The sequence below is a fragment of the Cynocephalus volans genome, chromosome 1 (genome assembly GCF_027409185.1).
Source record: "Cynocephalus volans isolate mCynVol1 chromosome 1, mCynVol1.pri, whole genome shotgun sequence".
Lineage (NCBI taxonomy): Eukaryota > Metazoa > Chordata > Mammalia > Dermoptera > Cynocephalidae > Cynocephalus > Cynocephalus volans.
In genome coordinates, this window is record NC_084460.1 from 151,726,790 (window position 1) to 151,798,878 (window position 72,089).

Genomic DNA, 72,089 nt, shown 5'->3' on the forward strand with positions numbered 1-72,089 from the left:
CACCAGGAGATACCTATTACATTGATCTGAAGACATGAAAACTATATCTAGATTTTTTTTTCTACATCATAGAAAGTTCTCAAATAATTAACTCATGGGCAATTAAACCCAACATTATAACTTACACAATAGTGATACTACAGCACATTCATGTCAGTTCAGAGTCCATATAGTGGCTGAAAGACCTGAAATCCCTTAGGGAGTATCAGAAATCTAGTTGCAGTTTTGCAAATCTGATGCTGAGTTTCACAATGGGATCTCCAGATTTACTACAGTTAAAAGATCTTTAAAGCACTTGATGACAAAGTCTCTCTCTTGATTATAAAGTTGCCTAGGGTATACTCAATAGCTTAGATAGTATTAGATGAGGTGCTTTTCATAGTGGTTAGAAATGCAGGTTCTAAGTTCTTATAGACCTCAAGATATAACTCAAAGTTGTCACTTGATAGTTGTGTGACTTTGAGCAAGTTCATTAATCTGTGCCTCAGTTTCTCCAAGTATCCAATATGGATTTTTGTAGGACCTACTCATGTGGTTGTAAGGATGGAATAAAATAATCAACAGACAGCACCTGGTCCCATGTGTGACTCACTGTCAGTGCTCAATGAAGAATAAACATTATTTCAGTGAGTATCATAGTTAGGGTTAAAATAAAAATATAGGATTTCCAGTTCAACTTGAATTTTACATAAACCACTCATAAGTTTTAGCATAAGTATGTCTGATACTATGTACTGAGAGCATACACTAAAAAATTATTCATACTGAAATTTTATCTGGCAACCCTAATCATAATGCTGGAGATAGTAGGCACTCAACAGGTTTTGTCTGAATAGTTTTGTTGAATATGTGAATGACACTGTGGACTGAAATTTTTAAAACAGCCCCATATTGATGCCTTTAAATATACAAATTTTGCTATATCTACTAATCTTCAATCGAAGAGTATTTCTACTTGATAATAACTAGGAAGCATACATTTATTTAACTAATAGCATAGGACCTACTAGGTGGCTGTGTTTGCTATTACAGTGAAGATGCAAACTAAAAACAATTGGCAATACAGAATGATCAAGGTCTAAATTAAAAGTCAGTAAAAGACTACAAATCAGTGTGGCAATGCATGACAAAAGAATGATATGGAGTGAAGTGTCCAGGCACCATGGGCTTCAAGTCTTTGAGCAACATTCCACAAATATCTATTGAAGATCTACAATATGCCAGGTACTGTTCTACGGGGGGATTGGTCTACAGTACTGAAGCCCAAACAGGTAGATGATGTAATAGTCAAAGAAGTAAATGCAAAATTACAACAGTGATAAGTACAAGTATAGCGGGTAGGGATAGGTTAATGATGTTAACTAGGCATATGATAAGAAGTTTGGACCTGGGCAGAGAGCCTAGAATGACCTTTTAAAAACACACATTCACAATAATACGTTGAACTTTGAGAAGGAGAGAACAAACCTAAAGATACTAGAGATGGGGGGAGGGAGGAAGAGGGTTGAAGTGATAGGTCAGGCAAAGGGCATAAGGAAATATGATTTGTAAAAATGAATGTGCTAATAATAAATAAAAATTTAAAATAAAAAATAAAAGGTCATTCTGGCTGCTTTGGGGAGAGTGGCTGGGAGGGGTCAATGGTAACTGAGTGGAATCCGTAGAAAGAATTTCTTGGAAAGAATGGAATTTAAGATATGTCTGGGGTTAAAAATGATGGAAAGAAATAAAAATGCAAAGGAAATGGAAATGTCTACTGCAAATTCTGGAATGAGGAGAATAACCATGCGATTCAATGGAGTAACAGAAGATGTTTGCAATGGTGGAAGTGGCAGAGGAGGAAGTTCAGGAGTCACTTGGAAGGACCTTGTTAACAAAGATGAGATGGTCAGTAATGAGTAGTTACTGAGTGTTTTTAGTAGAAACATAACATTAAGAAAATATTGTTTGTATATTTATTTATTTATTTATTTATTTATTTATTTAAAGATTCACCTCATATCACAAATATATAGTGAAAGCTAGGGGGTTATAGATTCATAACTGTGAGACTTGTTAAACATCTACTGTAGTACAATTAGTGTGTGGAGGTAATGTGTGGTTTACAAACTTGGTTTTGGAGAGAATGGCAGCAGGTAGAAGACCCAGTGAACATAATGAGGGAGGAAAAAAGAGGTTGGAAAAGAAAAAAACAGGTCATATATCAAGTTCAAGGGAATAAGGAAAGAAGTTTAAGGAAGTGAGTTTCGAATATTATATGAAGTTAAGTTGCTTAGAAAGAAGTAGTTTGCAAGGCTCATCAGTCAGCTTTTGCTAGGTTATGCTGAGATAACACACTAAAAGCCTCAGTTTCATACAATGACAAATGTTCATTTCTCACTCAGGTTACACACAGGCTGCGGGTGGACTGGGGCACTGCTCCTTGTGTCCTCTTCATCCCTAGACCCAGGCTAAAGAGAGCAGCCCTGATGGGGACATGCAGTTCTCATGGTAGAGAAAAAAACACGTGAAAGAATCATGCAGTGTTTCTTAAGGCTTTTACTCAGAAGCTGCACAGGTAAGTTCCCTCACATTTCACTGGCTGCTAAAGTAAGTCACATGGAGGACCCTGATATCAAAGGGAAAAGAGTATAATCTTCTTGTAGAGAAGGATAATAAATAGAGCCAAACAAATACAAGTATTATGACTCAGCAATCCCTCTCCTAGGTATTTACCCCAAAGAAATGAAGACATAGGGCTACACAAAACCTGTATGTTAATGCTTATAGCCGCTTTATTCATGATCCTCAAGAATAGAAACACCTCAAATCTGTACCAGCTATTAAATGAAAAAAAAAAGTTGTGGTACAACTATGCAATGAAAAGCAGCAAACTATCAATGATACATGTGACAACATGGATGAGTATCAGGCATTATATTAACTGAAAAAGCCAGAATTAAATGTTACACACCTTACTGTTCCACTTATATGATATTCTGAAAAAGACAGAACTGTAGGGAAAAAAACAGATCAGTGGTTGGCAGGGACTGTTGGTGGCGGAGGGCAATGGCCACTGGTGGGAATTTGGGGGAAATGATAGAAATTTTCTACATCTTAACTGTGATAGTGGTTACATCTGCATATATTTGTCAAAACTCATAAAACTGTGCCCCTGAAAGGGCAATACTATATGTCAATTGTACCACAGTAAGCATGAATTTAAACTAGGAAATTACTTAGAACGTACTTAAAAATTAATAGATACTTAAAAGTACGTAACCAAATGATAGAGAAATAGCAAAGTATTTATTCATATATAGTTTGGCGGGGGGAGAGGGCAGTAATTCATGAATTTAGATATAACTTCTGATAACTACCACTTAAATATGTAACTCTACAATTAAGACATTGAATTTTCTTTTTAAGGAGATAATTCTCAGCATGTAATGCTTATCATGGATTTTATGGTCTGTGTGTTTAACAAGAGAAGGAAGCCTCAGTGAATAGTAAACGCTTTTGAGTCATTCCCATTTCCTAAAAAATACTGCATAATCTACATAAGGAATACTGCACTTTAATGAGCATAATATTTTAATTTGGTAGATCCACAGAACTGTGTTCTGGCAGTTTATAAATTATATGAGCATATGCAAATTCAACTGACATGCATTATTCAAAAACAAATAATTGTCTAGAGATGAGTGGAGAAAAAATGGAATATAATCTCTCTCTCTATATTTTTCTTTCTCATTTCAAGATAGCACAGTAAATACAGAGGAAAAGAAGAGGAAAGGATTACTGTGTTATTTCCACTAATGATCCAGTAAACAGTAAAAATAAGCTATTACAAACAGTATGGCAAAAATAGTTCAAATCTTTGTTTCTGTCTAAAATAAAATCTTACACGATTTAAGTAGCTCAACTGAAGAACGGGTGAATTAAGATAAATATCCGGATTAATTTTAATGAAGTGTTTTAAAATAAAACAAACCAAAATGAAAACAAGTCCCTTTGATTGCTTATTTTGGCATTTTTCTGTGAGGGTGAGTGTGAAGTTTAGTTTATCCAGGACTAGTATGCATTGGACACTTGCACTACTATGTATTAGACACTCTCATGTGGTCTGATCTATTCTAAATCTTTTTGAATAAGGAGCTTACTGATGATCCCAATTCTTTGTCTGTCCTTGTGAACTCCAGGATTACAGAATAATACTACAGTTCTGCATCTCCTGGTTGCTAAGGGCTGTGGACTTTCAGAGGGGATGCATTTTATGTTCCAGCTTTCCTATATTGATTCTGTAATCGTCTGCAGGGTTTCAAGTCTTTTGGTGGGAAGAGTCATGTCCTGTTTAAAATCTAAATCGAAAATAGTGCAGTATCATGATCCTTCCTGTCTGCTATGCTTTGAAAGTCTGTGGCCCCTCCAAAGTTCAAGTTGAAACTTAATCTCCAATGCAGTAGTGTTAAGAGGTGGGGCCTTTAGCAGGTACTTAGGCCATGAGGGCTCCTCCCTTGTTAATGGGATTAAAGCTCTTATAAAAGAGGCTTCACACAACATTGGGCTCCTTTTTTGCCTTTCATCCCTTCAGCCACATAAAGTTACAACATTCATCCCGTCTGGAAGATGTGGCTTTCGAGGTGCCATTTTGGAAGCAGAGAGCAGTCTTCATTGGATACGTAACCTGCTGGTGCCTTGGTCTTGGACTTGCCAACTTTCAGAACTGTGAGAAATAAATTTCTGTTCTTTATACATTAACTCAGTCCCAGATATTTTGTTTATAGCATCCCAGACTAACACACTGTCTAATCAATAAATATTCCCTAGACAACTTTGATAAGCAGCATTGCCAACCACTTTATGCCTCATAGCATGTGCATTACATAGGCACGCTAGCCTTTTATTTCTCACTTTTACTTCCTAAATCACAAACGCTTTGAGGACCAGAGGAGTTGTTTAGAAGGATATTTAGAGTCATCAAAAATCTACTTGTATCCAAGTATTCATTTATCTTCTCAGAAAAATTGTTATAAAAAAAGATCAACTATAACAAGAAGGTAGTGATGAGATATATTTAAGTGCACCCAGCCTTGTCAGGTATATTCCATTCTGCCCCCAATACAGACCTGCATTTTTCCCAGTGATGAGTGATTCATAATCCATTGGCATATAAATATCCCAGGAATTTATCAGGGATCAACCTCACAATGTGTCTTAGTCTGTTCTAGTTGTTATGACAAAATACTATAAACTGGGTAACTTATAAATAACAAAAATTTATTTCTCACAGTTCTAAAGTCAGATTCAGTGTCTGGTGAGAGTCTGCTCTCTGGTTCATAGATGGCACCTTCTAGCATGTCCTCACATGGTGGAAGAGATGAGGCAGCTCTCTGGGGTCTCTTTTTTAAGGGCACTAATCCCATTCATGAGGGCTCCACCGTCTCGATTACCTCCCAAAGGCCCCATTTTCAATATCATCATATTGGTGATTAGGTTTCAATATTGAATTTTGGGGGGAATGCAAACATTCAGACCCTAATATGGAGTAAGAAACTATATTGCCTGAGAAGATTGGAATGATGTGAGCAGGTCATTGCTCCCAGTTCCTGAAGCCTAAGTTCACAGCAGGAAAGGGATGTATTTCCATCATGCATTAACTGGGCAGTTGGCTAAAGGTGGGCTTCTTATCCAACACAGCTCCTGAACATTAGAATTATGGTTTTCATAAGGTCTTAGTCCCCACCTCCTTGCCCCAGGAATTTCTGAGAAGGAGATCCAATACAGGACCATGCTTAGAGGCATTTGCCATTTGGTTTCTACATTCTTCTAACTAGTCTTTACAACTTTCCAGTTTCCCCCAGAATTTTTATTCATTCTTTTACTCCCTTGTAAATAAATGAATAGATTGTTTTTCTGCTTTTTTTTTTTTTTTTCCTCATAGTAGGATGATCAGATTATTGGAAAGGAGTATAAACATCTGTTACAATAGAACCCAAATACATTAGCAATTGAAAAAACAAGTGTCTACACTTCCTTATAAATAGAGAGAACTTTGTCTTAAGAAACCCAAAGGTCATTCTTGTCTCAGCTCCCCAAAGGAGCACAACCCTCATAGAAGAGATTGAATGGCTCCTTCTAATGTAATGCAAAGGAAATTTGAACTTTCATATAAAAAAAAAGTTGAAGTTTTAGACACTGTTACAAGTTAAAGAAAAAAGTCTTAATTCACTTGATTTACTTTTATATTGATTCTATCTAATTTTTTAATTTTCTCTATTTTCTCTTCTTTTCCCTTCCTATTTCATATTTTCATATGGTATGTCCATAGAGCAGTTTAGAAAAATTATCAAGATTTCAGTTCAAATGGAAAAGAAAAAAATTTTAAAAAATTAAATTAAAGAAGAGCATCTACTGATTTTCTTTTCTCTCCAATAAGATAAAATAATTTAAGAGTTTTCAAAGGTTGCTATAAAATGTCCAAATGCTCACCAAAGCATGGGAGCAGCAAACTATACCTGAAAGAATATTAGATTAGAAATACTGTACTATTTTTATTACTTGGTCAAGTATCTTGGTTTCTTTAGTCCTCAGCTTCTTCATTTGAAAATCAAGTAACTATACAATAAGATCTTACAGTGCTAACAATCTATGAACCTACCCTATTCCCAGCTTTTTCTTACCCTTAATCATTATAACAGTCTACTAATATATAAAAAATTATTCCTATTTATTAACTCCAGACAACCAAAAGTTTGCACTAATGTGATTAACACCTGTTGTCTTTACCCAGCCAGCTACACACATGCTTACACTTGGACAGAATTCCTTAATGTCAGATAACCTCATACTAGGTATTTCATGATAATGATGAGGCAAAAAATAACACTTGTATGTGTGTGTGTGTGTGTGTGTGTGTGTGTGTGTGTGTATGATCTTGCCTGACCTTTATGCATAGGGTACAATAGACACCATTGGCATCCTGTTTTTTTCTTATGCTCTATCAAGACTGTTCTCTTCTTCTTTGTAATTATAAAAGCATAAATGATTATAATGATGCAAGATATTGGCATTGCAGTGATATATGCATTAAAAAAGAAAAAACAAAGATGACACTCTAACCTTGAAATTTCAGCTATCAGTTGTGGATGAAGGATATTCCAGGAGAATCACACTTTGGCACCTCTGAAATTATTCAATAACAATTCTGCTGGCAGAAAAATTCAGTGTGTTAACATTCATACTCTGTAATGTGACTCTTGCCCAAAACAAGAGCAGAACAGTGTCCAAAGGCAGCATGCACAAATCCAGAGAAAATATGAGCTGAAAGAACACACATATGAAATATGGAGGAAAAACCAATCTGTCAAGATGTTTATTATGGGGCTATTTGCTTTAAAAAAGGAGAAGAAAAGAAAGAAAGAGAGAGAAGGAAAGAAAAAAAGAAAATTGAAAACAACAAATACAACAATTGTAAACAAAAAAAAAAAGTAGTTTGAATCATTAGCTTTTTAGTGAAGAGAATTCAGTCTTTATAAGTAGTACTTATAAAAACCAAAGAGTAACCTGGAAAAATGATTATAATCACTGTAACAATTAGGATTCAAAATTTGATATATACTATCTAAAAAAGCCATCTCTGGAATGTATGGCAGGAATATTTGTCTGTTTCATTTTGCACACTGCTACAAATCCAGCATCTTAAACAGTATCTGGTACGTAATAGATAATAAATATGTATTGTGTAAATTTATTGATGAATCATTTAAAGTAAATATTGGAAGAAATATTAATGTGATAATGGTTCTATGTTGGGGTGTGGAATTATGTGTACATTTCTTTATTTTCTCCTGATTTCTGAATTTTTTTCTTTCTTCTCTCACCTCTCTGTCCACATATAGTAATGATATACAGTAATACATATTTTTTAGTCTCTTTCTACCCAAATGCACATCACTTCCTATTTACAATCTGGGAAAAGGCAATTATTGTATGAATGGGAGATTAGAAGCAAATAGATTGCATTTTTTGAAAAACAAAAATTAAGACATAGGGCAGTATATAGTTTGTATACTTTAGTCCTGTCTACATCCAGGGACAGCTACATAGCACAGAAATGACTTCTCTCTGTTTAGTCATGAGCTAGTTTTTCCATTGTACATTTATTCCACAGCTAATAAAACAGAGCAATTCTACTCGTTTTTAATGTTCTGCCAATGAACAGACTGTGAAGAACAATAAGTATGAAATAAATTTTCATGTTTTTCGCATAGAAATTAGTCTTTTGTCATAAAGTTTGGCCAACTCAAACAAATTAAACATAGACAGAAAAGTTTCAATTAAACATGTTACAGCATGGACTGCCTTGAAGAGTCCCTGAGCAGATTGCAGTTACAGAAATCAACAGATAATATAGAAATATGCATTAGCTTCAGATTTTAGTCTGTTTTTAGTGGTATGTTAGGTCTGAGGATGGAACTGCATTGTGTTCAAACTCATAATTGCAGCCTGGTACATAGCTTGATGCATGTCATCACAGATGCTTCTTTTCTGTTTCATAATTACTTATCCATTCATGCATTTAATTCACTTCTTTAAACAATATGAGGCAACTTAAAAAGGTAAAGGGATAATTTGTATTATCTTTCAGTTCTATTTCTCTACAAACCTTTTGAAGTACCCTTGTACATATTTAGGTTCTACCACTTGACAGTTGTATGGTCTTGGATGAGTTTCTAAATTCTTTTGGCTTCAGTTTCCTCATATATAAAATGCAGTTAATATTTGTAACTCTTTTCCAGTAGTTGTTAGAATCGAGTGAGTTAACACATGCAGTATTTGAAAAGATCTAGCATATAAGACCTCGCTAAGTCTTAGCTGCTTTTACTGTGCACTAGATACTGTGCAAGGAGTTGAGATCGTGGTGATGAAAAATATAGGATCTGGTTCACGGTAGCTTAAAAATCTAGTAGGTCTCATTATGGCAAGACAATTCTCTATGGATCTTTAGCATTTCTACATGTCTCATGGGCAGAAATACTGACAGCCTTTTGTTCTGACTATCTGTTCAGATAGGTTTCAGGTTTGTATAGAGAACAATACTGAAAGATAAAGCATGTCTCCTTCTAGAGCAGAGATCAGGCTTGTTTGCTGCTCATTATTTAAAAAAAAAAAAAAAAAAAGTAATGTTTTCCTCTGGGACAATCTTTGGCCAGGCTTATCTGCATCCCATTCTAAAAGGCTTAGATTTCCCAAACTTGGGATTCCTCTCCTATAATGCACTCTTTTACATGTGCAGGTGTCACCTGGCCTTCATCACATCCTCTTGTAGGAATTGGGACTCAGGCAAACAGTGCAAGTGCTGATATTTTGGCTACTGCTTTGATGTAGGTAATAACTGTCTTTTCTTTCTAATCCAGGAGTCTTTTTCTTTCTGCTAGCATCCATGAAACGAAGGAAGGCTAAATTGTTTACTTGCAAGTAGGATAAAAATCTCAGATTCTTCACAATTTCTGAAAATCATTAGGTGAATTAATAGAAGTATAAAATATATCCACATAAATGCAAAAATGCATATATATGCATACATATACATTCTCACATATATAGGAAAAAATAAGGATGTTTTTATTTTTAAATGTTATAGAAACTTCTCTGTGCAGCAAGAGGTAGGGATAGAAATATTCTACTAATTTATTGAATTGTCACAACAAATCTTAGAATCAGAAACTAACATAAGAACCACCTAATCAGAACTACCAGCCAATGTTGAGAGGACATGCTTATCTTGCCTACCACTTTCCCCCCAGTATATAATAGAATAACTGGCATATAGTTTGTACTCAATGAATATACATACTCTAGTAAATGTGTAAATAAATTTGTGAATACATTTATTGAATAAAAGTATTTTCTTTACTGCTTGACAATTTACATAATAGGATAGGTACTTCTGTGTGGGAAATCTAGTCAATTGTTGAATATGTCTTAGGAGATTCTTCCTTATTGTGTTATTCAAAGTAAGAGAGAATATGCTGTAATATAAAAATCAGAAAGTACAACTGAGTGGCATTCCATAATAAAAATTTTATTCCTTTATCACATTCAATATGTGACAGGAAGCTTACCTTCCCTGTGGCTTTTTTCCATCAAGTGATGTCTCAGCAAATGGGGCTCTTCTAAAAATGTTGCTTTAACCAGGAGTAAAACAGAAATGTCAGTGTTGTCTCTGCCATAATTAATTTGAACTAAAGTTCTTGATGTGTTAAACTTAATCCATTGATTCTCATTCTGTCCTTGGAGCAAACAACAACAAAAGTTTACTTGCTCTTTCACATAATATGACAGATGTTCAAATATTTGTTTTAATTTAGTCTCTACTTTTTCTAGCCTATGTACTCATAATTCATGTTATCAGGCCTCATATGAAATTATTGTCAGATAGCTTACCATTTTGCTTATTTTCCTATGAGCATCCCTTAGGTTGTCAATGACATTTAAAGAATGGTACTTAGCAATGAATTCAGGACCTCAGATATTGTCAGACAAACAGGTAAAGTAAGCCTAATTTCCCATGATTTAAACCCAAGAGTGTCCAAGGCCTCTAGACTTTCATATTATCTCAGTATTTGTGAGTATTAACTGATGCTTGCCATACCTCATTCCATTTACCCTGTCACCTCTCCTCCATTTAGGACACCAGACTTTAGTCAGGTACTGCTTCAAGGGAGAATGGCAACTATGGAAACTGGAGAACAAAAACATCAAATTCCTGGTGTTTAAGCTTTAAAAAAAAATAAAAAATACAGCAAGAATACTTGAAGATCTAGTTTTTCTTGCCTTTGAAGAGATAAGAACTCTGTGGGCTAGAAGAAGTAGGGAAGTGTTGTAGAAGAAACTAGAGAGTTACACAGTGGTGAAGGCATGTGAGAGGTGGTTCCTTTGTCCTGTTCATGCCTCTCCCATCCTCACCACTGGAGTCAGTTCCTTAAAAGGGAGGAGGAGCGATAGAAGTCAGTGATAAGTGGGATTTGAAAGGATAAAGCACCTGTGCCTCTGCCCTCTGTCTGGATGCTGAGAAGCAGCAACCTCCCGAGAATGTAAGATGGCTGTGGGGGTGTCAGAACTAAGGTCCTGAGAGGCCACCATGGCTTTCTCTCCATGCCGTGGTCTCACATAGGCACTGCCCCCACAATCAAATAACCTAATACCATTTCAGGTAGAAAGAGAAGAGAAAAATCTGAAATGTCTACTTTAACCCCAAATCAATGAGTTTACTGGAAAAAAGTCAAGAAAATCCTGAATTGAGTGGGTTTACTTGTGCTTGACTAAAGTTACATTTTCTGCCTTACAAAATGGCTGTATGCTGTGATAGGGAATAAATCGTGTCTTAGAAAAATAAAGACTGTCAACTATTTAGCATTTTCTGGATACAGCTTGAAAATAGTCTGACAGCTTGAGATGGTTTGCACTTGAATGGAAAAGGTACTGGATTTGGATTTAGAAGATCTAGGTTTAAATGACCACCTCTATGTATTTGGTCCCATGATAGTTTCTCTCTTAGCAACAGTTTATTGTGAAAAACATGTACATATTCTGAATTTCTCATAGGCGTAATGACGATATTGCATGAGGTAATTGCCTGGGAAAGGGTTTTATAACATTTAAATTGCTATAAGTATATTATGTCACCATTAGTCTATTTTTATCAGATGTCTATGGTGTAAAAATTAGGCTAAAAAGTAATGTAAGTGATTTGATGTTACATTTTGATATTGGGTGTAGAGAGACTCTCTAGTTCAGAGATTCTTAAATTTTAATGTGTATAGGAATCACCTAGAGGCTCTAATCAAACTACGGGTTCAGATACAGCAGTCTTGGGCTGGGGCCTGAGATTATACACTTCTAAGAAGATAACAATCCTGCTGGACCACAGACCACAGACCACACTGAGTAGCAATGCTCTAGTTAATCTTTACACATATCTTGAGCTTGACATAACAATTAAATACTCAATAGTCACATCTCTCATTGCCCAAGAATAGCTCCCACATTTCTTTATCTCTTCCATCTGTTCACAGCAAGTTTCTTATATTCTCAGCATATCTGAAGTTGATGATGTCATGAACTGAACATCAAATGCTCTGAAATTTCTTGAAGTTTTTTTTTTCCCCAATATTTGTTGTTATCTATACAGAACATGGTGTGCTTCCAGGAAAAGTATAAACAAACAGTTCAGTCCTTGAGAATTTATGAGATGTAATTCCACAAAGTTGGCAGCAGACATGCCATTATTTCAGTTATTCACTTTCAAGAAAGAACAAAATTTATATTTGGATACAGGAAGTAAGAAAACTGGGCAAATATTAAGTCAGCAGAAGTACTGTTTTATTTTAGTTGGTTTGTTTAGTTTTGCTAAACAAACTGCTTAGTTTTGCTAAGCAGTTACCTGTCTCCTTGACTTTTCAGAAAGGTGGTATATATAGGGGACAGGTTATTATCACTCATAGTCTTGTCCCTCTGGTGAAGACCACTACCGTCTAGAGTACAGAACATCATCATAGACTTTAGAGCTGATATATGGCTGTTCAGCTACTAAGAAGAATTTGTAAACAAGACACTGTGGCTTCTTATAATAGAATGGGTAAAATGACCTAAAACTGCCAAAACCACACATCTACTTTCTTCAACCCTCCCTCTTCACTCCCTTTGAGATGTGATATGCACACAGGTTAAGAGCTAGACTGGGAAAAAGATAGCCAGGGTGGATATGTTGAGCAAATCACTTAACCACTTGGTGCCTCAATTTCCCAGACTGTATAGCAGGGAAAATTACTGTTCTTATGTCATGAGGCTGTTATGAGGATTAAATGAGTTGATGTGTATAAGGTACTTAGGACCTGCCTACAACATTTTTGGCACTCTAGAAGTTAACTGTTATTATTATTAGTAGTAGTATACTGTTACTTTATTCCCTTATCCTGATTAAGTTTATGTTATGGTTATATGATTTCAGGAAGTCTGCTCCTAGGGCATTCAATCTACAGCAAACAGTATTTTCAAAAGTTTTACCCATCACATCCAACATTTTGACATTATTCTATAAATAATAATAATAAAAAGAGAGACATCTATTTGAAGACATATATTTTACTCATTAAAGAAGGAACTGAAAATTAGGCTAGAAAATAATGTAAGGTGTATTTCCTGTGTCAAGTTCACATAAAAAATGCTTAGCATCTGTATTCTTATTTGCTATTGAAAGTGACCAAAGCAAGAACATTTATAAATTAACAATACCACAACATTCACAGATCACAAAGAGAGCTGTTAATCAAATCAAATTTAACAAGTTTATACTCTCCACCTACCTTTGGTGCTGTGTGAGTCTCCAAGGAAGTATCTAACAAATAATCAGGGCAAAATAAAGAGCAATAATAGTAATTTCATACAATCAGGTCTCCAAATATAAGGTTCAAACAATACAAATTATAATGTTGTAAAGAATGTCATTCTCCAAATGATAAGATACACTTCCTAAAGGATGTGCTACTTATAATGGGCCTTGTAAGGAGTTGTAAAATTTTCAGTATATTCCAAGCATCTAAAGCCACAGGGACAATAATGTCAAGACATCTTCCTCAGTGACCTACTTATACAATTAGAATAAAATGGGCAACTGGGATACAGCTAAGTTACTTTTAGGATTTGAAGATACATGCATACCTCATTTGGGGATTAAACATAAAGCATGAAAATCTGGAAACAGCTGCAACAACAGAGGAGTAATTTTATTTCATGAAAGTTATTGGCCTTCAAATTGGTTCAAAAAGTTTCCTTAACTATAAAGCCTCTTTTGTGCTCATTAAACATAAATTGCTTGTAAGAATTGTGATTTTTCTCTCAGTGTTCTCGGCTGACACCTCTTGCACAGAGTGAGAGCACAGTCCATAGTCCCACTTTGTGCCTAGTGACTGCTAGGAATTTGTGTGGGATAGCTTTCCCTCTCTTCTTTCTCTCTTGTGAATGACAGCAAGATGGGCCTTTGGCTTCATTTATTCTAAAATATTGAAATCAAATTATAAAACTAATGTATTAAAAATGAGAAATAAATGCAAACCAGACCCTCTGGCTGCTGTAATTTATTAGTCTTATTGGTCTTTGAATGTGGCTAGTTAGCCGGGTGGGTTAGAACACAGTGCTAATGATGCCAAGATCAAGGATTTAATCCCCCCTGGCCTACTTAGCTTTGTTCCATTCCATGGGCAGAACTGTGCTTATTCCCAGGCCAGACTTCATGTGAATGTATTCCACTTGTCAGAGGTTAACCGAGAGAATGCAGTTTTACATTAGCCAAGATCTGTCATTACTACCAGGAAAACTAGCAAAGAAACAAACAACAAACTCATGGTACACATTGAACTAATGGTCTTTCATTCTCTTCCATGAGGAAACATGACACTATTATATGGTTAAGAATGTACTATTTACTGATTTTATTTTTTAATAATTAGGTTTTTAACAGCTCATGGGTAAATGATCATGTCTGAACATTTGTTATGTTAACCTGAATTTTTAAAAATTTATTTTATTTTTAATTGACAGATAACAACTATACACTTATGGGGTAAAATGTGATCTTAATATACATGTATACAAAAAAGGATACATGTATATATTGTAGAATGATTAGATCAGGCCAATTAACATATCCATCACCTCACTATTTGCTCACTTTTTAATACAGGCTAAGTAGTATCTTGACATCTTTTAATCTCACCTCACTCTTTTTCAACTTGGATGCCTCTATTATTAAATTTATAAAATATACTAGATCAGAAATTTATAAAATATACTAGATCATAAAGACTATGAAATCCTGCAACTTCAGCCAAAAAAAATCACTCAACAGAGAGAGCATGCTGACTGTTCAGGAGTATGTCCTAGTAGCAAATGAGAGGGTCTTGGTGAACCCTGGCTAGGGTCCCAGGGGGCGAGGAACTGCATGAAACAAGTGCTGCCATTTTCTATGTGTCTCTGCTGAGTCAATCAGAAATACTCATATTTAAAGTCTCACTTTTCATGAGTCAAATCAAACTATGAGGATTAAAAGTAGCCTCATTATTAATTATAATAAGTGAAACACCAGCTTCAGAATCTTTACATGAGGTCTTCAACTTGTAACTAGCACTGTGAATTCTAACAACATTACAAGAGGAGTTAATGAAAGAAGGGACCACTTTACTAGATGTTATAAAATCATCAGGAGTAAAAAATACCACCTTGAATCAGAGTACAAATAAAATCTCTGCAAGAAGCACTGCCTAAGAATTTCTTACATGGGTGTTTCTAAAACTGTTGCAAGCATACTTATTAACTCTTACCAGGCTGAAGAGAATAGAATAATGCAAAACATAACAGGCATGTGTCATGCATAACTCTTCTACATCTTAATCTGTAGATTGTCCTTGAATTCACTGGACTGGATGGTTGGTTTGTGCATTTTTAGATCAGAATGCTTAAAAAGCTCCCATATTGTGTTTTAAATAAGCTTTTGGTTGTCCTATGATACCTCTTGCTTCAGATTTTTGGCTTTCTACAGCTTGCCAAGGTAGGTTTATGATAGGGAAAGACATTAACATTTTGAAATTCAACACGCATGAGGTTTAAACCCTATGAGCTTTATCTACATTATTTATTAATCTATACAGAAGTCCTATGAATGAGAAAACTGAATGAAGTTCAGAGTTTTGTCTGAGGACAAAGTCTTTGCTCTTTTCACTCATCCTGGGGATATCCGAGGATCAAATTTGACCCTGATTTTACTGGTGACCCTGCAGCTCAGCCAGCCTCTGCCTTCCTGGTGACTTCTTCAGTCACCCTCTGCTATACAACTTCCTGTCATGGCCCCCTGCTTACTCTGGTTGCTCTTCTTTATTCAAGTTCCCTGTTTCTGGAAACTGGGGCCATGTTTCTGCTAAGAATAAGTGCTATTTAATTTTAGTAGGTTATATTTTGAAAGGAACCAAAAAGAAGATAAAAAATTAACATAAAAGTACTTTTGAGAGAAAAGTTCTCAATTCTACCCAAAGAGAATATTTTGAAACTGCTCCTATCATCTCTTGCACTTAATTTTTCCATTGAACTTGGGAATTTCTAGAAGTTCTCCTTCTACTTCTGTTGCAACCAGTCCTGAAATAGAGAAACCCAGACTCAGCAGGGAATTTTAATTAAATTGACCCATTAGACAAATAATTCATGTAGAAAGTTTTCTTTGAGGCTTGCCAACTCTTTGGTGAACCTATAGTCTTATCGTCCTGCTCATAAACATGTCAACTTCAGTATAGACACAGACCATTTTGTGAGACTTGGTGCCAGTTTATTATTATATAATATGGCATGATAATTTTTACAAAACATAGGAGTTTTGGAATCAGTCCAGGGGTCAAATCCTGGCTCAGCCACTTACCAGGTTGGTGGTTTTTTAAAACGTTTAATTTTTCTGAACTTCAGCTTCTTCATATTTAAATGGTGATTAAAACCCACTCAATAGTGTTATTGTGAGAATTAAATGAGTGAGAGATAAGAAATCTTGGCATAAATTCCTGGTCCACTGCAGATTCTCATAAAATGTGAGTTCTTTTTATCATCATCTTCCCCATGAAAACAGTGATCATAAACACTCAGTCTATATAACCCCCCTTTGTTATTCTTCATCCTTTAATGAAAGCACATGCTTCGAGTCATCTAACACATCTATAACCTATATTTTGGGTGATGAAAATCTACTTCTAAACAAAGCCTATCTCTACAGCTCTAACTATGTTGAACCCCAAAAGAAATTATCCTTTAATTAGGAATGAAACCATTGCCTAATTCAATAAATATTTAGCGAATACCTATTAGGTGCTAGGATAGTGAATAAAACATACATTTTTTTTTACCTTCATGGATCGTAATGAGGAAACAGGAAAAAAGTTAATAAAAATCTCGTATTTCAAATTATTAAAAGTGCTAGGAAGGGGACGAGCAGACTGTTATTGGAGAGAATAATGGGGTGGGGTGGGGTGTGCTTTAAATTAAGAAATGTCTTTGAGGAAGTGTGTTTAAGCTATGACCTAGATGGTAACTAGTCCAAGTGCAGAGAAGAATTTTCCAAGTAAATAATGGATGCAAAGACTCTGAGGGACCAAGCTCAATGTACTCGAGCAAATAAATGGATAACAGACTAGAACAAAGCTGCAGAGTGGACAGGAGGAAGTGGGTCGGAGGTAGTGGAAGTAAGTTGTCAGTCATGGAGAGAGGAGAGGCTGAGGGAGGGAGGGAGGGGGGAGGGAGAGAGAGAGAAAGAGAGAGAGAGAGAGAGAGAGAAGACAGAATTTATGATAATGAACATTATATTCACCATGGAACTCAATGGACATAGCTAGCACAGAGTAAGTTGGCAGACCTGAATTGATTACTCCTCTAGATGGCCTAAATTTCACCATGACCTTCTTATATTATGTGTATATTTTGCCAATCTGAGTGTGATTTTAGTGCTTCAAGACTAGCATATTTTTTTAAAAGACATTGCTCCTAAACATAAATCAATACTTCTTCTTGTAGTCAATCCAGGAAAAAACAGTCTTCAATGCTGCAAGCCAAATGATCTGTGTTGAACTTGCTGTGAGACACAGTATATGTATATTCAGGTCATTTTGGGAGACTGAGGAAATTTTTAGTAGTAATTTGGCCACACATGGTTTCATTTGCTTTATTTACTGACTTTAGAACCCCCTTGTAAGATGCATCTCCAATCTACATATCATGGGCTCTGAGGAGTGCTCTAGGTTGTAGGCAATTTCTGTAAGTTTTTTGTATATAGGAGTGATTTAAAGATGGATGAGATCTCTTAGGATGAGAGTAAAGAGTGAGATGGGAAAAGTGCCCAGGACTAAACACTAAGAAACTCAATACTTAAAGGTCAGGTAGGGGGTGACTTAAAGGAAACTGAGAAAGAATAGTCAAACTGTAAGGAAATGGATTAAGACAGGAGGGAAATAGTGGTAATTCTCTTTCTGTGCTTGGTTTATTTCACTTAACATGATTTTCTCCAAGTTCATCCATCCGTGCTGCTGCAAATGACAGAATTTCATTCTTTTTTATGGCTGAGTAGTATTTCATTGTGTGTGCGTGCGTGCGTGTGTGTGTGTGTGTGTGTGTGTGTGCGTGTGTGTACCACAATTTCTTTATCCAATCATCTGTCGATGGACATTTAGGTTGGTTCCAACTCTTGGCTATTGTGAATAGAGCTGTGATGAACTTTAGAGTGCAGGTATCCCTTCAACATGATGATTTCCATTCCTTTGGGTATATACTGAGTGACTGGGATTGCTGGATCATATGGTAGTTTTATCTGCAGTTGTTTGAGAAACCTCCATACTGTTTCCATAATCGCTGTACTAATTTACAGTCCCACCAACAGTATATAAGCATTCTCCTTTCTCCACATCCTCACCAGCATTTGTTATTTTCTCCTTTTGATAATAGCCAGTTTAACTAGAGCAGGATGATATCTCAGTGTGGTTTTGATTTGCATTTCCATGATAATTAGGGATGTTGAACATTTTTTCATATACCTTTTGGCCATTCGTATGTCTTCTTTTGAGAAATGTCTACTTAGCTCCCTTGCCCATTTTTTAACTTGGTTGTTTCCTTTAAAAAAAAAAAATCATTATTGAGTTGTCTGAAGTTCTTATATATTCTGGATATTAGTCCCTTGTCAGATGCGTAGTGTGCAAATATTGTCTCCCATTCTCTTTGCTCTGCTTGTTGTTTCCTTTGCCACATGTTCTCACACATATGTGGGAGCTAAAACAAGCAAAAAAACAGCAAAAACAAATTAATAATAATAAGTAGAACTGTTAAAGGGAGAAAGAAAAACTGTGGTTACTATAGGCAGGAAAGGGGAAGGGGGAAGGAGGGATAATGAGAAGCTGGTTAATAGACATGGAATTACAGGTAGATAGAAAAAATAAGTTCTGTTGATGTACAGTCGACCCAGGAATCTATAATTAACAATAATTTACTGCATATTATCAAACGACTAGAAGAGAGGAGATAAAATGTGCACATCACAAAGTTGTGATTAAGTTATGCAATGATGAATATGCTAATTACCCTGATCAGTTCATCACACATTGTATGCATGTATTGAAATATAGCTCTGTGCCCCATAAATATGTACAATCAATAAGTTTTTAAAAAAAATAATAACAAAAAAGACAGGAGGATGACATGGAAGGATTTCAAGAAAAGAGAGAATTTTATGAAGGAATTAGTTCACAATGTCAAAATTTGTGAAGCATCATTTAGGATAAGGTTTAAATAATGAACAATGAATTTTTCAACATTTCCATTACTGGTGACCTTAATAAATTTTGGTGGATGATGGGGTAGAATAGTGAATGGAAAGGGAGAAAATGGAGAAAAGTGAATCCGAGGCATTTGAAAATGGTGGATAAGACAGGAAGCAATCGTGGCAAGAAGAGGGGGTAAGCGTGTGAGAGAAACAGAGTAAATCTGCTGGGCATTGAGGAGGCCCCATTTAAGTCAGATGATCCTGAAGGACAGCTGAATAAAATGGTCTTACTGCTTCCCATGTGAGTTTTGAACTCCTTTTTGGACTTCTGTCCCCTTGGCACCAGGGGTACCACGCTTAGATCCAGGCAACTGGAGTCCCTCCCTAGCCTCTGAGCTTTAGAGTAACCCTCATTGGCCCTCTTCCTATTGTGCCTCTTCTCATGAGAATCTGTGGGGCAAAGGGTATTTGCTCACCCAAAACCTGCCCTTCTAGCATCCTCTGCTCCATTAAAATGTTGTATTAGTTTCCTATTGCTGCTGTAACCAATTACCACAAACTTAGTATCAATCAGTTTTAAAAATCAGGCTTAAAACCGTGAAAATTTATTGTCTTGTACCTCTGGAGGTCAGAAGTCTAAAACAGATCTCACTGATGTCATTGAGGCTGCATTCCTTCTGGAAGCTCCAGGGAAGCCCAAGTTCTTGCCTTTTCCAGCTTCTGAAGGCTCTCTGTATTCCTTGGCTCATGACGTCCTTCCATCTTCAAAATCAGCAATTCTTTTTTCTTACTTTGTACCAGTATGACACTGACTCTTCTGTCTCCTGCCTCCCTCTTGTAAGAATCCCTGTGATCACATTGAGCCCAGGATAATAATCAGGATTATTTTACTATCCTAAAATCCACTCATTAGCAGCCTTAATTCCATCCGCAATCTTAACCCGCTTTTGCTATGAAAAGCAAAAGGTTAGCAATTCCAGGGATTAGAGTGTGGGCATCTTTGGGGGCCATCATTCTGCCTAGAACAACAATATTTCTGTACTCAAGACCTGCATATTCCCTGCACAGATCACACAGGCCTATTTCCTCTAGCCATGATTCCTAGAGCAGGCTGAATTATCAGTGGGTTTAGCTTAGGCCAGAGGGTTTTCCCAAAGTCAACTGCTTTGTGGCTTGGGCAGCAGGGAGGGTATTTGGATACATTGATTGAGATATCCACATGCATGTACTGCTGGTTGTGTATGTTCTGTTACACTGGGACCCCAAGTCACGGCAGGCCTGGCTGTCATCAAAGAATAATGTCTCCCCCTTTTACCCTATCTTTTATCCCAAGAGATATTGAGAAAATCTACTTCAAGTTACCCTTCCAGATAAAACTAGTTTGGATGGTTCACCTCACTAAATTCCAGTTGTAAAATTTGAAAACATTCTGGAAAATTTGGTGGGTGAGGCCAAAAAAATGTAGGAACTATAAACCCCAGACTCAGAAGAGTTGGGAACATTTAAGATTATTACGGTATTCTATTGGGATTGCAGCAGCTGGGATAGAAAAAAACGGGGGGTTGATCAGATAGGCAGGATTGGGTTTCACATCAGGACTGAGGAGAATCCATGGGTCCTTCCTAGACTGGGAGACCTCACTTCACCACACCAACTGTGTGGACAGTTGCATAAAGTAGTAACATAAACTGGGGCCAGAATTTGAAGATTAAGGAGTGGGGACTTCAGACTGAGGGGAGCCACTACAAGAGTTTTTAATAGACTAATCACCATTACTCTCTTGGATTTGCGGTGGCTGAATCATTAAAGAACAGGAGTATAAATTGTGTAGAATGGATCAGAAGAGGGTTCTACTTGGGAGGTGGAAATCAGCTAGTAGCCTTTTGCAGGAGTTTGGGTGAGAGATCCTGAGTGAACTACAGATTATAGCAACGAAGATAAGGAGATGAGGGGACAGAGTCAGTAGAAATGTAAAAGTTGGGATCTACTGGACTCAGTCCAGATGTGAGGACTGTGAGAAGAAAGGGTGTCAGAAAATTCCCAGATTTCTAGCTGGGGTAACTTGTGGGTGGGAATTTCAGTACTGAGATGGAGATTAAAAGAGGAGGATCAGTTTGGGGATGTGGGGAGAACAGTGCTATAAAGACTGAGGTCCTTATGGAACACCTATGTGGAGCCATCTAGAAAGAAGCCAAATAGATGAAGCTGGAACACAGGAAAGGAGTCTTACCAAAGGATGTCAATTTGGGAAAAGGCAATGATAAACATTTAAAGTAAATGCTTATGTGTTTTATTAATAGGAATGCTCCATTGCTATAAAGAGCACAATTTTAAGTCCAAACTTGTAAGCCCTTAATAAATTTATTTTTAATATTCAGTGGATTAGAGAATGAGTAAGGGAGTAGAAGCTGTTATGGCGTGACAAAAAGTTTTTACCCAATTATTATAGTATGTATGTTTGAGGGTATGTGTGTGTGTGAGTGACTGTGTATGTACATGTGTGTATATGTAGTTATGAATACACACCTCCACACTTATATAAAGATTAGCAATATATTAGAACTGCACATCTGTACTAGTCTGCAAGGGATGTCATAAGAAAATAGACTGAGTGGATTAAATAACAGAAATTTATTTTCTCACAGTTCTGGAGGCTGGAAGTCCAAGATTCAGTTGCAGTCACTTTTGGTTTCCGGTGAAACCTTTCTTCTTGGCTTATAGATAGCTGCCTTCTTACAGTGTCTTTACATGGCCTTTCCTCCATGCCAGTCTAGAGAGAGAGTGAGAGAGAGAGAGATCTGGTGTCTTCTCTTAGAAAGACACCAGTCCTCTCGGATTAGGGCTCTACCCTTATGACCTCATTTAACCTTAATTACTTAACCTTAATTAAAGACTCTATGTCAGAATACAGTCATATTGGGGGTTAAGATTTCAAAATATGAATTTGGATGGAGGGGGGAGACACCATTCTGTCCACAACAACATTAGCTCATTCGACATCCAAACTGACTTTTCCTCTGAGAAAGGGTAGACTCTGTGAACATACAATAGATGTTCTGTGTCATAAGAGACTACCAACTACTAAAAGAGATATGTTTGTTAAAGATCAGAGCTAGAGTTTGCTCATTTATAAAACAAGTATAATTCTTTTCTCCTGATTATGTAGGAATACGATAGTATTCTTACGGATGAAAAACAAACATAAAACCGGGAGGCTTATAAAGCCACTTGCAAATAAATAAATCTTTAAATAGTAGCTGAATGGGTTTGATCAATTGTTTTCTATTGCCCTATGGAAACCAGGCTGAAAAAGCCAGAAAAGGTGCACGAGAATGTCATACCGTGAAGGTGTAAACTTACATTGGAGATTGCCTGTAGAAAATTGTGCTGCGTTCTTGGCATGTGCGCACTCAACGATGTTAACTTTCACTTATGCTTATTTTTAATGTAGGCGCTAATCTCGTTTATTTAGGGTCTTCTCTGTTTTACCTCTAAGAACTCTTGGCCTTCATTGGCCTCCAGCCTCTGAGTTGACGCTGCCTGTCAAAGTTCCTTGGAGTTGGGAAGCCCTGGCCCCGGGAGCCAGGTGGCAGAGACAGGGTGGGAAGGCGCTGAGCTCCGAGGGCGCTCTCGCATACCATTCCCCTCCCACCTCCATCCCAGGCCGGGAGGCGGAGAGGGCTGCAAACTTCGCTCCAATCCGCAGCCGGCTCTCCCCGGGGTCCCCCTGCTGGGCGACCCGCCCGCCGCGGACCGAGTTGGAGGAACTTTGCAAAGCTCCGCGTCAGAGCCTGCGGAGGAGAAGTGCTCCCCCTCTTCGCCAGCGGTCCCCCTCCCTCTGCCCCCGCCTCCCGGTCCTCGCCCAGCAGCAGCGCTGGTCATAGGACGAGCCCCGGGCGTGCACTGTGTGTATGCAAACCAGAGCCGGGGCTCCCCAGGGCTGCCCGACCCGGCCGGGGCTTCGGCTGCGGCTGGCGCTGCCGTGGGCGCCGCTGCCCTCGCGGGAGCCTGGCTCGGTCATGCCCCCGCCGCGCGGCGGGCGGCTGCGTCCCCCGGCCGCTTTATAAGCGCGGACAAGGGGACATCCTGAGGGGCTGAAGATGAAGGTGCCCGCTCATGGGCCCCTGCTGATTGCCAGCCCCTCCCGAGCCCGCGCCCAGCGCGGAGCCCGAGGCCAACGAGGACCCGCCTTCGCCGCAGTAGCAGCTGAAGCAGCGACACAGGCGGCGGCTGCGGCGGCGGCGGCGCCCCTCGCGCCAGCGCGTAAAGCGGTGGCGGCAGCTCGGGGGCTGCCGCTGCCCCGGCTGCCATGAGTTGTGCGGAGGTGATGTATCACCCCCAGCCGTATGGAGCGCCCCAGTATCTGCCCAACCCTGTGGCAGCTGCAACCTGCCCCACAGCCTGCTACCATCCAGCGCCCCAACCTGGCCAGCAGGTGAGTCACCGACCGGGCAGCATGCCCGGGGCGGGGGCGAGGGGCACCGAGAGTATCGGTCTGGGGCTCCGGCGACGTCCCGCCGGATGGGTGGCGCGGAGGATGCTGTGGGACCTGCGGGAGCGCCCTTGAGCAAAAAGCCATCAGACGAGAGGAGGAGAGGCTTAGGGAAGTGAAGAACAGTCTGGGTGGACGGGTGGGGATTCGATGTGAGGCTTTACCTGGCTGGGGGCTTCATTGAGCTGTTGTCACCTGAGCTCGGAGGCTGCTCCTCATAGCCACCCTAGCTCTTAGGACTCAGTTCTCTGAAGCTCACCAAGGGCATCTGTCTTAGGAATATGTGAGTAAACTTCCTTTAAACCAACTATTTTGTTTCTTTGGAAAGGTAGAGTGTTTCAGGGTTTTCTTGATTAAGAGGATGAAGTGTGCCACAGAGGTGGGGGAGACTACCTGGACAGTGAGCTCAGGAAATGACCTTTCCAGAATTTTAATGGTGAATCTTTGATCTAGTGTAACGTCTATCAGATGTTACTAGAACTTCTCCGTAGAGTTTTTCTCACTACGACTGACTTGGAGGAGGTTCTTCATTCATTTTCTATTCTCATCAAAGTGAAGAGCTTGTTATGGTAAGGGTTTAGTCTGTCGACTGTGTTTCCCCTAGCCAAGAGGTAACCTTGGATCTCTGGATGCTGGGTCTCTACCATGCCAAGAGTAACTGGAAATGTCCATAAAAAGGGGCCAGGGACTGGAGAGATGACATAGTGTAGCTACTCCAGAGGAAGAGTAGGGTATCAGGAATTTGGCACTAGGTGCCTTTGGACATTACTCTCTGGACACACCAGAGTGTGTCAAGGCTTAGCTAGTATTATATTAAAAAAAAAAAAAAAGTATGCGTGTCGCAAGGGGCTCTGCCAAAATAGTGTCCTTATCCTTATAGGGAATTAGGGTGGGTGGATTTGATGAAACTTAAAAAATACAAGATATGTGTAGAAAATTACCAGCCATGGAATTTATTGACTTTTTTTTTTTTTTTTTAAGCTCCTTATGAGCCATATGTTTGTTGTAGCCTTAAGGGTTTGACCCTTAATCTGGCCTTTTAATTTCTATATTTCTTCTACCTCTGTCCTTTTGCTAGATTTATAGTGCTGCTCTTTGGAAAGAAATCATAACTTTTTCTTTAGAATTTAGGGTCTGAAATTCAGCTGATTCTGGAAGGGTACCTGCCCCAGATTCATCTGCTAAACAGTAGCAACTTAACCATGATCAACTGGGGCAAAAGAGAAAGGAGCCCTACTTTCCTCCTATCATTTTTTTGTTTGTTTATTTGTTTTAGTATTCAGAACTTACAGATTTCAAAGCAAAATTACTTTAGAAAAGGAGTATGGGAAAGCATTTTATAATTTGTGCTCAAAGGTGACAGATTAAAATATTTTGATTGTGCTGTTTGTTTTTATTTGGCCTTACATATAAAAATATATATAAGAAATAAGAAAACCATGTAGGTCTAAGTTAGGCAAGTGAGGCAGAGACCCCAGATATCAGTTTTGTGCATTTTATAAACAGTCCTTTATGAAGCAGCCTTTCCTCCATCTCTGAGACTATAGAGACTGTCAATTATGGATTAGAATGTGGACGAGCAACAGATTCAAACTTTACTAAATAATGCCCCTTAAAAAAAATAACAAACTAGTAGAAGTTGCGAATAAGGTTTTATTTTTTAGAGCTGTAAAATTAATTCCATTAAAATGAATCTGTTGTAATACTTTGAGTTAGAAAATAAAATTTGATATCAGAAAAATTACAAATTACCAATCATAAAAGTTAGTTGCCAGTAAGAAATGAATCCGAATACCTTAACTTTTGCAACAGCCCTGAGACCCAGTACCCAAATATCATTCTTTTCCTAAAACCATCAACAAACCAAAGAATGAATTAAAAATAAAAATTCTAAATTGTCTACATTGATGAGTTGCACAGTGATCAACTTCTGCTATAATTTGGGCTTTTGTAGACGTTGCTTAAGTAGATATTAGGCTGAGTTGACCATAAGAATTTGGTTGAGAGGTATGCTTGGAAATTTTCACATTGCTTTTACTAAAATGGCTTGTTCAAGATTTCTTTTTTTGTCAAGTAAGAAAACTCTTTGAGCATAACTGGCTAGCGAAATAAAAAGACCCTTGACAGTGTAACTACTGTTCTTTCACTGTCACAAGTTTATTTTGATGACCTATATTTTCTATTGGAAAAAAGAGTAAATCAGGAAATTCTTATCAGGCTGACAGCATTTTTAGACTATGTGGTGCGTGGGTGAAGTGGGACTAATATTGACTTGGCTCTAATGAAGTCATCCGAGAATACATATTTTGGTTGTTTTTGCATTCCATAAGGTTTTATCATTATTATCCATGAAGATTGTTTTCTCCATACATGGGAAGTGACCCCTAATAGCATCTTGCCTGGGAGATAAAAATAAGGGCTACAACTTCTACTCCATTGGAAAAATTGATTTGTTGAGGAGACAAAAAGGGAAAAGAGCAGAAAAAGTGACAGAGTAATCACGAATGTTTAATGGTCATTCATAAAATGCTAGAAAAAGAGAGCATTAAAGTTTTGTATTATTTTTGCATTTAATTATTGTAATATGTCTTTGAACAGATTTTTCCCTCTAATCTGTATATCTCTGAAGTGCTTGTAAATTAGTATATCAAAATGGTTTATTATGACAGATTTTAAAGACAGGTATATTTCTCTTCTTAGTGTATGATCATATAACTTTAAAAATTATTTTCGAAGTAATGTAACTTTATTCTCTAGGCATGTGTACTCTTAGATTTCCCGTAAAAGCACAAATGTGCACCTGAAATTTTAAGTTTAGGTTTTTATTGAACATATAATATGTTGTAGATGGTAATAGATGAGTGTCTTAACATAGTTCATTGCATACACATCAAATTGCACTGTAATGTGTTAATTAGGGATACAGTAGATCAAATTAATCAAAGTAATCTGTAAATATATCTCAAGGGTAAATTTTTATAGTCCCTAATATTAATTTCTAAAACTTTCATGGCTGTGCACAAATCCTACAGGGTGCTTTATAGAGCCAGGAATTGCTCAGAGATGCTAAGCAACCTGGTCCCTGTGCCTACCCTCTCTTTGTAGCCTCAATACAGCAGTCCCTAATATCTCAGGATAACTCTTGACTCAGTCTCTCAGCACATGCTCTGAAGGCTGATGATGCTGTGGAACATGTGCTGAAAGGAATGCACTCGTATTCTAGCAGTGACAGTAGGAACCCACAGAAAATTTCAAAATATGTGTCAGAAAAAATTGAGGGCAATAATATGAAATCATAGATTCTCTTCATACCCAGTAGTCTTCTCATCTTAAATGCAGCCAGTCTGTTGACTAAATTCTTCCCCATATTCACAATATTAAAGTTAGGAAGATACTGAAGGCAAAAACTTTAGAATTGTGTGGTTTATAGATCAGACAGAGAACAATTACTAGTTTTCTAATTGAGCATAGGGGTTTTTAATAATCACTCTTTGGGCTTTTTATAAGTTAGACCGTATTTACTCTGTCCTCTTCAAGGGTAACAGCTGTGTGAATCTGCTTGCATGCTTTCACTTAAAAGAGTTAAATGCCCTTGGGAGGCAGAACTCCAGTAATAAGTTTGTTAAGAGTTTTTTTCAAACTTTCTCTGAACTCTGCCACCTTGGCTAAGTCATAAAACCTCTCTGAGATTCTGTTTGTCAGGGAAAAATCCTGGAAAAACATACTTCAACCCCTTCTTTTACTAATGGGAAAATGTATGTTCACAGGACTGAAATGCCTGGCTAAAGATTTCAAAGCTAATTGGTGACAAAATTAGGACCACCAGATCTCCCTCTCCCCAGTGTAGTCTCTTTCCATCATTCCATGCAGGCTCCCAAGATTTTTTTTTTCTGTTGCACAATAACTTTATTTTTGTCTTTAGTCCCCCGATCAACTTTTTCTGATAAAGAAGATTAATATGAAGTAGATTCTTTGGCCTTGGAGTTAGAGATTCTTTCCAAGGCCTTGGTAGTGTCCTTTTTAAGTTTAGGCATTCCAAAGGCTTTTGCAAGCATTTGTGTTATGCAAATGATTTTTGCTACCCACGTTGCCTCCTCTGTTGATGAGGCAGAATATCCACTTAGCAAATGAACATTTATTTATTCAAAATAAAATACAGGAAGTGGTATTAACAGTCAATTTTAAGTGCCTCATATGTCATTGCTATTCCAACATAAGCTTTAGATTCATTAAGAAGAAAGAATATAATTATAACCTAAATTGTTTCAATTCACAGTCAATTTATTTAAGGTAGAGGATCTAATTTTCTTGCAACTGTAAGCAAGGACTTAAGTGGATTTGTAAGAATTTCATACAGGACTCTTTGAGAAAGAACAGCCCCTATAATTCCACACTACACAAATTAACTTGACTGTAGAGACTTAGAAGCTTAAAATGCCCCATAGCTTCATGCTCTCAATAACTTTGCTGCCAGAAAATTCAAAGCCAGAGGAAAAATTAAACGTTAAAATAACTGAACTGTTGTCTCTGGCAGTCAGCCAGAATGGAGATTACACTAATGATGGTAAGGGTAGGATTGAGATCCATGGAATCACACATAGTGAAGATGTGTTCACCAGGAAGCCAAATGCCAGGCCAAGATGACATTCTGGAAATTTAAGTGACAAGTATTTTGGCTAAATTCAGGAAGTCCTACTTTATCTAGAACTTTGTTAAATCTCACATTTCACAAAGTCAGAGATGGCAGGAAAATGAAGGTGTTCAGGACAAAAGAACCATGCTCTCCTGCAGTGTCTCTTTGGGCTACTGCAGAAGAGATGCTGAACTGACCTCTTTAGGCAGTATGTATATTTCTGTCTTGTATCCATGTGTGCCAAGGGAATTTTCAATGAGAGTAAAACTGTTAGGCTTGTGATGCCTAGGGAAGCTCTTAGAGCAAATTTGATGGTTAGGTGATTGTCATTCTAAAACCTCGCTGGCTTGACTTGAATCCATTCCTATAGGCCCTGTTTCCAACTTACTTTAAAAAAAAAAAATTCTAAACTAATACATCTAGTAATAGATAACAATTTAAGGTATTATCTCCAGAAAACTATTTTTATTAAAGAAACAAAGGCTCTCTAACAGTTGAATATTAGGCTATGGCAGACAGTAAAGACAATAATTTTGGACAAAGCTCTGCCTTGAGCATTTCAATATGCACCTCTGTTAAGCAGCTGGTTTTCTGTTTTGACTACTCATTCAGGAAGACACTAAGAGTGCCTTGAACCATCAGACCCAAACAGCTGTTGCTAGAACAACTTATAAATGCCATATTTATTGACATTTCAGTGGATACCGGATTTATGCCAGTAATTTATAAGATGGTCTGAATTGGGGTAACTGAACCATTTTTTACTTGTCTCCAACTTTAGTAGGATAAAAAAGTGACCCAAACTCAACAGGTGTACTTTCCCCTTAAAACTGTATCTTTTTACTATGCCAAAACAGTTATCCTTAGAGGATGGAGCAGGGGGACTCTTGAGTATCCTTTCTGTTTAATATGAAGATAGATAAAGGAAGAACCATAACTAATTATTAAGAATCGGACTAGATAACCCATGTCTGGAAATGAGTTAGTCTTCAATGGTCTGTAGGGACTTTTTGGCTAGTATCCTGTAAAATCAGAAGAGGCGGCCAATGTAAGAAACAAAATTAAGTGAATTTGTCTAGAGCTCTGCTTATTAGGATATAGAGCTGGACAAGACCTTTGAGATAATCAAGTCAAAATTCCTCATTTTCAAAAAAGGAATCTAAAGGCCAGAAGGTTCAGTGACTTGCTCGGACTCATGGAACTAGTTTTCGTTAAATCCTCTTTCTCATTTCAGTTCTTTTTATTGTGTTCCTTTTCTGTCTGGGCTTCCTTAAAAATGAAAAAGTAATTGGTAATTTACCTAATGTACCTTCTTACTTTTCTTATTTATAAATTTTGGAATATTAGCTACTTAGAGAAAAGATACAATTAGCCATATGGATAAACCATGAAGCTCTGATTTACTGCTGCCCCTACTATATTCTTAAAATTAACTGTGAGAAGTCTGAGTTCAGGAGCAGGCTCTCTCAGCTTTGTTTCTCCAAGTCTTTGTATAATTACTCACACAAAATAGGAATTAATTGACAATTAGATGAATGAATGAATAATAGATACATTTTAAAAAAAAATGAAATCATACCCTAAGTCTAGTAATAGGATTTTACAAACAAACCAGAAATTTGTACATCGGAAACTATTGTTTCATTTAAAGTAGTCAGTTTGAGAAAGAACACATACCCTCATGATATGATCACTGCTTAAAACATTTTGGGAATGCAAATTTTGAAATTGCCTCTAAGCCTGTGGCACATTTTTTTCAACATCATCAAAACTGGAAAATTTTCCTCCTTGGAGGGGTTAGGTTTGATTTTTGATAATGACCAGAATCATTTACAGGCAAGTGTGCTCAAAAGTAGCTCAGCATGTTAAGTAATATTATTTTTTGTTTGTTCCTCTCTACTGTTAAGAAAAATAAAACAAACACAGAATCTTGAGGTGTGACTGTGTCTCACAAATTGGCTCTGCTCACATTTCTAAAATAGGATTTTCAGAAAAATTGTAAGCAGTTATATTACATATCTGATTTTCCAAGGAGACAATACTTTTTTAGCTATAGAAGTTTAGCTTCATCTAGATATGCATATATTTCTAAGAGCACTGCATTCCTTAGTAGCCACACCTCTGATATATATATTTACATCCCTAATTTTAAAATGTTATGAATAACTTTAGACTTTCCTAGTTAGCATATGATTCCATGCTGACTATGGGTTCTGTTTGTTTGTTCAGTTAAAATAAATATCTCATATAGAGACTCATTTTCTTTAAATCTATTTTCTTGGTACATGCTTTCTAGTTAGATAGAATTAGTTTCCAATCTCATCTCTACCACTTAATAGTTAGGTGATCCTGGCTAAGTAAATCAGTTTTTGCATGTATAAATTGGGAATACTTATTTTGATAAAATATTTGTGTGTCACAGATTTAAGTGAAATAAAATATATAAAAGGTCTGTGATGTATCATTGTTAACCTGACCCAACTTCCCATAACCTGTATCGCCCTCCTCCAAACAGGCTAAGGACCAAAACTTCAAGTTTCTCTGAGATATTTTTAAAAATCTGTTTTCAAGTAAATTAAGAAAAATGTGGTCAAAGAGAAATGTGCTGCTTTTATGGACTCTACAATTTTGAAACATTTACCCTGGTCTAGTACATAGGCTCCAATTAAGTTCTTGAACATAAAGGAATCATTGTATTTAAAGAAGATAGCCAGTAGAAATTTTTTTAAAAAGCTGTTTCTAAATAGCTGGTGATTCCAATGATTCATACAAATACTTTCGTTTCCTTAGAAAAAAAGTTTCCATATATGCACAGTAATCATTTAGCATTCTGTAGGCTTAAGACTTGGGGAGTTAGTGGTATTTGGCTTCTGACCTGGAAGTCTTTCTCTTATAGGACATATCCTTTCCCCTGCACATTCCTGCTAAAGTTTGTTGCTGTTGTGCCTAATGGCAGGCTTTGAGGTGGTTAGGTATGGTTTGCACTGCCTAGGCCAGGCCAACTCTACTACATACGGCTGCTCTAATGACTTTGTGAGTTAGCTTTAACTTTGTGGCTGTTAATCTGTTCCTTGTTTCACCTAACTCCAGAGTCATTTTACCTGGGGAAAAATTGTCATTACTATGCGATGGCAATGAAATGTAGATGTGCTAAAACAACTTTGGATGACTTCTTTATTTTTTAAACAATCGTTCAATGTCTTGTAAGAAAAGCATGAATATTTCTGAGAGAATTTAATATTTTTAGGAAGTGATTGTGCATTTTGAGAAAAATACGTACAGGATTACATTTGACTTTCATTCAGGAAATCTAGGTTCTGATGATTTGAAATTTAATCTCAACATTTTGAATTTTGTATATTATTTCTAAGACAGAAAGTAACAATAGTGATGTTTCATTCCAAGGAGCAAACTCCAGGCAAATATAGAAATGGCAAAAGCAAACATGAGTAATATGCTTAGTCTAAAAAAAAAAAAGGGGGTAGCAAAGAATTGATTTATAGTTATCAAAACACAGATAACAGAAAGTAGTTGAGGCACAAGAGTTTATGGAAAAGAACATTAGGATGAGATAAATATCAGCATATGAATCAATTGCTGTTTAAATTATGTGTTCCTGTTTTCTTCATGATCACACTTAATGTAAAAAAAAGTGTGCAAATTGAAATTTTGCACTTTAGATAGTTATCAGGCTATTTAGATACTTTGAAATTCTTATTTTAACCAGTGATATTGATTGTGAGGCTATACATGAATGTGTGTTGGGGAGGGGTGTGGTAAATGCAAATATTTAAATTGGTTCACTGTAATTTGTGAAAATTAACCCAACTTTATCTGAAAAAAGTGCAAGTGGGAATGATAGATATTCTTATGTCTTGCCTGATGTTAGATATATTATAGGCTCCCATTTCATTTTATTTGTTTGACAGTCTTCAAGCAAATTTATTTAATTAGTAGAGGAACTGTCTTCAAGAGTTGGGAGAGAAAGAGAGAAAAAAGTGTATTTTATAATGATTCTAAACAAATTTTATTTAAATAGAGGATATTTAATATAATATAAAATATAGGATAAAAGATATAGGATAATACAGGATAAAATATAGATATTTTTATAGAACCATAGATGTTTGCGATATGAAAAATAAATATTTCAGTATACATATTTATGTAAATGTATATATAGATATATATATATATATGAAATATAAAGAATATAGAGACTCAATGAATTCATCAATAGGAGAATGATTTTTTAAAAAAATAAACTGATAGATATTTTGATACACTGTTACATTTTGCTTACTTTTTCCCATTGGATATTAAAAAGTGTGTAATTTTTAGGTTAATTTATTTGTATATAATCATTCAACAATGATAGAAAAAATAACACAAAATTATGTAGCAGTTCGAAAATTGTGTGATCTTAAATAGATTGAAAGTCTTCAGCTTAAATTCAACTGCTATCAATTAAAAAGCTCAGATATTTTATGATTGCTATTATTTCTCATAATACTACTTACATTTGCATTAGGATTTATAGTTTTCAAATCTTTTACATACATATAACTTTAATTAATTTTATTTTATCTAAGAATTAATTGCTGTTAGTTGGGGATGAATAAAATGTTGCCTTTGTTTGGATAATTAACATAGCCAGAGCTCTTTCATTTAAAGAATAAATTTTAATGTTAAACAAATGAAACAATCATATGCAAAGTCTGACTCTTATAAACTGATGCTGAGCTAGACGTTAATAGGAAAAATAAATCATTTTCACAGATAATAATGAACACTTGTGGACAGTGATGCCACGCTGTAGATCATTTTTAATTTCTTTTCTATATAAAGATAGTATTTCTTTCTAATATGCCAGAATATTCGACAGAGAGTATGTGCATATGCTTAAAACACTATACACATTGGGTAAATACACATGCACACAGAGGAACAGACCTGTGATTTGACTAATAAATCAGAATATTCATTTAATTTTATAATGGAAGTTAAAACTAGGGAAAATTTTAGGGGTCATTTAGTTCAGTCCCCTTATTTTATACATCAGCTGTGTTACTATGGTGTTTTTACTATAGCAGTTAAATATAAACATGTTCAAATCAGTGCAAAAGTAGATCATAAGAAATAAAACCATTCAGTCATTACAATCGCCTATTCAACAATAAGGCATATTCACTCACAAAGAATGGATTATCTATTCATGGACAAATGATAACCATTTTGACACAAATTTTAAATAAAAAGCAGTGTACATATTTGTAAATAATAGCTCCAAATTAATACACAGCCATTCATAATATTCCTGAGCATTTCAGGACCCACCTCACACAAGAACAACATATTCATTGCTAGAAGAAAGGATCCAATTTATTGAATGATGCATTTATAATTTGGGGTATAGGTTTTGAAGATAGTAATTACATCAGAAACATACAGTCTGGGTTTAGTGTTTTGATAACATTTGCAAAACTACTATGTATTTTGGATTTATTTTTTTCTACTCACATTCATTTTCCAGCATGCATTTTTTTCTGAAGTAAACAAAGCAGTATGACAAAGGACCAGGTTTTGCAGACACTAATAATGCATTTTGTAATCTTCAGCAGTATCTTACATATAATTCGCATTGAAGTTGTTGAAAATAAAAGTAATATGTGTCTTGTGAAAAATGTTTGTAAATATTGAAAAGAAAGAATAAGAAGATAACAATTATCTACAAATGTACCACCAAAAACCAATACAAAATATGACATTCTGGCAATATTTTTTCCACCCAAATATTCTTCTCTTGCCCTCCCCCAACACCTACCTGCTTCTACACCTGCGTGTTTTATGATGCTGCTTTCTAATTCCACCACTTACATGCTCTGTGACCTTTGGCAAATTACGGAACTTCTCTGTACCTTAGTTTCTTCACCTTTAAAATATGGATAGTAATGATAGCCATGGTATAGGATTGTAAATTAAATGAGGTAATAAATATGAGGCTTTAATAGAGTGCCTGGCATAATATAATTAATTATTATTATAGTTATGTTCATGTTTTTCACATATTTTAAATTATCAAAACTTTCTTATTTTTATTTGAAAGGTTAGCCACTACTAGTATCTTGTGTTATTTTAAGTAAGCCATAATAAAACCTTTTTTCCCCTCTGTATTAGTGTTGGTTAGTGGAACATCTGAAAAATATGTTCCATGTAAAATGGATCTTCACACAGACTTATTTTGTCGTTTTAGTTTGATTTTTGAGAAATGAGTTCAGCACATCTGCCAAATCCTTTTATAAGATGCTACATTCCTGTTTTTATTTTAGTTTATTTCATTTATGAAAAGCTCTTTTTTTCTCCACCCCACCCCCAGTCAGATGTCTTATCCCCCATTCCTCCCTGTGCTAAACTGTACTGTTGCTATACATTAAACCTTTTAAAGTAAATCAAAAATGGGAAGAAAACTAGAAGGAATATGTCACTATTTTTTTTTTTTTTTGTAAGTCATTCTTCTTTTGGTGTAGCTGGATTAAAAACAAAAACCCAAACACAAAAAAACAAATTCTATCTTAAATGCTCTGAAAATTATACCATTTGATAGTGGACTCTTTCTGTATATTCGTTTGCCAAATTTGGAATCAGACTTTTTTTTCAGTGTGGGAAGGAGGCAACGAGTTTAGGGAGGAAAAAGATGGAGTACAGCAGATGAAGAACAATCAGTTTGCAAACATGTGTTAATATTTAGATTCTTTTTTTTTATATAGTGAAAAGTTAACTAGTTAATGCTTTTTTACAAACTGTCTTTGAAACTGTGTTTTGTTTATTTCATCCCAGAAGAAGTTAGCGGTATACAGCAAGATGCAGGACTCTCTGGAAGTCACCCTTCCCAGCAAACAAGAGGAGGAGGAGGAGGAGGATGAGGAGGAGGAGGATTTGGAGAAAGACCAGCCTGCCGAGATGGAGTACCTTAACTCTCGCTGTGTCCTTTTCACTTATTTCCAGGGAGACATTGGGTCAGTAGTGGATGAACACTTCTCAAGAGCTTTGGGCCAAGCCAGCACCCTCCATCCAGAATCTGCCATTTCAAAAAGCAAGATGGGGCTAACCCCCCTATGGCGAGGTAAGAATTCAAAAGCAGATGCTTTCCAGGGCACTGTCTCTGTTTTGCAACCGCCTGTACCAGGTTCCAGCTGGAGACTTGCCCCTGGAGGACGGATATCCACTTGCTTTTTAATTTTTAAGGACAGCAAGGAATTTCTTTCAGACAAACAGCTGGATCAGTTTTGTCACATGTGGAATGCAGGGTTGGAAAGGATGCAGTCACACCCCTTAAATTCCTCATGGAAAGTAGTGATACAACCGGCTTGAATTTATAGTGGCCGGATCGAGCTGTGAAGCACCATTCCTAAAGCCCCGATGGCCCAATTTGGATCTCTAAATAATAGGCGTGCCTGAATCAGCTTTTAAAAAATTAGCTCTTGCTCATTCCACTAGGTGCTACGTGGTGACATAGCAGAGCTCTGAGTCTGGCCCCGGAAGACAGACTTTGAAAGCCTTCTGTGTTCTCTCGATAGTGTTCTCTCTCCTGATTTGTGTGGTGTTAACTCTTTATAGTGTACAGTCTAGGTATTAGTGGCTGCATCTACATGGCTTAAACTAGTGTTTTTTTCTCAATAAAGAAAAAAACAGTAGATCTGGCATCCTCTTCTTTCTTTTCCTTCTATGTGGAGGTCACAGATATATGTCTGAATCTGATTTCTGGCTTATAGAATATCACAGGGTGATATCTTCATCAGGGTAATTACAAGGTTAGAGAAAAAATAATACATCATTCTAATGATAGCCTCAGAGAAATAAGTTACAGCTGTTTCTTCTGAACTCACCTGGTCATAAGAATTATTTAGTAAAATGGTTCTCAAGGTGTGGTTACCCCAACCAGAAAGAACATCACATGGGAGTTTGTGAGAAATGCACAATCTTGGGTCCCATCTTAGATCTACAGAATCAGGAACTCTTGTGTGGGGTAGGATGTTTTAACCAGTCCTCCCAGTGACTCAGATGCTGGCTCAAGTGTGATAACCATTGACCTAAGGCTGTTGAAAACACATGCAGTTCTCCCTTGCCTCCAATCTATTGAACCATAATCTCCAGTGACTAGTGGCTTCCTCTGAGCAGCAGAGGAATGGTTCTGCTCCTTTGTAAGACAGGTCCTGGCCATGTGGAATTGCTGGGCCTGAGGTGTAGGGACAATGCTTTTCTTCCTGTCGTTCCTTTTCCTCCATTCCTTCCTCCCTCCCTTCCTTCCTTTTCTCATTTTCTTTCTTCCTTATTTCTTTTTTTCCTTTTTAGCAAATATGAATAACATTAAGCAGTGTCTATAGAGGGGAAAGTGGAATACAAATCAAATGTCCAAGGCCTTGAATAGGAAACATACTTCTTATTTGATTAGTAAATATTATGAACTTCCCACAGAATCTGAGACTTGGGTCCTTGGAAGGCTAAGGTGCTTATGTAATCAATTAATGTCCTATTTGATAGCACATGGTGAATAATTGTAATAATTTGTGGAGAAAAAAATAGGAAAACTTCATTAATTAAATGGATTTAATAAATAATTTGATATATCAATAATGAATTTTATCAGGACAGTCAGTCCCAGGAGAGTAATAAATACAATGACTACTCTGAGCACACTGGCATATACAACTCAGATATTGTTTAATCTGGCAAATATGAACTAGAGCTCAAAAGTATATCTTGGTGTAAGAGCAATTATCTATAGTATCAGAGCCAGAATAGTTTTAAATGGAATGTTGAATATATGCAAAAATCCTACAATTTAACATTTTCCCTGTAATTTACATGACACATTAGAGAAGACCCTTGAAGAGATGTTACATTTTAGTGTAGAAAGAGTAAATAATGGTAATGTTTTAGTAAGTATTATTAGAGTTTTCTTGGCATCGTCTTAAATTTGGCCTTCGAATCTACTCTTTCATTCATTGAGTTATGCAACAAATATATATTAAGCTCCTACTATGTGTTAGGCAATGTTCTAGGTACTAGGACTATATCAGTGAATGGGACATCCCAAAGTTCTGCACTCAGAGAGCTGGAGTTTTAGTGGAAGAGATAAGTAATAAACAAAGATATAATCATGTTCAAGGTATTATTTTACTTAAAGTGATAAGGAAAGCCTTCTCTGAGACAGTTACACTTGAATGGACACCTGAAAAATATGAGAGCACTCATTATATGAATATCTAGGGAAAAATAATTCTCTGCAGAGGAACAGCCAGTGCAAAGACCCTGAAGATGGACTGAGCTTAGACTGTACAATGGGAAGCAGAAATACTGGTGTGAGTGGAGTGAAATGAAAAGTGATAGGTAGAGAACAGGTGTTTTAGAGCTTTTTATGTCAGTTTATCAGAGTAGCCCAGAAGAACATGGCAGGCTCTTCAATTTCTATCTCTTCCTCTCCCACTCAGTCTCCACACACCATATATCTCATTATTTCACATCATTTTCCCTGATGCTTAAAATAATGCATTTCTATCTGGAAAATCTGAAATAAATATCAATTGAATAATTAAGTGACTGAATTAAATGAAACAAGTTCATACCATGTACCTAAGATTAGAAAACAAAAAATCTTTAATAGAGAACTGTTTGGTAATAAGTTGTATGAAATCCTTGGGTACAGTTTTCTTATTTATAAGTAAGCTTGTTGAATTGAATAACTTTGAAATTTTTTATTCTGTAAAGTTCTGTGATTTCAAATGTACTTTCCATTTGTTAAAAGAACTTTGCCATAGTTGTCTCTAGTTGTGAATTAGTCAGTTTTAGACAAACATACAAAACTTGGAAAGGATTCATAGGAGAGCCATAAAATGCAATTAAAGATATAGAAAATGTTTCAAAGAAAAGGTACAATAAAATGAGATTCACATTTCTAATAAAGAGAGTTAGTGAGAATTTAATATTAATTGCCAATGTTACTCAGGATTGGAAAATGCAGTCTTTGAAGTTCATTGGTTTTGGATTCAAGTCTTAGCCTTATTGCTTTCTGGTTGCAATGTGATCTTGAATTAATAACTTAAAATCTCTCAGAGCTCAACTTCTTCAACTTTAATATATGTTTATTGATATCCATCTCCTAGGGTTATTGTAAACATTTTTTTCTGATAATGTATACAAATAATTTAGCACAGGGCTTGTTGACTCAGGGTGCTAAATGAAAGTCAGATGCCTTTTCTCTTTTCCTTTAGAAAGTTTCTACTTATTTGGCAGAGAGAAAATCAATCTTAAGTCTTTATCCAGAAATGTTTTCTGGAAGTTTGTATTTCTGGCGCAAAACACAGTGTCTTGGATATAGTAGTACTAAGGGCTCTTTGATAACATTGATGGTGGTGTCAGTGATGCTTTTCAAAGGAGCTGCTGATCATGGTGTACTTTATGGTATGAAGTTCTTACAATGCTGCAGAAGCACTGCAGTGCTAAAAATAGATTTAAAACTGAATTACATTTGATTGAAGAATATGCGTGCACAGTAAATTTTTAGACAAAGGGTAGTATGTAAGCTAATAATGGAATAATGGGCATATTGAGTGTATCTTTCTTTATGGAGCTAGGAAAGTTCTGTTTTAGGTGTTTTGCAGCTGTTAAGCAAACAATTAATGACAGAAAATACTTGTATTTTATTTTGCACAAAGTCTCATTGGTTACTTACAATCCTGCTGTACATTCTAACAGGGACTGACTAGAGCTTTCTAACTGAGAAAATCTAATGAATCTGATTGTCCTCTTATCTCCATCCAAATAGAAACATCAGCTTCATATATGTCTATGCATTGGTTTCATAGAAAGTGTGTGCGTGTGTGTATGTGTGCGTGTGTGGGTGTGTGTGTGTAGAAAAGGGGAGTAGTTAGGTTAAGCCATAGCAAAGTCAACCACTGACTTAAAATCCTTGCTGACTGGCAAACTTACTGATTTTTTTTTTTTTCTTGTTGTAGTCACAGAGCAAATTATCTGTTGGTTGGTTGACCTACATTGGGTCTGCTTGAAGCAAATAACTCTCATAGGACAGACCTCTCAAAATGAGTGCTAAACTTAAAACGCAAAAGGAGAAAGGGAAAGGAGAGCCTGTGTCATGAGCTGGCTGAGATTGGGAAAGAGGGAGTTGAGTGGAATCTCCAGGAGGCACTGAAGGTTCTCATTTTCGGGAAGTTTGGGACAAACATGGGAGGAAAGTGAGGCCTGACTTACCTCATCCTGCTGCCTCCGAGGAGTACGGGCATCTGACATCACCTTTGAAACCTTAACTGCAGAGTCATGAGGCCCATTTTGAGCAACTATAGAACAAAGTAACTAGAAGACAGTCTTTGGACATAATGGTAATGCATAATTCCTGAATGACAGAAAACATTGGAACACATCATTTCACCTCTGACCCAACAATTTATTTTTATGGGAAGAAAAATAAGAGAATGGAAACTAAATTACAGCAAGAACCCTTTAGGTTAAGAATTGAGAATTTTTTTTTACTGAGATTAATAAAAGGGTAAATATTATATTTTAACATTGATGTTTTAAATCAATACTTATTCTAAGAATGTGTTTTCTGGATATTTTTTAAGATGACTTAAGATAGAGGCTCTACAAAATATCATTGTTCTACTTTTCATGTGTATGTAGTTTTATTCTTTTTTAAATTAAGTAATACAATGCTTAATTCTTCAAATTGAAATTGAATTTTCTTTTCCTTAAATTGTTTGCCCCTAGGTTCAAAGAGACATTTAGGGCTAGTATAAAAAGTATCCCAGCTAATATAAAATTGAAAGAAATATTTAGTGTTTTATGTTTAACTCCTCCATGTCTTTAAGATATATTTCTGGTGTAAATCAGTTGGTGAGGTTACTGGGTATGCTTTGGGTGTGTTGCATTGGACAATATATCAATTTTATCATTTTCTTTTTTGTTCAGAAATAAACTGTGTATGTGTGTATGTGAGTTTGTAAAATTTTATTCTCAAATGTAAACTGAACTAAATTATATTTATGCTTTTTGTGCATGCAGTGTTAACATCATCCAAATATTGGTTAACATCATTCAAATATTGAGTAATATTAAATCCAAAGTCACTGTAGAGTGTTAATATCATACAGTTCTGAGTTGCCTCCACCAACCTGAAAAAGTAATATTGCATAGAAAGAGCTTGTGCAGCTTTTCATATGCTTTTTCATCCAACAAATGTGGCTGTGATTAAGTACTCATAAGCAAAGAGTCATGTAATGAAAAAAATTTACATACATATGAAATAAGCACACTGATTCTCAGGCATGAAACAGAGCATATCATCTGTTTCTTTGTACTGAGATTTTTTTTCTTTAACAAGCGAGATACCAAATAGTGATTCTGAAGTATAGACTTCTTTATAAACATATTTTCTATTCAATATTGTTTCACTTACTTGTAAAATGCAATAGTGTTTTTGAAAAGGGCTATGTAGATCTCTGCAAACTTTATATTAATCTCAGGAGATATATCGACTGGGAAAATATTAAGTTGCTTCTAATTTTATTTTTCCCTGGAGCATTTTAAAGCTTAGTTCAATCTTTCTGGCGTGCATTTTTTTAAAAAATAGATTTCCACTTTCTATAATAATGTGTTCACTAATCACAATACAATACTTCATAAATAGGACAATAATATTTTTATTAAGAAATGTGTTCATTATTCACATTTGTGCATGCATATCCAAAATGCTTAAGCATCTGTAAAATAAGATTGGTTCCATGTACATATGAGAAGAAATAAAAATGAAAGCAGCCAGAGAAATAATATATACTCTCTGTACTTTTGACATTTTAATGGAGAATTTTAATAAGGAGAATTCTGTATCTTTGGCATATACTTATGAGATGGGGTTCAACAACATTCATAATGGGATTCTGGCCCCCAACAAGAGATGGAAGTTTTAAGCAGAATAAAGAGTTTGGTCCCACAGATGGGAGTTGTGAGTGCAGGGTGGCAGATTGGTGGTGGCAAAGCTGAACTATAATATAAGGAGCCTCTATAAACTCCTCGTGTAGGTTTTAATCTTTAGGTATTACTGGCTTTCATAGTGGTTTTGACAGAAATAGTCTACCAATGGCTGTCACTTAAGGCAAATTGAACTTTCTTCTCACAACCTACGTAGTTTTCCTTCTTGTCATTAGCAGAATTTTTCATACGTCAAAGAAAGACCATTGCTACATAAAACATGTGATTTGAAGTGCCAATTTCTGATACACTAAAATTGCGACAATACAAATCCTTTAATTAAAAGTTTGCTGGGAATGTTTGAAGACTTGAAAAGTGTGCACTTCCATCCTTTGCCTCTCAAAGAACAACATTTCCTAGGTTTCTCCAAGGCTGCTGAAATCCAGGGAGATACCTTGGGAGAGACACTTGACTGTGACACTGAATAGCTGTTTGACTGCAAGATGAATGGGTGAATGATGATAGATAGCTCTAGTGCATGGCTCAAGGGGAGAGAATGGAAGAGTTTGCAGTGCTAATGCTACAGCCTCTAGAGAAGCTAGAGAGAGGAAATGTTTGAACACCACAGTGGTAGCCTAATTATACTAGCCAAATGATATATATGGTGGTTGTTTTAAGTTATTTAAGCTTTCGCTGAGGCAATAAAACTATGTCCTGGAAATTTATGAAGTGAGAACGTAGATATATCAGACTCTTGAATACTTTTAATTCAGAGTACTTCTTAGGATACCCTTCATTCAATGGAAACATCTAGCAAGGTTCTTTTATGTGGAGTCCAGTATAAAAATACCGTATTATTATATAGGTATGACTAAAGACTTTAGCAACCTTATCGTTATCTATAGATAAAAATAATTCATTGAGTACTTCACAGAATGACAAAAGTATTAAACTAGAGGATAATTTGAATTAAATATATTCAAATGCCTCAGTTTTCAGTGGAAAAAAGTAAGCTGTGGAAAGATCAACAAATTTATTTGGGGTCATAAAATGAGATAGGGTAAGAGCTAGCAGCAAAGCCAACTCCTTAGACTCCCAAGCCAGTGCATGTTTATTACACTATGCTGTAGGTAACAGACTGTAGGTGAAGATATTTATCTTTCTAAATATGGATCTGACCATGTCACTTCCTAGATTGAAACCCTTCACAGCCCACTGGGACACCCACAGGGTACAGCCTGTATTCAGTACTTTGGCTAGCAAAGCCACAACCATCTGAGTCCTTGACTCATTATTTTTTTCCATCTTCTGCCTGCTGAATTCTTGTCCTTCAAATGCTGCTCTGTGTGTGTATGCACATAAGTGTGATATATGGCCTTTTTTCACTTGCCGTTCCATTTGCTTAAACCTCTCCTCTGCCTCTTCACAGGGCTAGCCCCTACTCAACCTTTCAACTTTGACTCTGTCACTTTCTTAGGTTGGTTCGGTGCTTTCTGTGCTTCCCCTTGTAGGAACACCTATCACGTCCATTGCACACATCTATTTACTTATCTGTTCCCTTCCAGATTGTGATTAAAGACGATGTCTGTCCAGCCATCCTGAACTGTGTATGTTTGGCATACAGTAGGTCATCTCTAAATGGTATGATGATTGAGTACAGAAATTAAATTGGTGCAGAGTTCAGGGAGGGTTCTCACTATTCCTCATTTATCACTAAGTGTTATCTTTTTGCTATTTTCCCTCTTCCTCAAATATCTCCTCAAACCCATTACCTCTACTTGAATCTCCTCTACTCGTGATTTCCACAGAATCTTCACCAAGTTTTTAGATATTCAGGTTATAATTACAACTGTGCCCTCTTGTGGCACATTATGAAGAGGACCAGCCATTGGCCATTGGCGTAGGCTGCCTGGCGTCAGAGTTCAGTTGAGTACCTGTCAGTGTGAGTCTTAGGCTTCTTTTCTGCCTCAATTTATACATCTCTGAAATCCCCACATTTCCTGAGGATCCTATGAGATCATGAAAAGCTCCCAGCCTACTCTTGGGCATTTGGTTACTATCATTAATTGTTAACCATTATTATTCTCAGTCCAGAGACTGCCAGATTTCTACAGAAAAAAAAAAAAAAAAAAAAAAGCTGAGAATACACTCTTCTAAATGGATGAATGTTGGTAAGCATAATTAAATGTAATCTAACTTCCATTTGTGACTTTTAGCATTAGAATATTTGGTTTGAGTGAACGTTGTATTTGCATTTTAAAGAAGTTGCTAAAAGTGATCATTTCCAACCTACATAAACCTCATCGTTGGCATAAGCTTTCTTTATTTGAAGTACATAGCTATGACCTCTGCTCAGACCTAATGGCAGCAAGACACCCAGGAGGAAATTAAGCTTTTGAACCCCCAAACTGCAAACCTCAGCACGGACTGTGACAGCATTAAACCAAGCAAAGCAAATAGAGGGGGACGGGGGGAGGGGGGATGTACTTTTTCTGCTCTTTGAGCCCTATGCATTGGTTTGGCATGGGAGCCCTGAGGCTAATCTGGTATCAGTTGACCTCTGTGTAGTGAGAAAAAGAGTGCACGCTAGTTCACCTGCTTGCAAAATACTATTGGACAAGTCAAGGCAAGTCTATCCCAGATCTGAATCTTATGTAAATAATGTTGTTTTTTTTTTCTGTCTTCTCAGACAGCTCAGCTCTCTCGAGCCAGCGGAGTAGTTTTCCTACTTCCTTTTGGACCAGCTCTTATCAGCCCCCACCTGCACCCTGCTTGGGGGGAGTTCATCCTGACTTCCAGGTCCCTGCACCCCCTGGCACCTTTCCCGCAGCAGACCCCAGCACCTGGCCAGGACACGGCCTGCATCAGACTGGCCCAGCCCCTCCCCCTCCTGTGACCGAGTCCTGGCACTATCCTTTGGCATCTCAGGTGAGCCCATCCTACAGCCACATGCACGAGGTGTACCTGCGGCACCACCACCCCCATGCCCACATACACCACCGCCACCACCACCACCACCACCCTCCTGCTGGCTCTGCCCTGGATCCGTCCTACGGGCCCCTGCTGATGCCATCAGTGCGTGCAGCCAGGATTCCTGCTCCCCAGTGTGACATCACAAAGACAGATCCGACTACAGCCACCACTGCTACCTCAGCGTGGGCCGGAGCCATTCATGGAACAGTGGACATAGTGCCAAGTGCGGGGTTTGATACAGGTGAGCTGGTGGGTTTCCACTATTCCATAAAAAGAAGAAAACGTTGAGAAAATTTTAAAATATTGTGGGTTATTTTTTGAAAAATCTTTTTAGAAAACATTTTTTGAAATACATTTTTCTCTTATCTTTAAAGTTAAGCTTGCCAATATGTTTATAGAACCTAACCATTTTGCAATAATTCCTACATTCCTGCCGAAACTGGTATGACTAGCTCATGCTGTACAGCCTGAGAAAGGTCTCAGAACTTTTCTCCCATCTCTTAGGCTAGTAATCTGTTCTTTTAAACTGGAATCTCTGGCACCTTGTGTTTACAAAAAACTGAGCACATTCTTAAATCTTCCATGTCTCTGTGCTTTATACCTTGTGTAATGCCTAATAGAATTCAGAAATACTATGCTTCAGTAATTTTTCTTTCTCTCCTTTTTTGTTAGGCCTTATTTATGACTTGTAAAACACACCGCCTTCTGGAATATAGTCTTTTGAAAAAGAATCAGGGAACATATTTTAAAGTAATGGATTTTCCTTACACTTTTTTTCTTCTCTTCCTTTCCTTTCCTTTGCTTTCCTTTCTTTTCTCTTTCTTCTACCCCCCCATCATTCTGATTTAAATAATGCAAGACTTAAAATACTACTATAAAATTTACATTCAACAAATTTAGAAAGGGATAGTAAGGAAAATATTTCTTCACAGAGCATTCATCTTTCTAGAGCATGCACTAGTTCTGAAGGTCATGGTGTTAAATGTTTGAGCTTAGTCATATTAATAGTGTTAATAATTCTGAGTTCATGAAATCACAGGCATCAGAGGCTACAAAGACAAATCTAGTCAGTGATTACATCTCTGGGGTCTGTATTCCAAAGCTATCTACCTCTACCTCCACTCCCAGGTTTTTTCCTGGAACATTTTGTGACCTACTTTTCAGAAGTTTAATTAAACTCATTCCTGTCTTAGTTTTTCTATAGCTTGGAGGATCTCTAATCTAAATGCTGGTTCACAACAGAGAACTTCCCAGAGGAATAAAATCTCAGCGTCACATCGCATTCACCCTGACGTGGGTGGAACATTCTCATCTTGGCTAAGTGTTCACCACTGAGCTTTCCAATGTGGTCATCATTGCTCTCACTCATCCATTTTAGCTTCCTATTGAGTCTCGGGGTTCAAGATGATTTTCTAAATGAAATTTCAGTGAACTTGGTTCTCCCTGTCCAGAAGAGGAGTGTGTGATGGGCTAGCCCTCACAGGCTTCCCTTCTTCCCATGCCACATACTGACAGAATGAAGGCAACTCTTGGGTCATGGATGCCTGGAGCCAAATCTTATTGGAGTCCCAGTTTGGTAGTTGCCACCATGGGCAGCCCATCTCAGAGGCTCTTTTCTCTCTCAGGTCCATGTGGCCAGAGTAACGATGCTCTTAATGGCAAGGGGCACATTCTCTCCTCTGCGCCTTCTATCAGTAAAGGAGGAAATGGCCATGATTGCTTGTTTTCTCTTAGTTTCTAATTCTTTGTCACTTTTTGCCTGCTTTTGTACTTGTTAACTTTGGTGTGAGCCTGATTCACTGAACCATTGCTCAGAATTTTGGCTTAAAATAGTCTCGTCATGATGAAAAGTTATCCTCCTATCTTTTGGAAGTGGACAAGAAAGAATTTTTGTTCTCTTTAAAAATTTTGAGAGGACTCATTTGGTTATATTGTGCAATAATTCTTGTTCTTACTGAGCTCATTTACTGACTATATAAGGCATTACCCAAGGCACTTTATATATATATATATATATATATAAAAGTGCTTTTAATCCTTAAACTAAATCTGAGATGGATCTTGTTAGATTCATTTACAAATGAGGAAAATGATGCTCAGGAAATCCACTTGCCTATATAGCATCATTAAGTGCCCAAGTTGAGATTTAAACTAAGACCTGTCCCTCTCTAAGGGATTGCTGGGGTAGTATCTCCCTGCATATATAGGTAAAATTAGGTAAATTAGACTGTTAAAATGGTTAATAGTGAGGGATGAAGATTTCCCCATTGGGTGTATGTAGTGCGACTCTTTGTCAGTGTGGGCTTATGGCAGTGATCACGATTCATATACCCCCCATCCCGTGAATTTTGACCCAATTGAGAAAACAAAGGAATCAAGCAGGTAAAGATAAAATTATTAGCATAATCACTGATCATGCAGATTTGGAGATCCTAGATTGGGTTTACTGCCACAGTTGGACTTCCTAGTACCTTCAGCTAAATTCAGATTCTGGGAGATCCAGTCCTAGAGAAAATCTGGACTTCAGAGAAGATTTTCATAGACATCTTCCTCATCACACAGTTTGGAGTCCCGTTAGTCTCAAGAGAGGTTTATGATTGCTCAGAATTGCTTCCAAAAAGCATAATCTGAGTTTTGGCCCTGGTGTGTTTACCTTACAAAAGGTAGTAGCAGGAGAAACATGCACCTCCCCGCATGTAGGGGCTGGTCCCAAAAAGAGAGAGTAGAAGGAGCTGAACTGTATATGGTCATTTTCTCCTAAACTCAGACATAATATCAAATATCACCTCTCTCTCCCTTTGGGAGGAGTTGGAGAGGGGTGTTGTAGGCCAGTTTTCCCGGGAAACAGCCTCTGAAACTCAGATTTGCTTATAGACAGTTTATGGAGTAGTTTTCTTAGGGCAACATCTTTGTGGATGAGAAAAGAATTGGGCAGAAGTCTCACTGAGGAAGTTCAACAGAAGCCTTAATTCTACAGGGAGTTCCGGGATTGGGATGACCCTTTATAATTGTTCTGCCTTGAGCCAAGGGGGTTGGGTTTTTATATTCCTGCACTGATCAGTTATTGGTTGTGATCTGTCTCTGGAAAAGGGACATGATGTTGGGCAAGGTGGCTTTGTTCAGCCAAAGGCAATTCCCAGAGCGAGAAACAACTGAGAATCATGAGCTGCCAACAGCAGGAGAATGAATGCCTCAATCATGGAGAAAGACGGGGATCTGGGGACACAGCACAGTATCTACTACAGGGGGACAACAAAAGGGTGGTAGCTGCTCTTCACTTTTTTAAGTACTTGTAAAAGAACAGAAGTTTCTGTATAATAGGGCCAAACTAGAAAGGAATAGAGAAGAGGGAGAGATGTGTCCCTCTTTACAATCTATGCCACATTGACCTGACAGTGCAGCCCGACACTGTGACTCAGCCCAGGGCTGGGCACCAATGTTGGTGGTTACTGAGCATTCAAGGGAAGTCATAAAACTTCTCAAAGGTCATTTACCTGGGCCACTCAACTACAGGACATTTTCACATTTCATTAGGAGGTAAATAAATTAATCCACTATTTTGAGAGCAATTTGGTAAAGGATATGACATTTTAATCGGTAGAAGAGTGTTTTCTTAGTTCTTTTGGCTGCTATAACAAAATACCATAGACAGGGGTGGCTTATAAACAACAGAAATTTGTTCTCACAGTTTTGGGGGGCTGGGAAGTTCAGGATCAAAACACTGGCAGATTCTGTGTTTGGTGAGGGCCTGCTTCCTGGTTCACAGATGACCACCTTTGCTCTATAGCCTCATACAGTAGAAGGGCCGAATGAGATTTCTGGCATCTCTTTTATAAGGACACTAATCCCATTCATGGGGGCTCTGTCCTCAGGACCTAATGACTTCCCAAAGGCCCCTCCTCCTAATACCATCACTTTGGGGGTTAGGATTTCAACATATGAATTTTAGGGGAACATAAACATCAGTCTACTGCAACTGGTTTAATAATTTTAGGTGAATTTTTATTGTGTAGCCATATAAACAAATTAATGAAATCTAGGAAATCTGGAAGATTAAACATGATATAATGTTTAGTGATAAATGAAAGTTTTATACTGTCGTCTATAGTATACTCCAGGGGTGGGCAAAATTTTTCTGTGAAGGACGAGATGGAAATATTTTGTTTTGCCAGGGCCATGTGGTCTCTGTCACCACTACCTAAATTTGCTCTTATAGTGCAGAAACAGCCATGGACAAAATAATGATGGTTGTGTTCCAATATAACTTAATTGACAGACAATGGAATTTGAATTCTATATACTTTTCACATGTTATGAAGCGCCACTCTACTTTTTGTCTTCCTCTTTTTCAACTGTTTAAAACTGTAAAACTCATTCTTCCATTCTTGGCTCATAGGTTGGCCAGATTTGGCCTGTGGGCATTTGCTGACCCCTAATATAGTCTTTGTACAAAAACTTATCTGAAAGTATATACTCCTAACTTCTAATACTAGTTACTCTTAGTAAGTTAGTGGGTGGCCTGAGCTTTGAAACCAGGCTGCCTAGTTTAATAAGCCCAGCTTTATCATTTATTTTAATTTTTTTAAAAAGGAAAAAAAAAGATGTGGATTTTGGGCAAATGACTTAACCCTTCTTGTACCTCAGCCTTCTTACTTGTTATGATGCCTGATAGGATTGTCTTAAGGATTAAATGAGTTAATGCGCTAAAGCATTTACAAGTGTGCCCAACACATAATGCATACTCTATAAATTGTAGCTACGTAAGGGAAGATAGACTGATTCTCACTGTTTTTTATCTTCAAAAAAGTTATTATTTAGATATGCTTTACAATGACATAAATGTCACTATTTTAATGAGTATAATTCAGTGCCTTTTTAATATATTCATAATATTTTGTAACCATACCCACTGTCCAACTCCAGAACATGTTATTACCTCAACAAGAAACCCTATAACTTTCAATAGTTACCCCCAATTCCTCCATCCCCCCATGCCTGGCAACGACTATTCTGCTTTCTGCCTCTACGGATTTTATTTTAGACATTTCATGTAAATAGAATCATATAATACGTGACCTTTTGTCTTCATTTAACTTCTTTCATTTAGTGTAATGTTTTCATAGTTTATCCATGTTGTAACATGTATTAGAACTTCATTCCTTTTTAGGAGTATATACTATTTTGTTGTATGGATAAGACCGTATTTTGTTTATTAATTCATTTGCTGATGAACATTTGGTTTGTTTCTACTCTTTGTCTAATATGAATAATAATGTTATGAACACTTGTGTATCAGTTTTTGTATGAGCATATGTTTTCAATTCTCTTGAGCATACATCTAGGAGTAGAATTCTGGGGTAAAGAGGACCTCACTTTTTATTTTATGTGCTTCTGTATTTCTGAAATTTTTTTTCAAAAAGCATTTACTATAATTGTAATTAATTTAAAACTTTAAAATTTTAAATTTGGAAATTCTTAATTATTTTTAAAAATTTAATTATTTAACATTTTAAAATTTTTAAAATTAATTACAGCATATTGTAATAGAGTTTTGAGATTTGGTATGCAAAATTCTTCCCTAAGAATGAAGTGAGATCATTCATCTTTTCTGAGGGGTGAGCTGCAGTGAAGAGAGTGAGGTTCCTTGGGCACAAAACTTAAAGCTATCCTTGTGTCACGGCTAAGTGCATGCTTCCTTAAATTTCACACACAGGGAACCTCTCTTGTCTCACCTTTATCCTGGCACTACTTTTGGTTGCTCACTCTCCCTTATTGCTCCTCCTGTTGAGCAGGTATTACATACAGATACCTTAGAATGATCAGTATGTTGATATGGTCGTTAAGTCACCTGTATCTGCTCTCCACATGAAAAGCCATCTTTACCAAGAGGCTGTAATTACGAATTTCATATTAGGCTTTTCCCCTTTCCTTTAGGAGTGTCGAAACTGTGTTCCGAGGGTTCCATGAGAACAATAATTCCAGAATGTGGTAATAGGGGCTTAATTGCAAAAAGGAAAGATCTATGGTCAAATGAATTTTTCAATATTGCTTGCTATATACTTCTCTTAGACATCACAGTTTACTTTAGCACATAAAAGGCTTTTAATACATTCTTCAGTAAAGAAACATATTACAAGTGTTTAATAGGAGATTTTTCCATGCTGATATTCTTCTGGGTACATTTTGTTTTTAGCATACATATTAACTTCTCATGGAATCGTCTTGGGAAATGCTATTTAGCTTAGTTTTTTCCCCATAATAAAAGCCATAGTTTTCAACCTTTATGAGCAACTTTTACCTTACATTAAGCTGCTGTGAAGAGGTACAGGTTAAGAAGGGTTGGTGGGGATAATACCTAGAATGGTAAGATAAAGAAGAGAGGATCACAGAATATGGAGGACTAACTTCTGCAATGTCAGAGTATTGCACTGGGCCCCTTTGTGTGTCAGGAAGAGAAGAGCTGAATGTGGAAATGATCTTGATTGTATACGACTATTATCAGACATGCATATGGGAATGCAAGAATATGCTTCTTATCGTTCTCAGATTTTTTGGTGATGACATTAAGTAGATTCTGACCTTGTATTCATCTTTCAGTGGTAATAATCATATAATACATTTCCTTGGAAATGCTATCATTCTTATTTCCTGTTATTGACAATAATTTACCTAACATAAGGCATACAATTTTGTACATTCAAGTCAGTGTGAATTAATTTCTCAAGTAAAGATTTGTTAATGAGGCCTTTTTTTTACTGAAATACAAAGTTGACTTTATTTATAACTTGCATTTCATTCACTGTATTTAAATTTACCAGAAGCAAAAGGAGTCATGCTTTGTGGTGTGACTTCTTCTTTATAAATACAAGCTGCTCATGGCTTGAGATTGTTTTCATCTGTAGATTCACAGATTTATTTTTCTTAGGATCCCTCATGTTATTTTAGCTACACTTTTGTTTTAAATTTCTTTTCTACTTTGAGGAATGTCACAATAACATGATATAAAATAGACATGAACAGTTTAGAGTTGAGGTACACATATTCTTTCTGCTAAAATACATTTTGGTAACCAAAATCAAACAAGAAAAACCACATTCCTTCCATGCTATATCACAGGTCCATAAAATCTGGAAGTAGAAAGGAATAAGCTTATTTTGAAATACCTTCTAGCCTCTCAAAAAACTCATGATCATTAGCCGTCAGTTGGCATAAGTAGCCACCTAATAGTGGATTCCATGAGTGAATCATTACATGAGCCTACCCCAGACTAAGATTATAGCCAGATATTAAACATTATCTGGTTCATCTCTCATTAACAAAGTGTTTTAGTCTGTTTTGTGTTGCTATAACAGAATTACCTGAGACTGGGTAATTTATAAGGAACAGAGGTTTGTTTGGCTTACGATTCTGGAACAGCTGCATCTGGCACAGGCCTAAGGCTGCTTCTACTCATGGTGGAAAGCGGCAGGCAGCCGGTGGGTACAAGTAGATCACATGGCGAGAGGAAGCAAGAGAGAGAGAGAAAGAGGAGGTGCCAGGGTCCTGTAAACAACCAGCTCTCACGGGAAGTAATAGATGAGATCTCACACAGGACCTCCACCACCCCAGAGAGAGCATTAATCCATTCATGAGGGATCCGCCTCCATGACTCAAACAGCTTCCAGCACTGCCACATTGAGGATCAGATTTACATATGAGTTTTGGTAGGGACAACACATCCAAACTCTATCACCAAGGTATCTTTAGACATCAAGTGAAATCAAGATTGTATATCACAGAATGGAATCTTAGTTTTTGCCAGACAGAGAAAAACAAAACTATACTAGCTACTAGATCTACAAATAACTTGTGAAATGCAGGTTGTGAAATATTCCCTTTATACAGGAAGCTGTGTAATTCGTATCCTCTCAGATGTTGAGGCATAAACTGGACTATTTCTAAAGAGACTTTCGTAGCAATGGGCCTGATTCTCTAACCTATGAATAGAATTACTTTGCTAAGACACCAGGAAAAAAATTCTTTGAGGGCTTAAATTTTTATTTTAGACAGGGAGTACTGGGGAAGTTAGGAGTAGATGATGTCCTTCCTATCTATACTTTTCTCTTCATGGACATCTTGTGTCTGTTAATATTATAAAAGTAGAATCATGTTAAATGGTTTTCTCAATTTTTTTATGGTATAAGACCAGGAAGCTGTATTTAAAAGCAAAATTCTGATTTAATTTGATTTTTCTAATCTGGATATGCTTTGGAGAAGACCTTGTCCACAAATGACAAAAATTGTATTTCAGTGGGATTTTCTGCAAAACTTTTTCTTTTTCTTTGGCATATGTCATAAGCCTATTTTCCACTGAAGGAAAAAAACCATCAAAGATAATGTTAAAATATTTGTGCACTCTTGAATGGTGTTAGTTGTGTAGGGCACATATCCAGAATGACAATTTCGTGACCAGAAGGGTAATGGAAACCATCTTTGAGATACATGCAGAATGCCAGAATATCCCAGCCAGATAGTGAGATCTGCATGAAAAGTAACTGGATAGTGAATCAGAGGGGAGAAATGCATTCCAAAGCACTGCTGTCAGTTTCAAGTATCCGTGGTTAAATTCTGCAGGACCTTAATGAAATTCTCCTGCTCTCCCGGAGCCATGTAGACATCAGGCCTGTGCTCTCTGGGCCTTCTTCCACAGAATGGTGCCTTAATCTCACAATGCCCAAAGCATGGGGATTTGCCTCACAAATCCCTTTCCTACTTGATAGGACAAATGCAGGAGCCTTCTGAGAGCATTATGAATGTTTTAAGATGTGTTTGCATAATTATACAAATAGTTGTGCATGTGTAAACTTGAATCCTTGTAAATGTCATCTTGGTTAAGGGAAAATGCTATTCCTCATAAGTTGCTGGTATGAAATTGAAGAGTTTTATAAAGTAAATTGTTAATGTGTTAACATTAACGGTACTCATAAACTTTGGCCCAGCATTCTCACTCCTGTGACTCTACCATAAATGCAAGCAGCAGCATTTGAGGATGTATTTACAAAAATGTTTACTATGACAATATTTGTCATAAGAAAAAACTGAAATTGAGTGACTGTCATCAAGAAGGAAATCTATGAGTGAATTATGTTCCATGTGGTATTGCTGAATGAAAAAAAAATGCAGAAAAGTAAAAAAGGATGACAAAAATTTCTTTATACGCATGTCTGTGTGGTGTGTGCATGTGTTGTGTTCAATTAAGAGAAAACTAGCTTTTGAAATTGTGTTTCCTTTGGGGGCTGCAGGTATTGGTGTCACTAAATATGAGTTTAAGGGGGAGAGAGAGAAAAGAAAAAAACATTTAAATATGCATATAGGTGTGTGAAAGAGAGACAGAAAGAGAAAGGGAAAGAAGCAGACAAGAATAAAGGAGAGAGATATTAATTTTATTAGTAATTTACTCTCCTCCCCCCAAAAAATCACTTAAGGGCACATAAAAATGTTTAATGTTGAAATCTTTAATTTTTGCAGAGATATAGAAATGTGTGTCCAGAGATGTGTATGGGAAAAATAGAGAAAGAAAAAATAGATTGTGGGACCCCTATTAACATCTATGTGATGTTAAGCAAGACCTCTAACCTCTCAGCTCCTCTTCTTCCTTAGATACAAAATGGAGATATTTCCTGTCCTGACACAGCTGAGAGAGGCCAATGAAGTAATGTACATGTTTGTATTTTCCGGATGGTGACACGTGATACAGAACAAAAGTTCTCGTGATGCTTAATAAATATGGTGCATTTCAGACAGAAAAAGAAATTCACACTGGAGAGAGAGACATCATGAATAATTGAGATGCAAGCTTTGAATGCTTCTGTCACTTTTTGGCTGTGTCTAACTTAACTCATTTCTGTTGAAGATGAGTTGTGATATTTGCTGGACTTAATTCTCCCAATAGTGGTGCTTATTGGTTTTGGCCATACATTGAAAACTGAGTGCTTTTGTATTGGTTGAGCAGACAATGGGAGAGGCAAGGTAAAGAATAAAGAAGATAAGGATTTGAGGGGTTATCAGTACATACATCTTTAAGAAATTTTTGTACAGTTTTCTCTAACTAGAGCATGCTGCATGTAGAAGGAGAGGGTACTAAGAAAAGAAAGACCCTATACCATTATGCTTGTGTACTGTTGAGATATTCATCCCTTGCACTCATGTAGATCAAAATGGAATTTTGTGTGCAGTGCAAGGAAATTAGACTGCCAGTTAGAATCACCAAAACTCCATTAATACACACTATTCTTTCAAAGTTGTGAACTAAAACTAATCTGTTTTCCATTTTAGCATTGATTTTGTAAACGAGTTTCAAAACTCGTTATGTAAAGTGCTACATAAATTGGATAGCATCTCCTGCTTTCTTAAATGTTTTCTTAAAAATTGCAAGCAAGATTAGGCAATATCATTGTCTTTTGACTGTTTTCTTAAAGGAGTTGTCATCAACTAACTAGCTGTGGTTAGGAGGTGGGACTTTTTAAACTACGCCATGTCTTCCCAGAAGAAACTGATGTGCTTACCAGAGAGAGAAGCTGTGAAGTTGAAGAAATCCCAAGTAATTCTGGTGTGATTCTCTATGGAGAACCCTCAAAACATTGAAAAGGCATGTTTCAGGGGTCGGGGTCTTCTCAGCAAATAATCTTTTCAGTAATGATTTGCTATTTCTTGTATCACACATAAGGATACATCTAAAAGGACAGCTCAAATGAAGAAATCTGTTCAAAATTTGTTCCTGAACTATTTTATATCAGCTTTTAAATAGTCTACAAAGATTATATACAAAAATTCTATATGGCCTGAATAATTTACAGATACTCTTTATCCCTTTTGGGGTGTCTAACTCTCCTCTTATTGTTCTATTTATCAACAATATAAGGTTTCACAAACAGTTGTCTGTGGCCAACATGTTCTGAATTCCTTGGCAAAAAGATGGCCAGAGAAAAGTCCTGCAAAGGACTGATGAGAGGCAAAATATGCCATTTTTCTTTTGGATACAGCCTGATATACTGGGGGATTTAACTTCATATTTTTTTTGACCACAAGCATGTTTTCTGATGCTTATTTTCATGCCTGATTTGCCTGAGCAGTATCAGGTGATGCTTAGCATCTTTGTAATCATTGAAGCCTATTTATATTTGCTTGGATTGGACAGACTCTTCTGGAAAATGTCAGAGAGCAAGCTTGTGTTCATGTCACGCAAAAGTGAGATGAAAAGTTACTAGTGTCAATGCAGGAATTGGTATAGATGCAACATATCTTGTTCTTTCTGAGTATTTTCCAATATATTTTGCTCTAATGGAGAGATTGATTACTTCAACTGAACGGACATTAAAAACACATTTACATTTCAGCAATTCTGAAGTAATTTTTTAAATTTTGGAATCTTTAAATAATTCATACTCCCAGGTGTATGATGCTTTCTGTGTTGGTGTTGTGTCCCTAGTTATGTTTTTGTGGGTAAGCAGTGGATCCAGATTAGCTCTTCCTTTGGTTGGATTATTTGTTTTCTGGATCGTAAAGCTGTCACTGCATAACCTAGAAACCTCTTTAAAGATGCGTGTTTGGCTACATTTGTTATCCAACAGATGTCTGGATAGTTAGAATCTCTTGAGAGTATTATAACTTGTGGTTTCAGTTACAATAAATGATCCAAGCAAGCTTTTTTTTTTTTTTTTTCGGTCTTGCTGCTTTCCAGTTCTGGGAGAAAGTCTGCAGAAGAAATTACAGAGAGTATTCCATTTCACTCTTCCTCCCTTGCTTTTTCCTTCATTCTTTGTCTCTGTCTTGAAAGTTTCTTTATATCTGCTTTTGAAATTGAGGTAACTGAATTCATAAGCAGTGTCTAAATTTCATAATATGCCTTGTGCTCCCCAGCTTCTGTCACCCAAGAGGTTATCAGTCACATTCAAATCTTGAGCGTGGTAAATTGCCACTATGATCAAAAACTACCTAATTATGTGATTTCTATTTTATATTTGTCCACAAGGTCAGTTTTAAAATGGGTAATTCAGATTTGTAACTCCATATCTTGATGCTTTAAATGTTTGCAAGTTTACCTTCCAGCTGGGCATTTTAACGTGCACTAGTTTGAGGAAGTGGATGTTGCTAAAGGCAAAAACTAGAGATTCTGTGCACAGGAGAGTTTGTGGTTTTGGAGGGAGGAAGGTTCGGAGAGGGCAGACAGGCTACCGTGGCTTGCTGTCTGTGCCTGGGAAAACAAAAGGGACAGGAAACACCTGGGTGCTGAACTGCTTGTCACCTGCAGTGTTTGCCTCAGGTGTGCAGGTGCTGTGCTTCTTACAAAAACGTAGTAAATTATGGTCCGCTAATAAAGTCAGGTTCAGTGGGTTTTACATTTCTACCTTTCTTTTGAATCGGAGCTTAAAGACATTTTGACAAGTTCAGACAGTTTTCACCTCATTGTTTTTGACAGCACTATGTGAAGATTTTAAGTAAATTCTGTGTGCCTCAAAAAAACATCTCTTTACACAGAAAAATCTCTCTCTTCTAGTAAATTATTATGCTGCCATAGCTAGGTATCTTTTATCATTATTTTAGTGAGCAAGAGTTGTAATTATAAGAGAGTATTGTAATTAAAGTGTCATAATAAATTTAGTATTTGGTCTGGTTCAAGAAGAATACATCTTCTTTGCTATGACTTTAAAAATAATTGTTGTCCAACATTTACATACCAAATATAGAGGTAAGTCATCAAACTGGCAAAAATATTCATAATACATGAGAAAAAAAAATGATAGTATACTTAATATATCAAAAGCACTTAGAAATCAATGAGGAAATTACTTTTTTAAAAAGCATAAAAAATTGGCCAAAGTTAAAACACAGAGAAGGCCATAATCACATAAATCACATCATGTCCAGTTTCAATAATAGTGAAACAGCTGTAAATTGAAACAAATACTTTTAATCTATAATAATAACCATAAATAGTAAAAAAAAAAAAAAAAAGTCCAAACTTCCTGAACATATTTAGTCAGCACAATTAAATATGTAAATAAAAATGTACATCTGCTTGGATTCAGCAATTATACAAATATATTTTCAGAAATTTATCTTTAATAAATAGTCACACAGTAGCAAGTAAATTTGTATGTGTGTGTGTATGTGTATTCAAATAATGTACATCTGTAGAGAATTGGGTAATAGAATAAACACTGTGCAGCCCTCCAAAAAGATAGAGTCACACTATACATACTGACATGGAACACTTTTCCAAGATAATATTGCTGGTGAAGTAAGTGGGCTGCAGCACAGTGTAAATAGTGGTGTATGTAGATCCCAAGTATACTCAGCGAGCTGTCTGATGACAGAGGATAGTATGTAGAAGTTTTAGCTTCTAAATACTATACAACTAGAGTTTTAAATAAAGAGTTCCATGATGTTTTGAGATTAAAAACAAAAAACAAAAAACGATGCTTTAAAAACAATGAAAGAAGGAGTTCTCCCTTGGAGTTATATATGTTCTATCTTGATATTCACCTGAAATGTAATTAGTTTGTAAATTGGATAGCTCTCACCCTAATTTTTTTCACCCTAAGTTGGAGTTAAGGTGCTACCCCTACATAGACCTTATTTAGAAATTCTTAACTAGGGTTTAAACTGATTGCCCCAGGGCTCAGAGAAGCAAATGCAGTTGTATGATCATTAGCAATGATAATTTCATAAAGTAATAGAAAATAGCATGACTGTCTCTTGTATCTCTTTGATGGCTGCCACTTGTCAATGTGTCAATGTTAGCTATCAAGTTGTTGGTAAAGTTTGAATATTTTGATATAGCATCAGACACAGTGTTGCATGTACTTAAGTTTTTGTAACAAGGGTGTCTTATCTTTATTAAACCATGGGGGAAGCAGAGGATTTATTTATTTATTTTTTAGATATAGAAATAAGCTTCCAGCTTCTTATAGTGTAACAGCAAGTATTCTGATCCAGCTAGCTTCTAGACTCTTAATGTCTGTGAAATGCAAAGATTGTTTTATTCATTTAAGTTCTTTCTTTATTTTTAGTTCATAAAATATTCTATCCACACTTCCAGGTTTTATGTTTCTTTTTATTTCTTTTATTTCCCTTCTCTTTTTATCAATAGCATGTCTCCCATTCTATGGCTACTTCTTTTATCTCCAGCAATAAAATTAATTGAAAGCATATTCAACTTAAAGAGTTATGATCAACAGTGTTGTCATATGATTATGCTTTCTTAGAAGTGGGATGTGTTTTTCTAGTGGGATATGACTCTGACAATCTAATAGTCCCTAAAACTCATCTGTGCAGGAGTGTAACTTTTTCAGTTACACTATTTATTATTTCTACCTAATGGCTGAAAACTTAACCTTGTCAATTCTGGTTATTCTTAGTTCAATCCAATGATATCTCCTTTGATCTCAGATTAAAATAAAATTCCAATTACAGTTGAAACCTCTATTCAGATTCTGCCCTCATCCTCTCCCTGGGGTTGCCTCTGTACTCCTAGAGAGCTATTTACATCTCAAAAATTGTCAGTTAATAGGTTGCTGTCTACTTCTTGGTCCCATCATTTCATTTCTATCCTGTCCCTTGTTTCCAAATGTACCTCCCTCCCCCAGTCTGTTTCTCTGTGCATTTCCTATGCAGTACTCCCCACAATAATGGCCTATTAAAATTGGCCTATTTGAGTTCAGTTTTCTAGTGTTTGTGATCCCTCCAAGATGCTCAACTGGGATGGCCCATGCCATTTCTTCTGTCATGGGGTACCCACATCATAGCTATGGGACATACTGGCAGGCCCACCAGAATTCTCTCTGAGCTAGTATCTATGCTCTTCTTGAGATGCCTGCCCATGGGAACTTCAGCATCTTTTCACCAAACACCCAGGAGTTGAAGGGAGATAGGGAGGGGGATGTCTCCAGACCTCTTCTGCCTAAACATACCCTGTTGCCATCTCTATTTTCTTATTCCTGTAAGTTGCCTTTTGCAAAAGGTGAATCTGTGAAACTGCTGCCTACCAAAATCTCAGCTAGAAAATGAGAAGATGGGTCATAATAATTTGTTATATATAGTCAGTGTTGTGATATGAATGTTTGTGTCCCCCCCCCAAAAAAAAAATTTGTATGTTGAGATCCTAACTCCCAAGATGCTGGTATTAGGAGTTGGGGCCTTCTGAAGGCAATTAGGTTATATGGTTAGAAGCCTCATGAATGGGAATCAGTGTCCTTATAAAAGAGACCTGAGAGAGACTCCTATTCCCTTCCACCATTGTGAGGACACAGCGAGAATCTCTATGAACCAGGAAGTGGGCCCTCCAAAACATCAAGTCTTCCCACACCTTTAGATTGGATTTCCCAGCCTTCAGAACTTTGATAAATGCATTTCTGCTGTTATAAGCTACCCAGTTTATGGTATTTTCTTATGGCAGCCCAAACAGACTAAGACTGTCAAACTCATCAGGTTTTAAAGGGAAATTCTATTGTGATCCTCTACCTTGAGTGAGACTTCTTTCTCTAGTTATCCTAAGTTTCTTTTCTATGTTCCTACTTCCTTTGCTCTCTTCCTGAGTCTGCATATTTTTTTTCCCTTTTCTTTCGGTTGTCAGATGGTGGTGGTGTTTGAAATAAAGTGAGAAAATGGGTCTATGAGCTTTCATTTCCTTTCAGGCTTTTCTCCTAACTGAGTCTCAAACTCTGAAACTCTGAAACAAACTCCTGAGCCAAATGGCCACCCTATGTCTTAAAAGTTCACACTGGGGAAATCTGGCAGAGTGTGTGGGAAGTTATATTAAAGACACATAAGAAAAACATGTCTTTTCATATGATAGATCCTTTTATACCATTGAAGTGATCTTCATCTGAACTATAATAAACTACTATGTAATCATTTACTGAATCTTAGGAAAAACATGGTAGATGTGTGAGTATAGTTTTTAAAAAATCACTGAGAGCTATTTTGCTAATCTTGATATCAGTTCTGTTAAATCAGAGTGTTTCTAAATAATACAAAGAGAAATACAAAAAAATCTATTAATTTTTTCTTCAATTTGTTTTGTGAGAGGATTTTGACTTGACTCTTTCTAAACCTTGGATCTTCCGCTTAATAGGTGTGTAACTTCTCATTTCAATTTTCTCATTGTAAAATGCATATTATTATGGCATGGTTGGGTGCATTAAATGAGACATTTTGTGTAAAGCACTTAGCACAGTGTCTGGCATATTCAGGCCTGAAGAGAATGTTAGTTAACATTTTTATGATATTTATTTTCCTTTCTACTAAAAATCTCACAAACTAAACAATAAAACTATAACCGAATTACTAATATGAAGAAGGTAAACATGGGTGATTTTAGACAACTAGTGGGAAGTCTCAGGATATGTTATAAACTAATTTCATGTAGGCTTGAGTTGGGGATGTGAGGGGCAAAAAAACCTGAATAGGAGAAAAACTTGTAGTAAAGTGGATTCTATTCTTGTAAGAAAATTTGGGAAATCCCAAATATATGTAGACCACATGAGGATCATGGGTTGACAATTTTGTCCCCCACCCCACCCTTGCTGGGGAAAACTAAATGTACCGGCTGGCTCTTAAATATCCTGATCTACCCTCACCAATTGTCTTAACTAGAGAAATTATAGAATTGCTTTTGTGTTGTAACTTATTAGTAGGATCTTTTGCTTGTGGATGCTCATTTTCTTGTGCTTAACTTATGCCTGTTTTGAAATGTATGGATATGAATGCCTAGTAATTAAATCAAAGATGTGATTTATGTCTTACCACCAAGAAGAAGCTAAGCCACAAGCATCCATTAGATATTAATATATTTTAGGCCATAGATGAATTGATATTTTAAGGTTTGCATTGCAATAATGCGAGATATAGAAACAAACAAACAAACAAATAAACAAACAAAAGAGATGAGTATTTAATATGAGGATGACTTCTGTTATCCTGGCTGGAAAATTTGGGGCTTGTCCCCCAAAATATTTGTCCACAGAAAAAGGTTAATGTGACTTTGAAGGAGTTATATGTCTTTGCAAAGCAAATTAAGGATTGCCTTTATTTAAAAGGAAAAAAGACACTCAAACCACTTGATGATTACAACAATATTCATGACTTGTAGTGCTGACATTCTGTAGATTGGTGCAGTCTTCAAGTGTGGGAATATTGAGTCATATAGAAGATGAGACATTTTAATAATGAAAAAAATATTTATATGGTCAGCAGATTGTCAGTAAAGGTGGTTTCGATTATAAGAATCACCCAATAAAGACTATGTCAGGTTGAAAATTTTTCTAACCACAAAATCATTTGAAAATGCATAAAGGAAACTTAAAGTGAATTGATTCTTTTATTTCTTTATACTCCCTCTCTTTCTCCTCTTTTATCCTTCTCCTCCACCTCTTTGGAAACAAGAAGAAAAAAAACCCCAAAATAACAACAACAACAACAACAAAATCTATTGATTCTGTATCTAAACATAATGCTAGTACACATAAGAAAAAAATAAATATGGAACCAATCTTTTGTCATTCAGGAAGTGCTGGCTTTTCCCAGTGTACAAATGCTACATAGTACGTAGATTATAACTTATAATTCTGTGAGATGCTTCTTTATCCTTCTTTTCTATTCTCTCACCCTTTACATAGTCTGCTTTGTAGGTTGCCTTAAAATCTCCACTCAGTGACTAATTGTGTCTGTTTTTGTAATGACACCTCTTATTTTATAAAATCTGGGACAGGTTGAGGGACAAGAAATGTTTTAGTAGCAATCAAAATTTAAAACTATACTCATTAAACTATTCAATTTCTGACATTCAGTCCAGACTTATAACACTTTTAGAGCAAGTGTCAAGAATGCAGCCTGAAATCTTTGTACCGCACACAACAGTAATCATATCATATCCCTTGTTTAAAAGTCTTCACTCATGCTTTTAACAATTTAAGAGCAACTGTTATCTGAGTCTTCACTCTTCCAACCAGTCATGCTTTAGATACAAAAACAAAGGGAACTAGAAGAGGTAATAGATGTGTTAACTAACTTGATTGTGGTAATCGTTTCACAATACATGCGTACATTAAAGCATCTTATTACACACCTTAAATATATGCAATTTTATTTGTCAATTGTACTCAATAAAGCTGGAAAGAAAAACAAAAGTGAAAGTGACTTCAGATGTGTAGAAGTTGAAAGTGCTATGGTAATTGTCTGTGTCAAAAATTAGTAATTGGCTCTGTTAGATTCAGATCAGAGTCACATTTTCTGTTTTCTCTTTGACAAACTTCTTAATTTTAGCTTTGGGTTTGTATTTATCTGTGTCCACATATCTTTCCTTTGTCACTTTTTAAAAAACTTTCTTCTAAATTTTATTTTCTTACTATGTAGTACATATTTTTTATAAGCTATTTGAAATACTTTCTGGAGGATGATGAAATAAAAATAAGTAAATTAATAAATAGAATATAGCTATGAACCAACTATTTTACTGATAGTATTAGTCTCCATTTTTAACTATGTCTAACTGCTCATCATAGTTTATAGCAATCCCACTGTGGAATACACATTTCATAATGACAACAGAGTTTATTTATCACTTTAATCCAAAAGTATCATTTTTGATGGTTGCTGAAAATGTTAATTGAAGCCTAAATCCCCAAAAGTCTTTTTTCCTCTAAATATCAGCTCCTTTTGAAATTACAAATAAAATATATCATTTACACTATTTATTATTTACTCATACTCCAAGAAAATAAAACCATAGCAAAGTATCTGTACTCTGTAAATACCACTGTTCCAGTCTAGATTTTCTGTCACTACTGTGCTGTTTGGTTTTTCAAAAATTGTGAGCTCAATTGCAGAATTTGTTTAGAGGCCAGGTTGTCCTCAGGTCACACCTCACAGTTATCTGGATTGTCTTTTTGGTTTCCATATCCAATGCATTGAAGGTTATGCCCATTTTTGAGTGCTATAGATATTAATGTTCTTTGTTTTTCTGTGGTCAAATTTTCTAGGTCCACAGCATCAAGACAAGAACAAGGAATCATCATGGTACTGAAACACACCGTCTTAGCAAGTCAGGTTGCAGCATGAATCCAAGGGCCCACTGAGAAAGGACACTGTCAGAATTCTTCATTCTGCAATGGGACAGAAAAGACATGGAAGGAGAAGAGGAAGTGTCACACAGTTGACTTTGGTTTTGAACCTTTTCTTGAGAAAGCAGAGTGGGTCCTAGACATTGAAGAAAAGCATTTTTGTTTGTTTTTTCCCCTCATCTGAGCCTTCACCAACTGTACAACTGTCTCTTTCTTTTTTTTTTTCTTTTATCAATACATGGTATAGTTTTTACTTTATTTTGATTTTTTTTTTCTTTTTGAACCAACCACCTTGTCAGGAAAAGATGAACCACAAATGAAAATGCTCATTCTTTCAGGAATACAACATTGTAGCTCTGTGTGCATGTGTTTTTGTAGAAATACAGAAAGTTTGGTTTAGCATTGATGGGCTATTTTTGAGGGTTGTATTTTTTTTTTTTTTTCATAATGTAAAAATTTGTTGAGTTCTGTTTAAAGAACTTGCTCTCAGAGAAGCACTGGCAAAAATGTCCAAAATGCTTATCTTTAAGATGTCTGTAACATGCTCTGTCTGTTCTTTCTTGGTTACCTCAAGTGTTTAATATTTTCTCCTTTTTACAAAAGTAGCCATACCATAGCCAAACCAATGCAGTATTGTTTTTACATTGAATCTCAGTGAAGACTTAATTCCGTGCTAACTCACTTAGTTTTGTGTTATATGTATAGCTTGAAAAGTTTTTTTTCAATGGCTACACTAGAGGAAAGATATTTCATTACTTTGATTTCTGCCAAAAAGTACTTGGAGTTTGACTAAGAAGAAAATTTGCAGAAACTTTCAATCGGATGGAGAGTGTGCTTATAGTATATTAATTCTCTTTCTAGTCCAACTTTGATAAATGGAACCATAGTTTATATACAACTATTGGAGGAAAAATGCATTTCACCATGCTACCTGTGAATGCCAGTGACTTATTTTCCTTGTTTCTAATTATTCACTCATGACAATTTTAGAAGTCATATTTTAAGTGGATTTTTTTTTTTTTTTTCTGGAAAGAGTTTGAATGAATAATGTCTGGGAAGGTACTAGACACATCACAGGGCTGTGGCTGTTTCTGTTAATGACACCTATCATTGTAAACTGAATAATACATTTCTATGTGTAATATTTTAAACATAGGATTTTGCAAGTCTTTTTTGTTTTGTTTTGTTTTAAATCTGGCTTTACTTGATTTAATTCTTTTTAAAAAATGTCTTAGAGTAAAATAAAATTTATGTTGGGATTTAAGTTTATGCTAAATTACTGAAATTGGTCTAAAAATTGAAAACTTGAGGATTCAACTTGACATGGCCTGCAGGATCTAAATAATCTTGGAATTATCATTAAGACACTGTTAGGAAAAGGTTAGGGCTATGAAAGTAGCAGTTATTGATAATCTGAAGACATTTATGGCAAAGTCCATTTCTTCTTTTAATTGCTTCCTGAGATGGGTCATGTAAAAAGTTAGTGTAATATAGAAGTTTTAGTTTGATAAAGAGAGTTTGTCAAATTTCTCCCATCGCTTTCCCCACCCACTTGAAATAGAATGTTCGGTGAAATGCCACTTTCCATTTTCAATTGTGCATATCATGTGTGTGAACATTTTACACATGAGCAACATAGTGTCCTTAGCTAGGCAGAGTTCTCGCTGATCATTTTCAAATATTTTCCTTGGTTATGTTTTATGCATTAGTTTTCTTTCTTGATGTATCCTATGAGTTATTAATATGTGCACCCTCTTTTTGTATTCTCCTCATTCTATAATTTGCTTCTTCTTAACTATACTCTTTTTAATACTATATGCACATTTTTACCAAAAGGGAGTTCAAATGTAAGGTATCTTCCACTCACTAAAGACATTTACTAAATTTCTAGGTAATAGCCTAATTAAATTATCTCCATTTTGATCTATAATTTGATTTGATACAATTGTTTCAAATATGTGGAGCACAGACTTGAATGAATCTATAAAATTTGTTTTGTCTTGTGTCCTCCTGAGTTTTCAAAGACAAGAATTCAGCAGTTCCCATGGGTTGATTATGGGAGATTATGTATTTGCTTCCTCTTCCCTTGGAACCTATTAACTTCCTTTGCAATTGCTCTTAGAAGAATGCTGTACTCAGGCTCTTTCAAATCATTCAATTGGATTTTCCCAGTTGAGGAGGGAGGGAAAGTATTAATTCCTTGCTCTTTTCCTAATTCTCCAGCATTTTGAATTGAAGGAAAGAAGGCACACTATGAGATGGCTTTACTCTGAATTTAGAATTTGCTCTGTGTCCCCTGTAGCAACTACTGGGTAAAATATTTTTTGGTTCTGGGGGCCCCAAAAAAGTTGGAAGGCTGAATTCTGCTGTACACAGGAAATTTGTAAGTGAGATTTCCCTTTGAGAACAGGCCCAGGTATTGTTAGTGCACGGACACCAAATGAGTGGATAAAAATCTGAGTAGAAAGAGAATGAGCACATGTCTCTATAATGATCTGGCATCCTCTTGTTCTGCCCATATTGTTCTCTGTGTCTGGTTATCTCACATCAAAATGATGCTGTTGGACTTAGAGGCTTCCAAACTGCCTTATTGAGGGCCTCCACTTGTCTCCTTAATTTCATTTATTTAGAACCACTCCACCTTTGATTATTTTACAAATTAGACTTTGTTCAAGATGATTAAAGATCTGTGAACTAGGCCCTGGAAAATCATCTCATTTATTCTAAATCTAGTATATGCTCCTACCTCTAAACTATCAGGAGCTAAGGAACAACATAATGTTGACAAGTTAGGGTCTTAACAGGTTATTAGGTCCCTCATTCTTAATTTGAAAAGACCCTCTATACTTGTTAAAAACTAATGTGTCTTTTTAAGGTTAACCATCCTAACTTTCTCCTGTAATTTTTCTCCTTTCTCTTTCTTCTTAAGATTATTTCTATTATGGTGTTAAGCAAAAATTGACCAAAATTGCTCTAAAATTTGCAAAATGAGAACTAGTGGGTTATATGTAATTGAGGAATTAATTTCTTTAACTTTATAACATTTTTGAAAAATAAACAAATTCTAGGCACTGGCATGAAAGGTACCCTTGAGGAACTTAGTATTCATTATGCAAATAGTTTTTGCCCATTTCTGTTCTAAGACTTGCAGAATATGTGCTTTTGAGTTTACTATCTGGTTTAATGCTGTATTTGTAATTTAAAGTGGCAATCGGGAATTATATTTCAAGAAACTTCATTCTATCCCATATATGTATAAAATGAATTATCTTGCTCATATTAGATGTTCTATAAATGACAGCAACCACAGATGTCTGTATAAGTTCAGTAAGTAGGTCATTAAATTGCAGTCTTAATCCCTTCTCTTCACTTTCCATACCTATTTCTGCTGCAACCAAATAGATATATGATTGCCTTTTCTATAAAAATTTATTGCAAAGAGAATATTTTCCTTCTATTAAGTGTGGGAGATAAAGTGTAAATTTCTTAATTAGCTCTGATTTTTTTTTTTTTGGTCCCATTTCTGAAGGAAAATAAATTAACCTGAGCGGTGTGTAGGTCCAGCTTCAGATTTTTTTCTTATATATTCCTAAAACAGTCATCCAGGACTCTTTGTATTACCATCTCCAAAATTAAGAGGACAGTGTCATTAAATCACCAAAATTTCTACTTTTCAGTTTTATTCTGGACTTCCTTGGCACCTGGAATAACATTTCTTTTGAAGTTATCCATTTTTTTTTTTTTTAGCTTGTGTTGGAGGAAAAGTTGCAAAATATGGTGGAAAAAATCTTCCTCATGAAAAGGGAAAAAAAAAAACAACCCTTTACAATCTCGGTCAGCAGATTTATTCTACTTGAGAAAAAAAGAAACAACTTTATTGGAAGCAGATGTTGACACTGTGTCAGTTATTGTAGATGGAAAGAGTTCACTGGAAGCATCTCAATTACAAAGGACTACTGATGGCAGTCAGAATTTCTGTGATTGATCACCTTCACAGCCGACAGAAGGACAGACAACTGTATGGGACCGAAAATGAAATCAACCCTCCAATTTTAATGTACCGGACACTAATGACTCAGTTTTGGATCTTTTTTTGTTGTTGTTTTTCCCTGTAGGATAAAAGACACATCTTTCAGAAAAAGTAAAGCTTTTTTTGAGAGAAAAATTACAATTTATTCTGTAAAAACATTTAAAGGCCAAAGAGCCATTTAAATCTATTATTAAAACATTAAAACTATTATAAAAATGTTTTTAGAGATACCTGGCTGAAGTTTCAGTCCAAAAACCTATGTTGAAGATGAATATAAAAACTGTAAAAAAGTGGGTGGCTTACACCTGGCAATTCGGGTGTAAGGGGAGTCTGCAAAGAAACCTCGTTTCAGCAGCTCCAAATTGTTAATCACCTTGGTTACTTGGTCATAGAGATTGGTCACAGAATAGACTTTTACAGTTTCTCAGTAGGTTTTTCTTGTTCTTTTAGTGCTGTCTGGGAATTTCATCCTATACACTTGTACAACCTATAGAGAGTCATACTGTTAAAATATCTTAATTTTCTTATTTCTTTTATTGTCCATTGTACTTTTTCATTTGTTTGAAAAATATTTTTTAAATTTCAAATCATTGATCAAACTAGTATTCTCTTGAAATTACAGTCAATCAAATTTGATCCAATAAATTTATCTGAATCTCCTTTTAAGTTTCAAGAAATTTTAATAGATTTAAGCATAATTTATCAATTCCATGGTATAAGTAAACATGGGCACCTTCTAGAAAAAAGCAGGGCATCGGCAATTAGTTATCTTTTTAACAATTCCTGGACTACTAAATTTTGACCTAAGAATAGATATTTGAATACAAAAATTTTAAATTACTTTTTTTCGTATATGCATAAGATGTGAACTTTTCTAATGGTGTCTCTTTGTACTAATAGAGATGTACATTTTTTCTATGCTGTGGCTAAAGCAAAAGGTAATAATGATTATTTACACACTTGATTTAATTTTTTAGGATATGTACAATCTTGATTATTATATCTGATTTAAAAATGCTATTCCATACATTTTTCAGGATTTACAATATAGGGAAAAGTTTTTATGTGAATTCTTTGTATCATTTTAAAGTGCATATATTTAAAGGGAAAATATGGATTCAGTTTCTTTTCATCATATAAATCTAGGTAAGATGAGATGTTTCATGAAAAAATACACAGTATGGTGAACTTTATATTTGTCACTTGATTAGGCAAGCTGAAAGCTAATAATAGAAATATTATCTTACAACATTGAAATACAATGATATTCCAGATTTGTTAGTTCTAAGAGTAATTATGTTACCTTAATTTTACATTTACAGAAAGAGAACTTTACTAATCTTAGTTATGCTGTCACTCTTAATTAACAGAAAATATATAATTTATACAACTTCTGGCTTTACAAGAAAATTATAAATCATTTTTTTTTCTGTTTTTTGGTGGGGTTGGGGAGAAACATTTTCTTATTTCTGTTCACTCTTCAAATGCAGATCTTATAATTATGTGTCGATGACATAAAGTGATGGAAGACTTTGTAATAAAAACAGATGTCATTATCTTCAATTTGTTCAATAAATAATTTAATGTGAATTTAATGTTTATATTTTAATGTAGCATTTTGGTTTGGTCTGCATTTATTGAGAATTAACTTAAGCCCTTTTTGTTTCCTCCTTTTTAAATGAAGCAACCTATAAAAATCATTGGAAATTACAACATCTTAGGTTTTTTAAATTATAAGATTAATTTCTAGAGCCAAGAAATGTATGTCTTACAGTGACAAGTGGATTATAAAACAAATGTTTATAATGGAAGAGCAAGCAAAATGGGCTATAATAATTACTTAACAAGAATCTTCAAAAAATTTTTGATACAGTGCTTCTAAGGTTATCAGTTGACCATTTGGAAAAGATGTATAGTCATGTATGGCTTAATGACTGGGATACATTCTGAGAAATGAGTCATTAGGTGATCTCGTTGTGCATACACCTCAGGGTGTACTTACACAAACTTAGATGGTATGGCTTATTACACACTTAGGCTCCATGGTATAGCCATTCTAATCTTATGGGACCACCATTGTATAAGCAGTCATTTGTTGACTGAAAAGTCATTATGGGGTCCATGACTGTATTTTGTTATTTTGTTCTTACATTTGTTGACACAGAACTTGCTATATGTAGCATGAAAAAACAAAAACTTCCCTACAATCCATTGACACTAAAGAAGTGCCCCTAGAAAAGAGAATTCCAAGACCTTGTATTTTGAAGGAAGTTAGAGCTTGACTAGATGGGCCCTTTATTTTCTGATTAAATGAATCCTTAATGTGAAAGTGGAAAAGTCTGGAAATCAGTATTTAAATAAATTGACCCCTCCAACATTACAGGAGAAATAATTTAACACAAGCTTCTTAACTGTCTGCCATATTCAGACTAGACTAGTATGTGGCTGATGTGAAAAGTGATCATAAATATAGTGACTTAAAACAACACAGATGTATTCTCTGACAGCTCTTTGAGTCAGACATTTGACACAGGTCTTGTCTTGGTGGGCTACAGAATATAGGCTGCATTCCTTCTGGATGCTCCAAGGGAGAATCTGTTTCCTGGTCATTTCCAGTTTCTAGAATCCTTCCTTCATGGTTTTCTTCTTTCATCTTCAGATCCATAAACTGCTGGTCCAATCCTTTTCATATGGCTTCGCTCTGATCCTCCCTTTTCACATGTTTAAGAACCATGGGATTACATTGGCTTCCCTTGTGTAATACAGAATAATCTCCCCATCTCATGATCCTTAACTTAATTTCATCTGCAAAGTCCTCTTTCCATGTGAGATAATATATTCACAGGTTCTGGGGCTTAGGAAGTGGGCATCATTAGGGGGCAATTATTATACACAATTAGTATTAAACTTCAATAATTTTTTAACAGCCTTGTAATCAGAGAAAATTGAATATTTCACTGTAATTAGAAAGTCATATGTTTGCATGGGCATTTTGCAGGGGTTCTTCTTCACTCACTTAAATAATTGCATAAGAAAGAAATTCTTGTTGCTATTTCAAACATTTCACATAGATGTTATGGTGCCTTGGAACCCAAAGGGTCATTTGATGTTTAAGGCAATCACACAGAGGGTGGAGAGTAGGTCATTGGTACAGATTCTTCCTAGCTGGAGTGTGCTTTCTCTGGGAACACCCATCTACAATTTAATTGTTTTGTTTCCTTTGGGGGGAACATGTGCCCATCCTGTGATGTCCTAAGTCTCTAAGCATCTCATTTGACTTGCCTATACACATTTGACTGAATAACTGTATATGACCACATTGACGTGATAAAACTTTAACACTTCTGTCCAGATTGAATCATTCCATCTGCTATTAGTTAGGCAGTGGAAAAACTTAGAAAAACACAAAAAGGTTTCAATAGATTTAATGTGTAAATTAGACATCCATAGTCTGGAATGCTGCTGATCAATAAATGAGCTGCAAGCCTTTGAAAGAAACAACACTTAAACAACTATTTTACTTTCCATACCAAGTTTGGCTGTGGCTGAATGAAGAACACCAGCACTGATCTTTGCTTTGCACTTGTAGGAGAGACTATTTGCAGAGAGCCAAATATAGCAACAGAGGATTTAATATGTTGCCAAAAAATACAAAATCTGTTCCCCTTTAAGCATGACACTTTATTCTTTTCTTGTGGATCTTGCTAAAAGGGAAATATAGCTTTAAACTACCCAATTTTTTTTGTTGTTGTTGAAAGTTCACTAATCTTTTTCAAATGAGCTATGTGTGTTTTTGTAATGTTTTATTTTTCCAAAAGAAAATGGCTACATGAGAAATCTGTCCCGTATTATCTTTTTTTTTTTTTTTTTTTTACAAAAAGTACCTCTGGTGATGAATGTGTTAATTAATTTGATTATGATAACATTACACAATGTATACACATATCAAATCGTCATGTTGTATAATTTGAATATGTACAATTTTTATTTATGAATTACACCTCAATAAAGCTGGAAGAAAATTCTTTTAAGTAAGAGATTACAGTCAACAGCAGTTAAGAAAATCACAGTTTGGTAGCTTCAGGACTAACCAAGGATCACTGGGTCATGTTCTGCATTTCATTTTGTATTGAAACAAACTTTTTTTAGAAAAGAAGGGCTTCAACCAATGAGACACTTTCTTTGTCTTAGAACATGGGCACTTTGTTCTGAGTGTTGTCTGATGGGTAGATGGACTAGTTCAAATTTCCCATGTGGTTAAAGATGAGGCTCTTCTGTTCAGTTTATGATGCATATACAGAATTTTGAAAACGGTTTTGCAAACTTCACCAAGAAAATAATTGTCTACAGTGACAGCTTTACCAGACATCTCCATGTGGGATTTTAAAACAAACACAAGACTGTTTGGAAATACTTGGTATATGTAAATATGCAAAATATGCTGAACAGTGCTAACAGCTGTAGGGTGTACTCCCTCATCATTGAGCAGAATATCTTGGTGGTACTGGTGATTATTTTTTCCAGTTTTGTTTTTCATTTCCCCCCTTTGTCTCCAC

General features: G+C 36.1%; 1 protein-coding gene across 1 annotated transcript; it reads left to right on the forward strand.

Moving 5' to 3' along the window:
• Positions 1-23,630: 23,630 nt before the first annotated feature.
• VGLL3 (vestigial like family member 3) lies at positions 23,631-45,477 on the forward strand. Its single transcript, XM_063077223.1, has 4 exons — positions 23,631-23,756; positions 35,284-35,569; positions 44,120-44,644; positions 45,443-45,477. The coding sequence occupies exons 1-4, from the start codon at positions 23,631-23,633 to the stop codon at positions 45,475-45,477; spliced, it is 972 nt and encodes a 323-aa protein (XP_062933293.1).
• The last annotated feature ends 26,612 nt before the right edge of the window (positions 45,478-72,089 follow it).

What these genes read in the sequence shown, in the direction of transcription:
- VGLL3 (XM_063077223.1), top strand. Translation starts at nt 23,631, where the DNA reads ATGAGTTGTGCGGAGGTGATGTATCACCCCCAGCCGTATGGAGCGCCC. An exon ending in CGCCCCAACCTGGCCAGCAG is followed by an intron (nt 23,757 to 35,283) that starts GTGAGTCACCGA and finishes ATTTCATCCCAG; the next exon opens with AAGAAGTTAGCGGTATACAG. An exon ending in GCTAACCCCCCTATGGCGAG is followed by an intron (nt 35,570 to 44,119) that starts GTAAGAATTCAA and finishes CTGTCTTCTCAG; the next exon opens with ACAGCTCAGCTCTCTCGAGC.